The 72,089-nt window shown below is 35.1% G+C and overlaps 2 protein-coding genes across 2 annotated transcripts; both read right to left on the reverse strand.

Annotated features, from left to right (window-relative positions):
- Window positions 1–20,388: 20,388 nt before the first annotated feature.
- LOC149415872 (uncharacterized) lies at window positions 20,389–23,030 on the reverse strand. The gene is made up of 4 exons (XM_089641756.1): window positions 22,925–23,030; window positions 22,318–22,419; window positions 21,659–21,841; window positions 20,389–20,797 (listed from the first exon to the last, which is right to left on the reverse strand). The coding sequence occupies exons 1-4, from the start codon at window positions 23,028–23,030 to the stop codon at window positions 20,595–20,597; spliced, it is 594 nt and encodes a 197-aa protein (XP_089497882.1). The 3' UTR covers window positions 20,389–20,594.
- Window positions 23,031–23,326: 296 nt separating this feature from the next.
- LOC149415873 (zonadhesin-like) lies at window positions 23,327–29,833 on the reverse strand. The gene is made up of 5 exons (XM_089641493.1): window positions 29,657–29,833; window positions 25,339–25,515; window positions 24,712–24,909; window positions 24,032–24,220; window positions 23,327–23,478 (listed from the first exon to the last, which is right to left on the reverse strand). The coding sequence occupies exons 1-5, from the start codon at window positions 29,811–29,813 to the stop codon at window positions 23,465–23,467; spliced, it is 735 nt and encodes a 244-aa protein (XP_089497619.1). The 5' UTR covers window positions 29,814–29,833; the 3' UTR covers window positions 23,327–23,464.
- Window positions 29,834–72,089: the final 42,256 nt, after the last annotated feature.

The raw sequence follows: 72,089 nt of genomic DNA on the forward strand, positions 1-72,089 counted from the left end.
TACAGCCGTAAAAAACAAAATTATTTGGATATCAGGAAATACTATAACTAAGAGAGTAAATTGGCTTTACTCTGTCTGGGTAATTCTTTCCATGTGTTTTAAGCTTTTATTTTTAACATCTGGCAGGTCTTTTTCAGTTTCTTTATAAGGAATTCCCCCTTCATCTTCATCTCGGGGTCCTGGTTCCTTCTTGGTGGCAACAGTCTCCACATTATTACTACCTGGAAAAACAACAGTAGGTACAGTGATCATTTAAATGCCAAGACGAACAATACAACTCCAATAACTTCACAAAATACATTTCAAATTATTACGATCGCCCTCTATGAGAGATCCAGAATAAAGTTTTACATTAATTTTTTAAGAAAATATTTACAATTAAAGATACCATTAAATGACCATGTGTGAGTGAATTTAAATAAGACACTTAAGAAGTAATAAGAAGGACCCCAAATGTCTGCTTCAGGGAATAATGTTCTGAGAAGGAAAACCATTAGCTTTTGAGTACCTTCAATACGGAGTTTTGTTGTTTGTAGTCGATGGAATAATGTTTTCTTGCGTCAATGTAATGTGTTTTATTAATATACAGGGTTTTCCAATAAGAGGTGTTATTTTGAATAGCCCGCTATTTCGGTAGATGTTACTTTTGAAGCTATCATTTTTTGATATTTGACAAGTAGAAACTACGCTATTAATAAAAATGGAATGATACACGCTTCACCAACGCATTGAAATTATAAAATTCACTTGAGTGAATCAAATGCAAATCATCTTGAGTGATGAGGCCTATTTCTACCTCAGTGGCTTCGTCAACAAGCAAAATTGTCGCATCTGGGGCTCGGAAAACCCAAGAGTTATTGTTGAAAAGCCTCTCTATTCTCAACGTGTGACTGTTTGGTGCGGTTTGGATTGCAAACATCGGAATTGAACATTTAGGATTTTTACACATAAAACGCTGGCTGTGCAAGTACTCTCAGCATACCGCAAGTATTCCTTCTTTACACCTGGGAGGTTGAAGTCTATATCCGTATAGTGTATTTCACCTCTGTCTACTTCCTGGTTCAGATTTGATGAAAACAGTACCTGGATTTAATAGATCCATACATACATTTAATAGATCCATAGCTTTTTTAAAATAAACGACCGTATAAGGGTTCACCGTGTGTGTGTTCGTGAAAATCACAAATGTTCTACCGAAGATTATATACGCGATCCCTCGCAAATCGGTATTCCGCGGACTCCGCGAATTGAAGCATAAACCTCAAGTGGCGCTATGCAAGCCATATTTTTCTAAACGAAAAATGGATAATAAAATCACACGCCCGGACGGCACCCGCTTAAGTAAACTGCCCGATCAGCTCCACAATTAATGGATTCGCTCCATAAACGCTAGACCCGTTACGCTCCAGAATCGCATATCAGTCACCTTGTCGGAGACGCTGGACCCGTCTCCTGAACACGTTACTCTCGGACCAAAGCCCTGATGGTGCCAGCTGGATCCGTTTGGGACAGATCACCGCCGGCCGGATAGAAGCTCCCCGCCCACTTCCCGTTATTCAGTGGTTAGTCAGTCTAGATAGAATTAAAAACCAATTTTTGATCCCTGGGGGTAAGTGCCGACTTACCATGTATTTTCCATGATTTATACTTTGCAAAAACTATCATCTTTCATTTCACTACAATTAGTAGCACCTGTAGTCCTTTGTGTGCCCATGCCTTGGCGACAGTTTTCATGCTCTGCTCATCCCGAACATTACTCGAGGACCGAGTATTGGCGCGCAGTAAATCTGCAAAGTTCTGGATGGCATTAATTTTAAAATACGACCGGTAACAGAGCCTGTGTTATTGCGAGTGAATTTTACAGTTTGCGGACATAGAATGTATACATACTATAATATGAAAAAGAAAAAAAATGTATAGCTAGTTTGGGTTGCAAGAAGAAAATGGAGAAGTTAGAGAATTATAAGAAGATCTCGCCAGTTTGCGTAAATAGCACGTGATTATGAGAGAAGCATTTACACAATAAGTAGTAGTTTATAAAAATGAAATGAAGTATAAAAACCCTCTAGACCACAGCACTCGCTTCTAAGGTTTGATCGTCCCATTGATATCAAATAACTATGGAGGCCAAACGCTGGAGTGTTGTGTAGCAGGTATATTTAGTAAACTAAAAAGCATAAAATGGTGGATTATAAAAGATAAATCAATGTATCTGTATATATATTTTTAATTTATTAACTTCGATCTCGAAAACATTAATTGATAACTTTTACTATGTAAACTATTTTCACTTCTGAAGTTAACACAGAACAAACAAAAAATTCACACTTCTATGAATTTAATACGTAAAATTGTATTAACACATGTATTTTAAATGAAAAATAAAAACTAATTCCGAACTGGGCACTTTCCATTATATACTGGTAAGTGTACGAAAGTTGTGAATTAAAATTAATACAATACAATAATGAATAAACTATATTCAAAATTCTTACGTGTGATATGTAATACCGCTATTCGAATTAGTTAGTTAGTTAGTTAGTTGCCAATTGCTATCAATTACCACACTTAAATATATAAATAATATCAGACAACTGTAAAAGCCCACGCCAAGACATCGAACATTTACAAAAACGACAGTTTAGGGGCTATTTGCGTGGCCTACAAAATAGTACAGAATTTTTTAAAATAGGATATTTATATAACATATTCAAATATAGATAACTACCTATTGCAATCAAATATTTCATTATTTTAATATAATTTGGCCTTTGGCCTTTGGTCCCTCAACTCTTGACCGTAAGTAGCCTAACCTAAATAAGTTACTGACATTACCAGACCATCATAGCCGTCACCATGTTTGCTGCTTTATCATCTTCACCAATACAAGACCATAAACTTATACATATATTGTTCTTATTACTAATTATTTTAATCTGCTAGGCTGCCTTTACACTTGTAGCTTTTTTCCTGTTAGTTGCTCACGTAAGTATAAGTATAAGTCACTTACCGTAATTTATACCAAGTTACAAAAGTTTTTTTTACGTAAGTTTTTGACAGGTCTAATCGCTCACGCGGGATTTTACGGGTCTCTCACAGCTTATCAAAACAGATTGATAAGTTGAGATGCTTACAGTAAGTTTTGACGAACACTGTCGGGATGGTAAAACATAAATCTGCAACCGATTCGGTCTTTCTGGGACTTGTTTACTTGTCGCCATGAACAGCTTTATGATAATATATTATACACTGCAATAATCTATAGAGACTAACATAACATTATTTATCATTAACACAATGTCATGTTTAACAAATGCATGTGTAAATGTGTGATAATGATTCTAGTATTCGACTTCACGAACTGATGGATCAGCTATCAAACTTCACAACAAATTAATATCTCCAATGAATGCATACAAAAATAGAGCACAGAAAAATGTCAAAATGCATCGTCGTATTTCCTCATAATCATATTTTGCAAATTTTCTTCAGTGTTCTTTGTTCTTTGTCATTTGTTCAAATTTCTTGAGATTTTGGGTTTTTTCTTCTCAGATTAAAAAGTTTCATCTTAAGGAAATAAACTGTAAAAGTTAATTTTCTTAGTCAGATGAACCTTGCCCTCAGAAAACATTTCGATATATTTCTGCTTCAAGAACATTTTTATTTTTAAAATAGTTTTTTGGGCCAAATAATAAATCGAGCACTTACATTGTCTATGGTTGCACTTATTTTACATGGCCTTGAGTTTTTCTGCCTTGTCAACTGCTCCGCTCCGTAAGTCAATACTGCTTGTATATCTGTCGTTAAGTACTGTATAAACTTTTTGGATACAAAAAGCCCGAAGATATCGATCTAGAGAGTGGCTTATTAATGACACTCTCGTTCTATGCACGTTCTCTTGTGGTCCTGTCGGCTTGAGTGAGTTATAGCGTCGTGAGTGGTATATCTATCTGTGCGTCACCTGCCAATCGTTTCATCCTCTTCACAAACTCTAATTCTACATAACATCCCTTACTTAGTTCAAAACACGCAGTTAAATATATTATCCGATGCTTTGATAGTTATTGGTAAGTTCTAATACTGATATTTTCTACACGCGTATTTTGCAGACTCAAATGCAGAACTGCGGTGCTTAACTTTTTCAAGTTAGTGAATAACGCGTTCAGACTTATCAAATTTAGTTGATCAACTCAACGCTTGAAAGCATATTGACAATTGTCGCAATAGGAAATTATTTATTATCAATTCCAACCTGTATATTTTCTGGCCCACCAAACTGTTTTGGTTGGATACCTCTGATATAGAGTCAGATTACTGTAGTCTAACTATTGATGACGATTCTGTCAACCGTTTTTAATTGTCTTAACTTAAAAACCTATTTAATCAACATTATATTCCGGTTCTCAAATATTTGTTTTGCATACACTTCATCATTTTTAAAGACTATTCCAACCCACTAACACTCAAAGCTCATCGAAATTAGAGTTGCGTTGTTGATACAATATGCAGTTTCAGGTATATTTAATTGGATTGAACCTATTCTAAAACCCTACCAGTCTTGCCATGGATCTATTTAATCCAGAGAATGTTTCCATCAAGATGGAACCAGGGCCACAGGAAGAATGTGGAGGTAAAACGCCATATGTGGATATGGACTTTGATCTCCCAGATGTAAAGAAGGAATGTTTGCAGTATGCGGAGACTACTCGGAAAGCCAGTAAGTGATATTGCACATGTAAAAAATGTAGAATGTAAACTTTTAATGTTTCTGACTCCATGTCTGTTTTGAATTGTTACTGAATCATGAAGTGTTCCCAACGTCCTATCTTGCCGTAATTTTGTATTGACCTTACTATGGCATTTACAGGAAACGACCAAACCACAGCAACAGTCTTATTTTGGGATATATTATAAGTTGCACTAAAAATTATATTGATTATTTGACAAAAACTTTACTTAAACTTTGTACGGAATGTGCTCAAGAGTAAATAGTATTTCCTCCTTGAAGCATCGTTCATATGGCAGACATTTGGTGATTTTCTAAATTAACCTTAAAGCTAGTTAATAAATACCCGTGTCTACGTGGTTAATCAGCGATATCTTCATTCGTACATTTTTTGACTAAACATTTTTGTAGGTATCTTTTATCAGGAGATTTTTCAATGTGGATGAGTGTTTCAGGCGAACAATTATTGCTTATAAAAATAATATTTATCCTTTGTGCTATGCATAAAAAAAATCTTGTCTTAAAAACATTAATTTACCAAAAAAATAATATTTTTTGTAGGTACTTAAAAAAAAGTATTTTGAAGCATTCTCTCGGAGAAAGTAATTTTAAATGTAAAATGCTCTACATCTGGGCATATCAATGTGTTGTTTGGTTTTTGTAGGTAGCATTGAAGTGGAGACTGTTAGCTTCAAGATAGAACCAGGACCCCGAGAAGAAGACGGAGGGGGAATTCCTTATACGGAAATTTACGTAGAGCTGTCGGATGTTAAAAAGGAATGCCTAAAACGTTTTTATTTGACGAGAAACATGCGTATAAACAGTGGAGAAAACACTTTTTCATGTTCAGACTGCAGTTATTCGTGTATTCGTAGGGATCATTTGACGAATCACATGCTAACCCACAGTGGAGGAAAACCTTTTTCATGTTCCGAGTGCAAATATTCATGTTCTCAAAAGGGAGCTTTAAAGAGTCACATGATGACCCACAGTGGAGAAAAACCTTTTTCATGTTCACAATGCAACTTTTCATGTTCACGAAAGGCATATTTGACGACTCACATGATGTCTCACGGTGGAGAAAAACCTTTTTCATGTTCCGTCTGCAATTATTCATGTTATCAAAAGGGATCTTTAAGGAGACACATGCTTATCCATAGTGGAGAAAAACCTTTTTCCTGCTTCAAATGCAAATATTCATGTTCTCAAAAGGGAGCTTTAAAGAGTCACATGATAACCCACAGTGGAGAAAAGCCTTTTTCATGTTCACACTGCAACTATTCATGTTCACGAAAGGCATATTTGACGATTCACATGGTGTCTCACGGTGCAGAAAAACTTTTTTCATGTTCCGAGTGCAACTTTACATGTTCACGAAAGGCATATTTGACGATTCACATGGTGTCTCACGGTGCAGAAAAACTTTTTTCATGTTCCGAGTGCAACTTTTCAAGTTCTCGAAATAAAAATTTGAAAAGACACATGCTGACGCACGGTGGAGAAAAGCCTTTTTCATGTACTGAGTGCAACTATTCATGTTCTCAAAGAGGTAATTTGACGACACACATGCTGACTCATAGTGGAGAAAAACCTTTTTCATGTTATGAGTGCAACTATTCATGTTCTCGAAGGGGTAATTTGAAGATACACATGCTGACTCACAGTGGAGAAAAACCTTTTTCCTGTTCCGACTGTAACTATTCATTTTCTCGAAGTGGAGATTTGAAGAAACACATGCTGACACACAGTGGAGAAAAACCTTTTTCATGTTTTGAGTGCAACTATTCATGTTCTCGAAGGGGTAATTTGAAGATACACATGCTGACTCACAGTGGAGAAAAACCTTTTTCCTCTTACGACTGCAATTATTCATCTTCTCGAAGTGGAGATTTGAAGAAACACATGCTGACACACAGTGGAGAAAAACCTTTTTCCTGCCCTGAGTGCAAATATTCATGTTCTCAAAAGGGAGCATTAAAGAGTCACATGAAGGCCCACAGTGTAGAAAAACCTTTTTCATGTTCCCACTGCAACTATTCATGTTCTCGAAAGGAAACTTTGATAAAACACATGCCGACCCACAGTAGAGAAAAACCTTTTTAATGTTCCCTGTGCATCTATTCATGTTCTCAAAAGAGTAATTTGACAAGACACGTGCTTACGCACAGTGGAGAAAAACCTTTTATATATTCCGAGTGCAACTATTCATGTTATCGAAAGAGAGCTTTTACAAAACACATGCTGACCCACAGTGGAGAAAAACCTTTTTTATGTTCCCAGTGCAATCATTCATGTTCTTATAAGAATAATTTGACAAGACACATGCTTATCCACAGTGGAGAAAAACCTTTTTCATGTTCCTAGTGCAACTATTCTAGTTCTCGAAAGCAAAATTTGACAAGACCCATGAGGACTTACAGTGGAGAAAAACCTTTTTCATGATCCTGCTGCAGTTTTTCAAGTTTTCAAACGGGACATTTGACGGTACACATGCTGACTCACAGTGGAGAAAAACCTCTTATTCCTATTTCTGATATTCCTGTTGCAGTTATTCATGAACTGATAGGGGACATTTGACATGGTAAACATGTCGACTCACAGGAGAGAAGAATATTTTTCTTTTTCCGATTGCAACTATTCGTGTTCTCAAAAGCAAAATTTGACAAGAAACATGCGGACTCCCAGTGGAAAAAAACCTTTACCATGTTTCTACTGCAATGGATTGTTTTCAAAAGTAACATTAGACGAGTCACATGCGGACAGTCACAGTGGAGAAAAACCTTTTTCTTGTTCCAATTTCAACTCTCCTTGTTCTCAAAAGCAAAATTTTAAAAGACACAAGCGGACGCATTTACAGGATAGCCTTGCTTGAAACATATATCGAATCTTAGATCTGACGTGATAATAGGGAATCTTCAGTATTCAAAGATAATATCATTCATGAGTGGTTAAAATCGTTTTTGTTTCCATAGAATTTTTCCTATTTTTTATCGCAAGGTAAAATATATGATTTGTTTTCCTTGAAAACTTTATATCAAATTATTTTTTACAACAGAATTGTTCGTCTTGAGTCCAGGGGCTAAAATAATCATATGTGAAAAACTGTGAAAGACAACCGTTCTCGCGTTTTGTGCAGAAAGTTCTCGCGGGCTGCAGGATCACCACCCCTAATCTAAGGACGGGATATTTCATAGAATTTGAACAATTCATCAAATTTCAACGTTAATTTAGTAGTACTTAAGCATACACCTGTATTAATTACAACCAAAGATGCTCTTGGATAATTGGAAAATTGTTTTCTTAAACTTGCTGACCAATATGAGCATTTTTTCCTCTCAATTATTATATCGGGGATTATTAAAAATCTAAGACTGTTGACTCAGACCTATGACGTTATTGACACTGCGCACACTCCTTATAATCTCCCACGTGACGCATCAGGACTGCCAACATGGCCATACATAACATCCTTTCCTCCTTTATTTTTTTTTTTATTTTCTAACAATTTACAATACCAAATAAAACTTAAACATAATCACTATGACTAAATCTGACAGGAGGTTTCACCAATCTGCCAGCCCTAGTTACTACATCAGTTTTCCCACTAGTGCTGGGTAAAGGCTCACTATCATTTTTATTTTCTTGACTTCCCAAGTCATACCATTTATCGGGATTTTCATAATTTGATTTTAACTTAATGCAACTTTTTTTTATTTGGTTAACATGGACCTTTTTTACCTCTCCTCCGATTAAAAGAATTAAATACACCCATGAACTTAATTTTACCTTAATAGTTCCCTGAACCCATTTCATAGGACCTTTCAAATGTCTTAAGTATACCAATACATTATCATTTTCCTCATACTCTGTCAATGCATTTTTACTTGATTGCTTACTTTTATTTACATTATTTTCTTCTGTCAAAACATGAAGAGGTGTACGTGGCTCATACGAAAATATTTTAGCCATAGGAGACAAACCCGTGACAGAAGTAGGGGTGGAACGATAAGTATACAAACAATCTATTATACGTTGAGCTGGTGACAAAAATTTAGAATTTTTTGAAAACATAAATTTTTTTAAAAATCTTTTTGAATGTTTGAACAGATCGTTCTGCTAATCCATTTGACTTGGGATTATATGGTGGAGAAAATAATAATTTAATAGATTTTTCTTTACAAAAAATAGAAAATTCTTTACATGAAAATGGAGGACCGTTATCACAAACAATAGTTTTCGGAAACGCAAACCTGGAAAAAACTTCACTTAATTTTGATAACAAATCCGAATATTTAGTATTTTTCGTATAAAAACATTCTATCCACTTTGAATATGAATCACAAACTAACAAGTATTTGGAACCTTTTAAGTCAAAAAATCCAAATGGACTCTTTCCCATGGACTTTCAGCAATAGACCAATTATGACGCACATTTTTGTTAGCTTTTTGTACCGACTGACACATTTCACATCTAGAAATAATATCTTCAATATCTTGATTCATACCTAACCACCAAACATAAGAACGAGCAAGAATTTTTGATCTGACTATACCAGGATGACCATAATGTATTAAATTTAAGACTTTAGACTTAAGAGATTCTGGTATTACAATTCTGTCACCAAATAAAAGACATTTTCCCTTGACCGACAGTAAATTTCTGAACTTGATATATTTTTTAATTTCTGGACTTGACAAGTTTTCAATCCAACCGATTGAAACATACTTAATGACTTTAGATAACATTTCATCTTTTTCAGAATGACTTTCAACTTCTGAAAATGGAATTAAGGGTGTTGACATGTATACAAAATTACATTCCTCTACATTAAATTGTTGTTCACTTGGCAAACGTGACATCACATCAGCTTGAGGAATTTTCAGTCTATTTTTAAAAACTAATTTATAATTGTACGCGGACAATATTATAGACCATCTTATGAAACGTGATGCAGCTAAAACGGGGACTTTTTTATCTTCGGCAAATAAAGACAACAATGGAGCATGATCAGTATATATAGTAAAATGACGACCAATTAAATATTTATGAAATTTTTTGATTCCAAAAATAACAGCAAGGGCTTCCTTGTGCAATTGGCTATAATTTCTTTGAGCTGAATTTAACGTTGCAGACTCAAAAGCTATAGGAAATTCTTGATTCTTTACGACATGACTTAAGACACATCCGACACCGTATGCACTGGAGTCGACTGTAAGACACAATGGTTTTGACGGATCAAATAAAACTAACATAGTTTTATCTGACAAGAGAGACTTACTATTTATAAATGCTTTTTCGCATTCATCAGACCAACACCATTCTACATTCTTTCTTAACGGCCCTCGCTACTAAATGTTTCTAGCGCGAATTCGAATATCTAACTCGCTGCACCTGGCAGCTGGCCGGTGCGTTCCATTCAATACAAGACACGCACAGAGCAAAACAAATTATTATTAGTTAAAGATATTGTGATTATGAAAATAATGTTAAAATATATTTTAGAATGTAATGCAATATTACAATAGCTTGATTCATGGAGGAGGTTCTCAGTAACAACATTTAATATAACATTTTATTTGGATTTTTTTTTTGATAAATACAATTATAAAGAGTTACAAAAGGCTTCCCTTTGTTCCAGCCTGGTTTCGCAGTACGGCGGGGCACTGTTAATACTAAATTGTATAGTTTAATTTGAGGTCACGGGTTCAAAAGCCGGCGAGGACAAAACAAATTTAATTTAATTTATATAAGTATGTCATATTATAGAATTAAAATAAATTTTATTTAGTTACATATAATGAATCTGTACCTCGTTCAAAAGTGGAAGATACATTCAGTATCACCCTGGTGAGAGACCATAATTCAGGATTGAAAGTTGCTTGAGAACGGCGTAGATATGTTTAGTGACTAGATCTGAATAGCCTGGAACTTTCCAAACCCCCATCTTCCCTATCTCTAAAAATGTAGACCACATACATAAGGAATATAAATGAAATTTCTTTTGAGGACACTTCAATGAAAATGTTATTGATCTTCTTAAAAATTCTTTCATGTTTTGGTTTTAGCTGAAACCAATTTTACTTTACTTCTTTTCGGTATTACGCACTTTGAATTACTCAGGATTTATAATAGGCATGCAGCGATTATGTCCAGGATCAATTAATTCGGGTAGCATGCAAAAATTGTAAAAGCGATTCAGCTGTTCAACCATATTAGTCTGCCGAAATTCGTCATCCCGTAAAATTTTTTCGATTTTTATCCGAGTTCAGTCCATACAACAAACATACAAATAGCTTTTTTTGTTACATGTAATTGGCCCTGAACCTGGTAAAACCAATCGTGAGATGTATTTACCAGAATTTCTCCATTTTCGCTAACATAATTTTTTTGGATTTTACTGCTTCTTATATGAGCATGCTGCGTGCTGCGAAAGGACATTTAATTTCAATCACGGTGTATTCAGAAGAAATTCCATCTGGTGTCGCACCCATATACGGATACTCTTCATGTATGAAAAGACCACACTTTTTTATGGTAATGCTTTCTAGTTCTGCAAGCTCCTTCAGGACATTGTATTCATGTTTGACTTTGACTTTGGACAATACCCTCAACACTACATCACTTGTTCCTGTATTCTCTCTGAAACCAAACTGATTGCTAGAGAGTATATTATATGTTTCTAAGAATGATACCAATCTCGACATAGCTAATCTCTCTATTACTTTTGAAAGAGTATTGAGTAAGAATGTAGGTCTGTAATTATTAACATCTAGACGATCTCCATATTTAAAAAGGGGAATTACTTTAGCTTTCTTACAATGAGAAGGGAACATCCCACTCTCGAAGCTAATACAGTGTTTTCCAATAAGAGGTGTTATTTTGAATAGCCCGCTATTTCGGTAGATGTTACTTTTGAAGCTGTCATTTTTTGACATTTGACAAGTAGAAACAACGCCATTAATAAAATGGAACGATACACGCTTCAACAACGCATTGAACTTATTAAAATTCACTTGAGTGAATCAAATGCAAATCATTTTGAGTGATGAGGCCCATTTCCACCTCGGTGGCTTCGTCAACACGCAAAATCGTCGCATCTGAGGCTCGAAAAACCCAAGAGTTATTGTTAAAAAGCCTCTTCACACTCAACGTGTGACTGTTTGGTGCGGTTTATGGTCCGGCAGAGTCATTGGACCTTACTTTTTTGAAAATGAGGCTGGAGCAACAGAATGGACAACAGTGAATGGACTGCGCTACCGAAAAAAAATGAATGATGTTTTATGGCCGGAATCGGATGGTATTAATCTGGACAACGTTTACTATCAACAAGACGGCGCTACGTGCCACACAAGCAACGAAACCATTGATATTTTACGATTAAATATCAAAATTACACCTCTTATTGGAAAACTCCTGTATTTACAAGGTGAGATATGAGACAAGCTAATTCGGATACATGCATTTTATACACCATAACACTTAAAGAATCAATACCGCACGAGAAAGACATTTTTAAATCATTTATCACATTTGTGACTTCAGAAATGCTAGTTGGTTTAAAATAAAAATTGTCCCCTGTAACGTGAAGTTCAGATTTAAAATCATTCACCAGACACATCTCAATAGTTTTATTAGCACTGCACAAATTACTAGCGAAGCTTGGACCAATGTCACTGAAGAAGTAATTTATATGATTAGTAATTATATTTGGACTCTCTTCTATTGAAGTAATAATACTATTAATTTTCAATTTTTTAAGGAAGTTTGTTTCTTTAGTTGTTTAGTGACTAGATCTGAATAGCCAGGAACTTTCCAACCCTCCTTTTCCCTATTTCTAAAAATGTGGACTACATACATTAGGAATATAAATGAAATTTCTTCTGAAGACACTTCAATGAAATAAAATGTTATTGATTTCTTCGAAACAATTCCTTTTTACATGTTTTGGTTTTAGCTGAAACCAATTTTACTTTGTTTCTTTTCGCTATTATGCACTTTTCTAAACACTCAGGATTTCTAATAGGCATGCAGCGATTGTGTCGAAGATCAATTAATTCGGGTAGCATGCAAAAATTGTAAAAGCGTTTCTTGACATTATCAAGCTCGAAGTCATTTTGGGTACGTAATTAGTGTCGACAGTATCCCGTTTGCAAAAGTATGCCCGTTCCTTGCATAGTGAGTGGTCTCCAAATACATGTTTTGGACCATTCAATATATCCAAATAAAACTGTTTTATTTTTCCTAATTCAAAGTCTTCCGGTACGTTATTGCACAACGTACAGCCGTTCTCAGGCGTAAAATACGGCTTGACACAATCTTCCTCAATGCTAAGGGATACTTCTAACAGTGATTTAAGTTTTTTGCAATAATTTCGAAGTAAGTGATTTCGGCATTCGATCTTTTCGACTGAAACATTTTTATACGATGTGCTTCTTTTATTTTATTGTAAGTGCTGGAATATTTTATATACTTTTATATTTTAAAAACATCAAATTGTTTATTACTATATTTATTAGAAACCCGAAAAAAGGTTAACAATTAATTAATTCTTAATAATATGAAATTGTTTATTACCTAGAAACCCGAAAAAATGCTAACAATATATTAATTCTTAATAATATTAAATTGTTTATTACCTAGAAACCCAAAAAAATGTTAACAATAAATTGATTCTTAATAATACTATTTGACACTACACAGCTTCGACGGAAACGCACAGATGAAACATAAAAAAAGGCGACACACTATTATAGTCCCTACGCGCAACGCATAGAGTGGAATATTGTTGAAACGTCTCATGGAAGTGTAATAATTACGCGGAATTTCGAACTTTGAAAAAATATTGACACGACGGACCGTAGAAAGCGTGCATTCACGGCCACCTCATAGAGCCGAATGAGTAGGAGAATTATTTGATGTTCATTATATAGTATTTAACGAAAATAAATTGTTAGTAAAAACACATATCTCGACAGAAAAATGTATTTATGATAGCCTAGCGTGGCTACATTATCGATATTTTGACGATTAATAACTTAGATTGTCGTTTGAATCTGACAATTCATGATTCTTCATACAACGATTGAGATCGCTAGTAAGGAAGGCCCTTAATAAATTATGGAGTGGTTCTAGTACAGTAGGACACATAGGAATAAAATTCCTATAAAAATTCAACATTGACAAATACGATTTTAGTTGAGTAACATTTTCTGGACACCCAGTAGACTTAATTTTCTCAACTTTCGACAAAGACGGACTTTTGCCTTGACCTGACAAAGTAAAACCTAAAAATTCAAAAGAAGATACAAAAAATTCACTTTTTGACACATTAATTTTTATATTAAACTCATTTAACTTTGACAAAACTTTTTCTAAAGTATTACAACACTCCGTTTCATCTTTACCACCTACACAAATATCATCAATGTATGCATCACAGTTTTTTATGCCTCCCAAGACTGTATCAATGACCATTTGAAATGTGGCAGGAGCCGATGACAACCCAAAAGGTAAACGATTGTAAACATATAAACCATTACATGTATTAATTGTTAGTAATTCTTTACTAGAATCTGACACAGACAACTGTAAATATGCATTTGTTAAGTCTAATTTACAAAATACTTGACAACCTGAAAATTTATTAAAAATATCCTCTGGACGTAGAATAGGATATTGATCAATTCTCAATTGTGGATTGACTGTAGACTTTAAATCTGCACATAAACGTATTTTTCCATTTTGTTTTGGTACACAAACTATTGGAGAAGACCAAGTACTATATTTAACTTTAGAAATTATGCCTTCGCTTTCAAGACGATCTAGCTCTTGGCATACTTCTGCACGCAGTGCATAAGGGACCTCATATGCTTTGTGGAAAACAGGAGTTGAATTATTTTTTAAACTTAAATTTACCGAAAACTCTTTAATTGGTATGTCGTTATTCGTTTTAGAAAAAGAATTCAAATATTTTTGTTTCAATTTTTCGACAATGTTTGATTTATTTTTTCCACTGACAGACACTGAATTTACAGTATTATCATTACCAATATTTGACATAAAAGAATTTATAAATGTATTTTCCCAAGACGGATTCAAAACATTTATCCAATTTCTACCAAGAATAGCTTCAGACGATAGATTTTTAATAACTAATACTGGTTAATCCACGACCAATTTAGAATCATCTTTTACACTTACTTTTGCAATAAAAAATCCAAAACAATATAAATTTTGACTATTTGCTGTAAACAAATTACCATAGAACTGACTTAATTTACAAGTTTTGAAAAATTTTATGTACATTTTGTGACTTATCAAGGTCGATGAACTCCCTGTGTCAATCATGAAGGACATTTTCCTACCGTTTACAAACAAATCAATATTAGCTGTTTCAGACACGGACATATTTAAAACATTTATATTACTCACACATTTTACATGATTAATAACAATTGATTTTACACTAGAACAAAATTTTGACGTATGACCGTATGTATTACACTTGTAACATTTCCAATTCCTTGACGGACATGACTCTGGTTGATGACTGATAAAACACCTCTCGCATCTTTTTCTGGGATTTCCACGTGATGGAGATGAAAGACGACTTGATGACATTGAACTCCTTTGACCTTGTTGCGGACTAGTACTCCTTTGACGTGACGTTTTCGGCTTTACTTCGAAAACTCCCGATGAAAGATCTTCTTTGTGTAATATTTCTGCAGAACAACTTACTGTCTCCATATTCTTCACAATTTTTTTTGCTTTTTCGAAACTCAGCGATTCATCTTCAGACAGTAATCTTATAGTCAAGGCTTCATTTTTCACACCGCACACCAATTTATCCCTCAAGGCTTCATCCAGAAATGCTCCAAAATTACATGATATTGACAGACTTTTTATTTCTGAAATGTAATCATCAATTCCCTCGTTCGACTGTTGCTGACGATTATAAATTTATATCTTTGGGCGATCGTACATTTTTTTTCTTCATATTTATTTTGAAGTGTTGTTACAATCTCGTTATAAGTTAACTCTTCAATATTTTTCGGATGAACTGTTTCTTTTAAAATTTTATATTTTTCCGCACCAATAATCATACAAAGATATCCAATTTTCTCTTTGTCCGTAATATTAATTACTTTTAAATAAATTTGAACACGTTCTAAAAACATTCCGAAGGTTTCACAACTCGACTCGTATTGCGGCACTGGCAAAGTACTCGTAGACATGTTAAAATGATTGAAAAAACAAAGACGAAATCACTGTTTTACACTGGACTTAATATTACTCGTTATTAATTTAACTTTTTCGATTATCCTCGTCGCTAATTATTATATCGGGGATTATTAAAAATCTAAGACTGTTGACTCAGACCCATGACGTTTATTGACACTGCGCACACTCCTTATAATCTCCCACGTGACGCATCAGGACTGCCAACATGGCCATACATAACATCAATAACCTTTTCCTTGCCGCGATAAAAATATCTTCTTCATGTTGTCTTGTAACAATGCAATACTGTATGAGTTTTGGATGTTATTATGCATTTTTTGTCGAAAAATAGTTTTGAAATTTTTCACGGGTAATTCTATAAATTTGGGACATATGAAGATTGAATAATTATTTGAGGATTGAATACTTGTCTTGTACTTTTCTGAAAGTACCTGTAAGAACTAGCACTGACAAAATCCTTAACATACTCAATATCATGTCACTTAAACAACTCTTTTCTAAAACAATACTCCCTTACATTCATATATACAAAACACGAGAAATAACAACTAACACATGTATATAAAATACTAAATCTCAAGGTCCTAAACATATCCAACAAGCAACTACAACATACAACATTTAGGCAAAAAACCTTCCTATGTTACTAAACTTTACAGTAAAATCGCACTCGCATTTAAAACTCACAACAATATTTTAACATTTAATTATCAAATAAAAAGCTGCAAACAAAACATAGGGAGATCAGAAATAGATAAATGCAGACTGAAACTGAAACCACTCAACACAACATAAAAACACCATAATAATAATAATTAGATGATTTGTATAACGCCGTTTTTATGCAAAAACACCACAATCACCATGTAATATATCCATAATTATTTCGGAAAAAAACGTATTCATAATTAGATTAATTAATATTATCTATCCAAATAAATTTTAACCATATTTAAATGAAATCCACGGGAGATCCCAGTGAGGATATCATTATATATATTTGTCAAAAAAGTAGATAAAAAACTAAATATTATTTATGATTTTCACGGCCAAAAGTATTTTTGTTATTTGTTTTTAGGGTGTTATGCCGTGTTGCGCTTACTTTTTCTTTAGCCAACGTTTCGGACAACGTTACAGTGTCCATCATCAGGGCAGATGTCACACATCTGCGAGTGCCCCTTTATATAGTGCACTCCACAGATGAAGTACCTCGGCCCCACCATTGACCCGTACCTCAAATGGAATATACATACTCAGATCATGGCAAATAAAATTAGGTAAACAATACATTTCTTCAGATCCGTAAGGAACTCCCTTAACTTACAAAAACGATTTATTTTGCAATAACCTAATCTATCATTGAGTATGGTATCATTGCATGGGGAGGGGGTACTTCATCAGCTCTAGATCCTGTTGAAAAGGCGCAGAAAAAAATTATGAAAATTATCCTCAAACTGCAAACAGTAACTTAATTTTCAACATAATGAGGGTATTTGATGTTCGACAGATCTATGTAAAAACTATCCTCGTGCATCTCTTTAAAAACAAACACGTGCTTTACGAAAAAAAAACTAACTTAAGATTTACGCGTAATTCGAACAAAGACATATTGCAAGTTCCAGCACTTTCTTCCACCTTCGGTCAACGTAGCTTTAGATACTTTGCCACAAAAATATTCAACATGCTCCCAGAAAATATTAAACTGAGTCAAACACAGAAAGAGTTAAAAAAAAATGTTAAGATTTGGATTTATTCAAATGATCGAGCATATACTGGTGCCCTCACCCAAACGCCTTTTCACTGACAGTTATTGTAGTATGTATGGTGATAAAACTTGCTGTATTTGTATTGTGTAAATGCAAACAATACTGAAACCTAACCAAATGCTTTGTCACTGTAAGTTATTATAGTATGTATTGTGCTTAAACTTTCTGTATTTGTATTTTCTATATGTAAACAATAATGTAACCTAATATAATGGATTGCTGTATTGGAACCCATATTAAACATTTATAAGCAAACCATAGACAAAATGCGAGAAAAAATTAACTAAAAATTCTGGCTAAATACAGGTTCGCCTAGTGAGGCAGGTTATGCACAACCTAAAATATAGTATATATTATGCTATTTCTTTATAACCCTCTTACATTCATATTTACTTTTTTCTTATATTAGAAACTGCTGTATTAATGTAACATTATTCTTTCAACAATTTCATTGTTTCTAACTGAAATATAATTATACAACTTACTAATGACAAATTATATATTCTGTATTTTTTTGATGAAATAAATAAATAAAAAATAAAACAAAAAATAAATAGAAAGATTTGTGTAAAAATTTTCGATCATTTTAGCAAAAAAAATATTGTTTTCGCAGGCGTACCACAAGGGTCCATACTAGGCCCTACCTTGTAAATAATATATTTTAGGGAAAGAAAATTATTTTTTCTCATGTAAAACATTACGTTTATGCTGACGACACTTCATTAGTTATTTCACATGAGGATTTATTAATAGCGAGTACTTTACTGCAAATTGACTTTGTTACTCTTCAAAAATGGTCACATGATGTAGGTTTAATAATCAATGCTAAAAAAACGAAGCTTATGCACATCAGATCTCCTCATAAAAACATCACCATAACTCCTAAAATTATTTCTCGTTATTTTATCTGCATCCATAACTTTGTAATACAACCATGCTTATGTAAAAATATTGAACTCGTTTAAAAATACGTAGAAATAGGCTTAACAATTGATTGTAATTTTAAATGGGATATACATAATTATACAAAAAGTCTGCACACGACTTAGAGCTATAGTGAGCAAACTTTATAGATTGAAGTTTTTTGTTCCGCCAAATACCCTTAGAATAGTATACCTGTCATTGGCGGAATCCCTAATAAGATATGGAATAACTTCATGGGGACATTCAACAAAAACAAATCTTCTTTCAGTCCAAAATGTGCAATATTTTTTGGTAAAATTATTATTAAACAAAACTAAATACGAACAACGACATGACTATACAATTCTGTAAATTTATTATCTGTTCATGCTATATTGTGGCTTAAAATTGCGAGTCAGCATAAATCTCAATTTGAACATAATAAAATAGTGACATATGTTCATAATACACAACTAATTGCAAACGATGGACTTGTAGTTCCCAGATACCTGAATAAATACGGTCAAAGAACTCTAGAATACCTCGTTTCATTAATTTACAACATGTTACCAAACTTAATAAAAAGCTGTGAATTGACTCACAGAAGGAAATGTATGTAAAAAAAAAGGTTATGTGAAAGAATTGTTTTATGCTAATGTAATTATGTGTATATTTTATGTACTTCGCAGCCTTAATTATTGTATGTTAAATAGACCATTTAGCAAATTTTACAGGAGACGTTTTTTTTGTTTTTACAGGCAAATTCTAAAAAATTCTCGATTTTGGTAATTTTGTTTAGTACATATGTGCGTTTAGTTGTTAGAAAACAACTAAAAATCAACATGGCCGCTCATTTTAACTAGCCGACTCCTGATTGGTTGAAAGTGGAGATTGAACATTCAAGACCTCAACGTTCGGCGGGATGTTGAACAAATATATATTATGAACTTTAAAAAAAAATTATATTCATAACGTTGAGTGTTTGAATGTTCAATATCCGGGAGTTTGAACAAATAAGAACTAAAAAATTGTTCCGTGAGTGGATATTGGCACTCGAAAAATGCTGAAAATGTCACTTAAAAAAAAAACAAAAACATGTTTTTTTAGCTTCATTAATGCGCAATAGGCTAATTAACACATTGGCATTCATATCTCAGTTTTGCAAAAAAGGGTCTATTGAACACACAAGAACTAGGACAGCGAGTAGGTATGATAAAATATAGATTACAGGCTTGCAGTAGATAGTGCTGTAGTCTATAGTAGAAAGTAGGTATGATAAAATATAGTTTACAAGCTTAAGGTACACGGTGCACTAGTCTATAGTAGACAGTAGGTATGATAAAATAAAGATTACAGGCTTACAGTAGACAGTGTAGTAGTTTATAGTAGACTGGCGTCCTTCATTTGAGAAATATTTTAAGATTTGGAAATGGGAAGTGAAAGAGATCGTACAGAAGCGACATAGTTTGAGTTTGAAGAACTTCCTAACGTGATTGTTTTACAAATCAGGTTGGAACTTTACTCTAGCTCTTTGCTGAGTTACTCCTGCTCTGATGACGGATGATGTATAACTCAGGTTTGTGGTCCCAGGTGGAACTGTGTTGCCAAATTATTATTAGGAACTTCAGGATGAGAATTTGGAACAATACAACAAAATCAGCCCAAACTGAACCAGAAAAAACACAGCAATAATGTAATAATTTTTATTTGCTAAATCTCGCAATTTTAATAACAGAAATATGTACTTAAATACAGGTTTGCGGAAAGAATTTATGTTTACTCATCAATATTTTTTTTTACAATAAGGGTAAAAATATTATTTTTAATATTTCCAAAAGGTAGTTTGAAACATGCTGTATAGAATCAGCGCATCTGTTTGAGTGGTTAATATGTTCATTGTTATTCAAGATTATGTTATTCAACATTCTATGTTATTCAAGATTATTTAAAATATTATTTAGTAGTTGGTGGCCTTTTTAGGACAATTCTTGCGGGCCACACAGGTAGCATCCGCAGCACTCTTCTTCAGGAAGCCGAACTTGCAGCGGCACCCCATTGCTGGCACCTTGTCCTTGCATTGGGCCACCGTGGGGCACTCACACGTGCCACCGGCGCAGGGACTCGGAGAGGCCACCAATTCGGAGTTGGGGTCAGTGCAGCCTGGAATCAGAGTGTTTATTTGTTACAATGTTGAACATGTGGGCTTGGGTGCGAAAATGAACAATCTGAATTGATATTGCTTATTCAATATGCGGTGCTAACGGTATGGAAGATTGACACCATCTACAGTTTCTTGTGTTTAGAATTAACCAAATGCTTGTGTAGTTAGATACAATGCAGAATGAGTTAATGATGAATATCAATAACTCCACAGTTATATTTTTACAAAAGAGAGTACGAAAGCAGTACGAAGTCTCGTCGTGAATAATGAACACTTGTAGCTGGTGGACGAGTTTGTGTATTGAGAGATGGAAATGTTGAAAGAAGAATAAATGTAGGACTGACAGCGGTAGTGGCTAATGAAAAGTTGTCAAGAGAAGCAAGGCTAACAGTCCACAATGGAGTGTTGGTACACACCCTGGTGTATGGCAGTGAGGCATGACACTGGTACAGGAATGATTTAAGAGGAATGCTCATTGGAAAGATTGTTTCAGTTGATGCCGCTATGCCATCAAATCGATACCTTTTAGTCATAATCAGACACTAAAAATGAGGTTCGTACCAAAATAAAACCCTTTTGATATAACTGTGCATTCTCTGGGTCAACGCCCTCTGAGCCTTTTCTGTTTCTGTGCCTTTTGGTGGTACAACAAATAAAAAAGTATTACTTCTATAGGAAACACACAAGAGGTACTGCAAGGATTAGTATTGGGTCCAACATTGTTTGTAATTTTCATAAAAGTTACCGGCTGTAGCTTGCCACTGGGTTGACCTATAGCACAGGTTATTCATTGAATTGTTCTCGGGGCGGTGGTATCCAAAATGAGAATATTTGTAATTCATCAATCAATGTGTTCTTACATTTTTCTGGTTTGACGCACTGATTGGCCAGGCCTCTCACGAATCCAGGTAGACAGCGACACGCGACAGGGCAACCGGGCGGCTTTGTACATTTGGCTGCTGCACCTGAAAACACCATGGCGCAAGTCCGGTCCGCGCACAGCGCGCAGGTGTCCACTATTTCATTCGCACCACATTGGGGGGCTGGAAATATTAAGAAATTCGTAATAATATGCAAATTCAAATCAGAAGGGGCTGCAATGCATGAGATATGTGTCCACTCTCAATAGTAATACACCATAAAAATTGCATTTGAAAAAAAAGTAATTTTTCAATTCTTACGTGAATAATGGGAATTTCTCGCTTTTCAATGAAATAAGACGACATTGTGATATTTTAAAATAAGATATTTGGTAATAATATTGATATTTGAATTGTGAGTATTAGTTTGATGAAAATAATAGTAATTACTTATTGGTGTAAATTCTGTAATTATGTATGTATCAAAGGACCATTGATTGTATATAATGTTTAATATGTTGAGTGATCTCATTTGATTCAGAGTTATTGAAAACATAGTAAACATTATCTCACTCGACCTTGGAGGATATTATTCCTCCAAGCCCTTGATCTAGTTTATAAACATTTATTTAAGAAGAAAGTCATCTAAAAGAACTAACTTGGCCGCGCAATACACTTCCCGCCCTTGTCCTTGACAAATCCACTCTTGCATTTGCAGCCATCTGCTGGGTTTGCGTTCAAGTCTCCCTGGCATGGTTTAGCTGCAAAAAGAGTTATGCAAAGGCATCGATAAGAAATTTTTACATACCTATGTAAAAATGTATGACGCTTAAAATACAATGTAATCGATTGGCGTTTTTGGTTGGGTAAAAGAGAAATATTTGACGGCCTCTGTTGTCGAGGGGTAAGACTATCAATTAAGAATCTGTAGTTCGCTGGTTCGAATTGGATCCCATCCCGCACAAGTAAAGATAATTTGAAATTTTGACAATTATTTCATCAAATGTATATTTGCGGTACGTTACAGAGTGTAAGATACTCTCAATATCGCCCTGGTGTAGGACCAACATTCAGAATGGAAATGTTGCTTGAAATGAATTTATATGGTGTGGGGTGACAGGATCTGAATAGTATTCCTCCACCTTCCTCTTACCTCCTCCTCTCCTTAACGTTCCCACTATATCCAGCTTCACAACACATCTGCTTGACTGGAAAGCATTGCAGAAGCACTAATTGTTGCAGGTCTTGTTGACGATGGTGCAATACTAGCAAATGATATCACAGTAAGGCACAAGTATCGTAGTTGTTTGGACTGAGCTGGACATTGCTTGACTGTAATGCATATGTTCTTGGCATCCCTGGCGAAACCCATCTCACAGTAGCATTTATTGTTGCTTGATTTTGATGGTGCAACACAAGCAAGTAATAACGCAGTAAGATACTTAGGTTTGGTAGTTATTTGAATGTTGATTGGACTGGTATAAACACTGCTCGACTGAAATGCAGACATTGTTGGCGTCCCTGGAGAAGCCCACCTTACGGTAACACGTCTTGTCGAAAGCCTTGTTGATGATAGTGCAACACTAGTAAGTGATATTACAGTAAGGCACACAGATCTGATAGTTGATGGTTGTTGTTTAGACTAACCTGGACACTGCTTGACTGGAATGCAGACGTTCTTGGCGTCCCTGGCGAAGCCCGCCTTGCAGTAGCACTTTTTGTTGCAGGTCTTGTTGATAATAGTACAAGGTTCCCCAAGGGTGGCGCAAGTTGTGTCGCAAGCGGAGCCGCAGTCGAAGAACTCGTTTAATCCGCATTTTCTGGAGGTAAATACATAAATAAACTTTACTATTTGGTGATATAAGGTCACTGGCGGTGGACTGATCCAGTGGAAAGCTCGCAGATGGATGAGTTTGGTAAAATAAATACACTGAACGGAACGCCTTAAAGAGAAGGCGATTCTTACACTTCCACGTTAAAAAAAAGTTTTGATGATTAGAGGCAGTCAGGAAACCTCAGTACTTCTGACTCATTTGGGATGCTCAGTGAATGGTAATTTTTTAATAAAATTGAGAGTGAATCTAGATTTTGTGGAGACTAAGGTTTGACAGCAAACATTTCCCAGCTAATCTGCTGTACACAATGCTAGCAATTCCCTTTTGTTTCATTCAGAAATTTCAAACGTTTTTCTGTTTTTTTTTATGTTTGTTTGTTTTTGTTTTTGTATTTTAGTTGCAGGGGGATTTAAAATTCTAGGTCGAAGTATAATTTCACTTGAAATCTGATGGTTGTCAATTGTTTTGCCATAACATGAAGAGAGAAGATCAAACAGTAAAATATAAATTTAAAAAGAAGAACGAAGGGTCTTCTTACGACAGTCAGCTTCCTTGATGCATTTCTTCTCGTAGTCCCTGACGAAGCCGGGTTTACACTTACAGCCTCCGCCCTTGAGGCAGGACTCCGTGCAGGCTATAGTAGGGGGGTCCTTGCTATTGGCGCAGGTGCGGGGACATAGGTCTCCACAGGCTGAGAACATGGCGTTCACGTCTCCTCCGCAAGATTCTGTAACGAGCGAACGGTACATTAATAGTAGGTAACCTCTTTTAAAGATAATACTTCAAAAAACATGATCGAAACAGATCAAATATTCAACATGTTTGAAATGCCGACTATACTTCAAATAAACATAAAACACCACCTACTAAAACCATAAAATTTCAATAAACGTCCACCACGCAGTTGGTGGGCAGAAGCATCCGATGTTAACACCCGGAAAAACTTCACCTCCATGAACACAGGCACCTCTGCTCAGTCACCGACCATAGCTTGTCACTTGGGGTGACCTATATCAGAGGTGTTGATTATCCAATTAATGGTTTCCAGGGTGGCGGTACCCATGCCCACCTCTCAAAATGACTAACGGAAGACATTGGACTTGGCAAGATTGCAGTTCCACTGAGTTTATGCTGCTGAATCCTTCAGAATAAAAATTGTCCTGCTGTTAGCCAACCTAAGATGGTGCACCAGGAGAATACGTAAGATTCACAACTTACGATATGGTTTATCATCAACGCACAGTCCTGTATCGTCCCTGCAGGCGCCTTTCGGGCAACGGCAGTAAGGACGGCAGACCAGGTCCGGTTGATCTATTCCCTCGCAACCCAAAGGCTCGTCCTTTACGCAGCGCTCGTCCAAGCAGGACGGCTTGCAGGCATCATAAACTGAGGGCAGGGGACAGTCGAAAGGCTGGGCTGAAAAAATCTTAAGATACATGTCTTGATCATAGCAAATGCAAAATCATTGTTGGAATCCAGTGAATTTCGTTTTTTTTCACAATATTACATACGTATCTAACAAACTATCACTCACTTACTGAAGGGGTGGGCAGATAAGATGGACTGCCACACAACTCTGACTTGGTACGTACTCTAAATCGTACATCATTAAGTCTCTCATATTCTGTTATTCTGATTCCTGACATAGCCAGACCCAAGTTTTATTTCTATTTGGAGGTGGGTATCGGTACCGCCGCCCCAGGAACCATTTATTAGGTTTTGGATTTATCATTATACATTACACAAGCAAGCAGTCCCTGTGGGGAGAATTATGTTAAAAACATGCAACATGATATATTTTTGCGCATTACCATAACCATGACATAAAAGTATTTCTTAACTTACGACACTCCCTGATGTCAATGCAGTTGCCAAACCTGTCCCGCTTGAAGTTGAGTTTGCACTTGCAGGCGGGCGTACAGGGGATGTCCCGACTGCACCTGAACATGACTCCGATGGTATCACATGTCTCCGGGGGACAGGAGTAAGTGCACAAGTCAAGAACCTGGTTTTCTCCGCACACTGAAAACATCATATTTTATTTTACTTTTTAACCCTTCAAGCTGCAAGGAGATTTCCGGACACAAACCTTATATTTGTCCTATAGAGCCACATCGGGAGAGATACGGACGTCTATACACTATAAAAGTATTTTTTTCTATAATGCGGTGATGTTATTTGATTTGTTCACCACTAGAAATTATTCTTCTCAGTTTATCTCAAATATTTACACCCAATTCCATGGATTAAATCCTAAAACATTGTTTTCCTACTGATTTCATTAACAAATGAATGTGTTTTCTAAATATCGCATACTCTCAAAATAGTGGAAGTTTTTGATTTTCGATATTAAAATGTCATTATTTAAAAACATTGTAATACAACACCTGAAAGATAATTTTATCTAGTTTTCAAAATGGTGTTTGTTTATACGACAACTTCAGGAAAATAAATATATAACCTATATAACACATGTAAAATATCTCGGAAACATTATGAAATTCTAAAAGAAATTTAACTGTCGTTTGGATTTGTAGACAAACACGTTTAAAAGCTTGAAGGTTTAATTTAATTACCAGCTTTATCATTCAACAGTCTCAAGTCCCAGAGACGGTAGGACTATGAGTCCATTAAACCCAGAGTCAAGTAAGCCTCACAGAAGCTGGGCGTACTGTACAGGGCCCGCAGATACTGCAGATAGTACACAACTGCTGACCCTGTGCAAATAGCAAGGGCGCCTCATTGGCAGCCACCTCTGGTGTAGAGCTCGAAAACCCTGTACTCTGTGCAGAAACAGGCATTCCGTTTGATACATCCCCCTATCTTAACAAAAATATTGAAATCTTTAGAGCACAAGTGTTGCTTTTATTGCTCTACCGGTATTTCAATGGCAAATGCTCCGAAGAACTAGCGTCAATGATCCCTTCGGCACCGGTGCATATTTGGCAAACACGCCAAACGCACACCCAACATTTTTACACGGTTGAAAATTGTCAACAAATGGGTGTTTTCTACAGCTCGGCAGTGGAACGATTTGACAGGTTTTGAAATGTTCGCTACAAGACCCGTGTTCACTCCTTCCTCTCCTCAAAATGTCCCTCAATACTGTGTCCCCGTAGATGACAGTAAAACACGTTTGTTTTAAACTATGACATACCAAAATAATTAATAATAATAATAATAATAATAATATCTTTATTTAAGAAAGTTTACACATTACAACTATATATACATATTATGGTGTACATTAATTTGTAACTTTTATATTTAAGGTTATAAATTTAAACAAAATGAAGAACTATTAATACAAACATAATATTTTGAAGGTAAATAGAAAATAAAAGCACAGTTGTGGTTTCTCAAATACCGCCTCACTAGGCTAGCCTGTGTTGAGGCAGAATTATTTGTGTTAGTTCCTAATACCATTGAACATACCTATACTTGTATTAAGAAGTATTCGCTCAATAATGTGGTGGTAATGTGGTGACTTCAATAACTGCAAATTTGGGTGAATGCACCGGTAAAGGCCCTATTCTTATTTTTAATCCAAATTTTTACATTATCTTTGAAATTTTTTTGTGAATCACATTGTTTTATGCTGTCTGGAAGAATGTTGTAGAGTCTTGTCGCAAAGTATTTAAAATTTCGTTGACCAAACGTAGTATGTGTTTTCGGAATTTGTAATAAGATTTTGTTATTGCTTCGAGTACATCGTATATTTGAACTTTTTATGTAGTAATTATTTATATTTGAGTATAGATGAGTAAGAATGGTTTTTGCATATAGCTGCCGAACATCGAATACATTCATAATATTAAAAATTAGATTCGAGTCTGTAATTATAGGTAGCCTTAGAATTATTTTTAAAATTGTTTTCTGAGCCTTTATGATTGGGTCTAGTGCAGATGAAGTGCCGCCTCCCCATGCTATGATACCATACTCAATAATAGATTGGCAGACTGCAAAATAAATCATTTTCAGGTCTTGAAAGCCGAGAAAGTTTCGTATGATTCTAAAAAAGTGCATGGTTTTTCTAATTTTGTTTGCAATTATTTGGGTATGAAGGTTCCATTTGAGATATGGATCAATGGTGAGGCCGAGGTACTTCATCTGAGTAGAGCGCTCAATGTAGGGGCACTGACAGCATTCATCGGAATTCAAACACGAGTGTATTCTGATGTAGGCATCATCAGGAGGTTGACCAGTAATATTAATACTAGGTGTGACATATTTAGTTTTCTCTGTGTTCAGTGTGAGCGTGTTTATATCCAACCATTTTTTTATCATGCTTATGTCCGTTTCAGCTTTTTTGTAGACAGCTAGCCAAGTGTCAGCTTCAAACAGTAAGACGGTGTCATCGGCAAAACTAACGATTTTCCCCTGAATATTAATGTTGCATAAGTCGTTAATATACAACAAGAACAAAGACGGACCTAATATACTACCTTGTGGTATACCGTAGTTAGATGAACAAGTGTTGCTAAGTATGTTATTTATTTTAACTTGTTGCTTGCGCTCATTAAGGTAACTTTTAAAAAAGTTAAGTTCGTTTCCCGTAATACCGATTTGTTCAAGTTTGTTTATTAATTTATTGTGTGATATTGTATCAAAGGCTTTGGAAAGATCTAAGAAGATTGAAATACATTTTTTCCTTTTATCAAGGTGTTTTACAATGAAATCTGTGACAGCGGCAATAGCGTCCGAGGTGCTCTTGTTTTCTTGAAACCCGTATTGATTTTCTGAGATCAGTTTATGGCTCACGAGGAATCTTACCAGCTGTGAGTTGATGACTTTTTCAAATACTTTTGATAGGCTTGTTAGTAGGGTTATTGGTCGGTAATTATTTATATCAGTCTTGTTTCCTGTTTTAAGTATAGGAATAACGATACCTTGTTTAAGATTTGAGGGGAAGTGGCCCTGAGTGATACTAAGGTTTATTAAATGTTCTAGGGGCAATGCAATTTCCGTAGACAGCGTTTTCAAGATCTTGGTTGTTATGCCATCAACCCCGGCTGAAGAAGTGATTTTTAGGGAATTGATAATTTTTAGAATCTCTTCTTCTGACACCGTTTGGAAATTGAGTCTTCTGTTGGAGTATTGAAGTCCTGTTTCAGTAGGTTGAACATTCCCATAATTTGGTAGACGAGAAGCAAGATTTGAACCAATATTAATAAAGAAATTATTGATGTAATCCGCAACGACCTTAGGATTTTTTGATGTGTCAATAATTTTTCCATCAATGGAGAGTTTTTGTATGTCCTGTTTGTCTTTGGCATTTTGAGTATTTGTGGCTTCTCTTAGAATTTGCCATATTTTTTTGGGATCGTTATTGCTTCCTTTGATTTTGTCTCCATAGTAGATTTCTTTTGCCTTTCTAATGACTTCCCCGCACGTATTTCTGTATCTTTTATAGATGTTTAATGAGATTACGTCGTAAGGATTGTCTTTCACTTTTTTGTGAAGTGCATTTCTTCTGCGAATGCAGTTGATGATTGAATGACTTATCCATGATTTCAAGGGTTTAATTTTGTTTGGAATTTTTTTTGACAAAGTTGTGGTATTATTACTTAATTCATTTTTCAAAAAGTCAACAAAATATCTCCATGCATCATCTGAGTTTTTTATTTGGAAAAGCTCTTGCCAAGATTTATTTTTAATTGAGGTTTTTAAATTTTCAAAGTTAATATTATTGTATATAAGAGACTGATCTCGTCTATTTTGTGTGGTGTCGGATTGCAAAGTGAAGATTGTTGTGTAATGATCTCTAATTGTTGATTTGTAAACCATGCTTTTGTTTTGTTTATTAGTTTTGACCATTATGTGATCAATACATGAACTTGATTCATTGACTATTCTTGTTGGTGTATTGATGGTACTAATTAATCCATGGAATTCTAACATGTTCAGGTAGTCGTGACATTGGTGATGTGGATTATTTGGGAGTATGTTGATATTTAAATCTCCCATAATTATCAAATTTTTAGTATGGGAAAGATTGGATAATATGCTATTAAGACTGTTTAGAAATGGTGTGATATTACGAAATTGAAATATTAAATAATTGAAAGGATTATATGCTTGACGTTTTATCAAATAACCTATCTTAAAATGTGATAAAACTGGGTGGTAAATAAAATAAAACCAGTGAAATCAATATACTCACCACATTGATCAGGGCTCACGCATTCCCCGTTGGCGTTCTTGAAGAAGCCAGCCTTGCATTCGCATGCAGGTGCGCCGGCTATATAGTCGCACGTCCTGTTCTTGCCGAGGTTCGCACAGTCCTCGGCGCATGCGCTCACGCAGGGGCTGTATTGCATATTCTTCTCGGGACAGACGTCCACTACTACAAACAGAAATTTGATGAGAACCCAAAAGAAAGACAAACGATCCCACGTTATGAATAATACAAAAATATTTTGAATTCTCCTACTTCAATCATTAAAATCAGTGAGGGAATGGTGTTTGCGCAATAATGGAGTTCTTACCTAGAAGAGACATAGAGCCCACATTACCTAGCTGGAAACAAGACGCATTGGCTATCTAAGCTATTAACTGAACACTTTGACCAAAAAAACTTATTTCAACATACACATACTATCATTAATAGATCAGTTAGACAAGTTTACAACAACAAAAACATATAAAACTCAGATGGTAAACACATGCTTTGGAAAAAGATACCACAAATACCAGGTATTAAAAGCATTCAACAATCTTCCACTCAATACAAAAACTGAGGGAAATGAAAAACATCTCAGATACAGAATCAAAAGATGGACAGACGATGAATAATTTGATGAGCAAGATGATGAACAAGACGATAAACAAGATGATAAACAAGACGATGAAAAAGCAGATGTAATAGACGATTTACAAGTCGATGAATAAGACGATAAACAAGACGATGAAAAAGCAGATCGTCGCCCCAGTGCTTAATTGTCCAAACGACCATTTTAGCGAAAATGACTTTTTAACGCAATATTGTTAAGGATCAAATTACGCGTCGTTCGATGAAGAAAAAATAGTTTTATCAGCCTGCTACAATTAGTTATAAGCATTTTAAAATGTCAATGTCCACAACGATATTCTAAAAGTGAGTCCTTGTTTGGCCAATCTCCTTACTAGGCCAACCTCCTAGAGTCGAGAATTAAAATTGCGTGCTAGTTTGTTCAAACTCCACCAACCGACCAATTACAGCACGATGCGAGGATCACGTGATGCCGCCATCTTATGTTTTTACATCCCAACGGTGTTTGTTTTATGGTGTTACGCGGAAGTAAAAAAGCATTTAAATATATACTAAGTAGTTTTTGATTGACAAAACAACAGGAAAATGTCAATAACTAATTACATAAGTGCATACATACGCAGCAGTGCGGAAATAGAGCGGTAGGTGTTAGTTTTAAATATCTCCATCAATACCAAATTTGTTTTGTTTTTTACATTGCAATGAACTTTGCTATACAGCGTGTTCATTTTTCTGTTTTCGCTCAGACTCAACTTTTTGCAAGTTTCTGCTGTCAAAATTGGTTTTGTTGACTGACGATTCATATTAAACTTAGTATTTCAATTCGAAATTTTCAGTATATCCGTATTTGTATGTAGCCGTTTGAGATTTACAAATTGATTTATAGTGATTAGGCAGTTTGATGAAATAAATTATAGATATATAATAAATTGTAGTTATATAATAAATTATAGTTATATAATAAATTATAATTCTGATTTTTTCCTCATTTGTGTGTTTTGGGGTTTTGATTACTAATCTGAGTATTACAAACAAAAAGGGTAGGATTTTAAATTTTAGCCAAAAAAACATGTATAGGTATATTATTCACTGAAATAATTTGCATAAATTTCATATAATTTAAGTGATTTAGTTTTTTGGCCACGCGTACTGTTTAGGTGCAATTCCTAGTTGAAGTTTGATGAATGAATTTGAAATTGACGGCAAAAACGAAAAAGAGTACTAAATTTTACTTTTTATGCGTAGATATCACATATTATATTTTATGAAATCCACCCTAAATAATAAAATCTAAAAAAGTTACTTGTGGCTTGGTAAGTCAGTTCCTACTTTTGTACCTAATCATAGAATTAAGTTTTACTTCTTTTGAATGTTAAATATTCCATAAGCCGCCTATTGCTTAAATGTGCTGTATTTACATAATTTACCCAAACCACGAACCTAATAACCTATTTTGTGCTTGTAAATAGTTGTTTCATATAGTTATTGTTGAAGCGAAGTGTAGTTTCAATAAGTTATACCAAAAAGTAGGCGGCTTACGGAATAATTACCTTAATGAGTAGGTACTATTAGATTTTGTAAGAATGTTGTATTATTAGTGTTGATTCTCATCACTTTTGTGTGTTTTATCTACAGAATCACAAAAGTGAAAAAAAATATTGTTTTTTAACGACAAAAACAATGATGGACCCGGTGAACCTGAACCTGTTTGTCAAAATAATGTTATTTTCCTTCCTATAGAAACACCACATAATATTCCATCGTTGTCCCATGATGGTTTACATGAATACGATGATATTGTAAATAACGAAACAAAAATTAATAAACTTTAGGATTTTACTTACTTATGTGTTTTGGGTTAAAACAGATCCTAAAGGACTCTCAATATCAGAAGGTTGTTTTTAATAAAAGAATATTGGAATTCACTGAGTTTATTTGAACACATTGTTATACGCGACAATAAAATTTACATGGACGATTCTAGAATGTAGACGGTAATCTAAAAAGCACAACCAGTCGGGTCCAGCGGGAAATCAAGAATGATTCGGTCGGCTCACTGGCGGACCGTTGTGTTGAACACAGAATGTTGCCATAATCAGGAAATTAAATTAATAATTATTTTGTGCTGTTCGCTGTCAGGTCGCTGGTAGGTACCGTCTACATACTTCGCCCCCAGTTGTTAAACGATATATAAAGTAAGAAACATATAGTAGTATACATGATTTAAAAAGAAAAAAAATTATAAAGTTGAGAACTTGTCAGTGATTATAACACACAATTGTACATTTTTAAATTTAATACAACAGGAATTATTTTTTTTAAAATTATTTTCAACTGTATATCGAAATATGTTATTTATTATCTCTACATATTAATGGAGATAGTAATATTAAACAAAAATGAAACTGGGCAGTGTCCTCATCCAGTCTGGCATATTCCATTTTTATTTCCATTGTAAACTATTGTTATTACATATGGAATGCCAAATAACATTTACATGTTTACATAAACATTTGGATAGAATTATCGCATAAATTATCACATGTTATATTATATTACTACATTAAAAAATTTTATCATCTGTGAATTTGATATTAAAAAATATAGCCTAAAAGTGCTTAAAATTATAACTTAAAATTATACAAGGCTTCAACGCGTAAAGCGTAATTATTTTCAATGCAAGTTGCAATTTCTTCGCTATTTGCGGAATGGTGAAAGTATATAAAAAAAACTTAAAAACTATTAACGCTTGCGGAATATTTTTAAAATTATAAAAAACATGTTTGTACAGTTATATATTTTGGTAATATGTGATACATTGTTTTACATGAACAATATAAGACATATTATTAAGCTATTATATATTTAGGACATTAGCGTGGTGTGACATTTCTAAGTATAGGTATATAAGATTTGCTTATACATATCTAAGTACATAGGTTAGTTAGATCATTTATTTATTTTTTAGGAAAAGAAATGCCTTTTTATGCTTTAAACTGTCCTAATCTGTCTGGGAAATGAACTCTTCGACCAGATTTTGTGGTTCTGATTATTTCTGGTAATACTGGAACAGATGTAGGAACAGATACATTTTCTTCTGCAGGAACAAAAGCAGGTTTTAGGCGGTCTATTGTGACACGCTTAGGTTTTCCTTTTACAGTAATTAGGAATGTTTTTTCATTCCGTTCTTCCACCTTGTACGGGCCTTCGTACGGATTCTGCAGTGGTCTTCTTCCACCGTCAGTTCTGAGGAACACATGTGTCGCGCTAGGTAGGTCTTTGTGGACAAAAAACTTTCCTGTACCATGAACACTGGCAGGAGTTGGTTTAATGGCTTCGAACGTATTTTGTAGCCGTCCGATATATGTGTCTGGTTCCTCGCGTGGTGTTGCTGTGAAGAAATCACAGGGTAATTTAAGGGTTCTACCATAGGTTAATTCAGCTGGTGAACACTTCAGATCTTCTCGTACCGTTGCTCTCAAACCAAGTAGAACTAATGGGAGGCTTTCGACCCAATTTCGATCGCCACAAGCCATGAGAGAGGCTTTTAAGGTGCGGTGCCATCTCTCGATCATACCGTTAGCTTGTGGGTGGTACGCGGTGGTCCTAGAATGTTTTATTCCAAATTTTTCGGTTAGTTTTTTGAAGAGGCAGGACTCAAATTGTCTGCCCTGATCCGAACTGATGGTATCTGGGGTTCCGTGACGGGCAATCCAATGTGTTGTCAGTGCAGTAGCGACGGTTTCTGCAGTCATATCTTTCAAAGGGATTGCTTCGGGCCATCGTGTGTACCTGTCAATCATAGTGAGTATATATTGGTACTCGTTACACGCTGGGAGAGGTCCAACCAGGTCGATATGAACATTACGGAATCGATCCTCTGGTAGTAAATACGTTGCTAATGGTGCAACCGTATGTCGAGAGACCTTAGCTTTTTGGCAAGCTATGCACTGTTTGACAAAGTTTTTTATGTCTGTCGCCATGTTAGGCCAAACAAATCTTTGTTTTATGGTCTTTGTCGTTCCCAGGATGCCAGGATGGCAAACATTGTGTACACTTTCGATTACCTGCATTCGCATGCAAGCGGGTACGAATGGTCTAATATGGCCCGTTGATACGTCACACCATATTGAAGCTTCCGAGCCTGGAATCACCATTTGACATAAGGCGAGGGCGGTGTCATCTTTTGCCTTCATAAGTCCGTCGTCTTGACACTGCGCTTTCTCCATCTGCCTGTAGTCAATAGAAGTAGGGCTGTTAATCTCTTCGATTCGAGATAGTGCGTCCGCTACTATATTTTGTTCTCCAGAGATATGCCTGATGTCCGTTGAAAATTGGGCAATGTAATCCAACTGTCTCTCTTGACGTGGAGAGCTAGAGGCTCGCTTCTTGCAAAAAGCAAAGGTGATTGGCTTGTGATCTGTATAGATGGTGAAATTTCGACCTTCAATATGACTTCTAAAATATTTTACCGCTTCGAAAACACCAGTAAGTTCTCGATCGAAGGTACTGTATTTTCGCTGTGCTGGTGAAAATTTCTTGGAAAAGAATGCTAAAGGTTCCCAAGAATCGCCATTTGACTGTTGTAATGACGCACCCATAGCTATGTCGCTAGCATCAACCATTATAGCTATTTTAGCGTTGGTATTTGGGTGTGCGAGTAATGCTGCGTCAGCTAAGAGTTGTTTGCATTCCTTGAATGCGTCCGTCAGTTCTTGATTCCAAGTTATTTTCCTCTTGTCATTTTTCTTATAACCGGCAATGCAATCAAATAATTTAGTTTGAGTGTTGATAGCCTTAGGGAGGAATCTTCTATAATAGTTCAACATGCCTAAAAAACGTCGCAAGTCTTTTGCTGTTTTAGGTAATGGAAAATTTATGACGGCATTCACCTTTTCTTTGATAGGCGACATTCCTTTTTGTGTTATTGTGTGACCCAGGAAGTTGACTGTAGGTACGCCAAATTGGCATTTATTAATGTTGATTACTAGATCATATTCAGCAAGGCGTTTGAGTAATATTTCCAAGTGTTTTCTATGTTCTTCTTCATTTTTAGAAGCAATCAGGATGTCATCAAGGTATACGAAACAAAAGTCCAAATCTCTTGTCACAGCATACATAAAACGTTGAAAGCTTTGCGCTGCGTTTGATAAACCAAATTGCATGGATGTGAATTCGAATAATCCAAATGGTGTGATGATGGCAGTCTTCGGAATGTCTTCAGGTTCCACTGGTATTTGATGATAAGCCCTGGTCAAGTCAATTGTGCTGAATATGGTTGCATCTGCAAGTTTGTGTGCAAAATCATGAAGTTGAGGTATTGGAAATTTATCCGGGATCGTTTTAGCATTAAGACGACGATAATCGCCGCAAGGACGCCACTCGCCGTTGGGTTTTTTTACCATATGTAACGGGCTGGCCCAATTGCTTTTAGAAGGCCTGCAGATCCCTTGTTCCATCAGATATTTGAATTCTTTCTTCGCCGCTTCCAGTAGGGCTGGTGCTAGCCTGCGGGCTCGTTCGGTAACGGGTGGTCCTCGGGTTTCGATGCAGTGGGTCACTGAGTGTTTTTTGGCATTTGATGTCTTCATGATAGGTCTTGTTAAGTTTGGGAATTTGTTTAGAATATCACGGTATTTTTGCGATGAAGAAATTGTGGAAATACCGGATGTAGGTCCCTTATGAGTTATTCCTTTTATGACTAATCCTGTTGACTGGTCTGCGATTGTTGACTTTTTTAAATTCACCGTTAGGTTGAAATGATGAAGAAAGTCTGCACCTAGGATTGGTCTTGATACATCAGCCACAATAAATCGCCATTTTAGTGCTCGGCGTAGGCCAAAATCGAGTTCTACAGTTCTTGTGCCGTATGTCTTGATGGGATTTCCGTTGGCACCATATAGTGTAGCTGGACAGTTGTCAGAAGTGATGTTATTTTTGTTGTATGACGGGTTTCTAGGAATGACAGAAACGTCCGCCCCAGTGTCCACTAGGAATTTTTGTCTAGTTTGTAGATCATAAACAAAGAGACGACATGTGTTACTCGGAATCTCGCACGTCCCTACTGAGAGGTTCCGTTGTCGTTTCCCGAATTTTTGTTTTTTGAAATTACATGGTTGGTAACATCTGAAGGATTTTTCGCCATAACGTCTGTGGAAATGACATAATCCATCAGGATTCCTCTTGGGTGATCTACCGCGAGACCTGGACCTCGGCCTTCCAGCGGGATTCTGTTGTGATGAATTGTTGTAAGAGTAATTTCGACGTGGGCTCTGGTTTTGTCGTCCACGGAAGTTTGTAAAGTTGTTATTTTGAGACATTTTTAAACGTGACACTTCATGTGTAAGGTCGGAAATTTGCTGTTGAAGTTGTAATAATATAGAATTTTCCGTATTTTCCTTTCTTGAGGTACCCGGTTTATTTTGATGGTCTACAGCACTGCATTCGGATGACTGGTAGACGTCTATTATTTTATCAGCCGCCAACGCGAGCTGATTCGTGTCATTGTCGGTTAAAGCTGACAGGATTGCTTGGACGTGTTGCGGTAAACGCTGCAACCAGAGTGTTCTCACTATAGCACTGTCCGCTAAAGCTGGTCCGGCAAGTTCCATCATGTGTCGGAGGAGTCCGGTTGGTTTCCGATCTTCCAGCTGGATTCCAGTAAGTAGTCGGGTGAGTCGCTTCTCAGACGAATCTTGCAGTCTGTCAATAAGTGCCGCTTTGAGGCTTAAATATTTGTCAGTTGCGGGTGGTTTTGTGACAATATCGCTAACGCATTGTAGAGTTTGAGAATCTAGCGCTGCAATAATTATGTTATATTTAGTAAAGTCGTCCTTAACACGTGAATTAGCAAATTGCGCTTCCGCCTGTACTAGCCAAAGCGATATACTTTCTCTCCAGCATGGTGGTAACCTGACTGTTACATAATTGATATTTGAATCGGGATTAGTTGCGCTTGATGATTCCATGTTTTCGGTTTTCTTTGTATCCAGTTTATTCGTAGTTGATTCAAATGTTTTCTTCAAGTTGGGAATTTCTTCATCCGATATCATTCTGACATTTTCGTAGTATTTAAATGGACAAGTTTAATGCATGTAAGGCTTAAGATTTAAATACGTATTTAAGCAAAATGTAATTAGTTAACATAAGATTATCTTTAACCATTCACTATCAAGTAAAAAAAATCAGAAAAACTTTAATACATATGTTTAGAACCATCTATGTATTTATGTTGAAAATATTTGTAAATACTGCGTGGATAATCAAAGACGCAAACCAAAAATTTGAATGGAAGTAGTCTACACTAAATAGTTTTCAAAGATTTCGAATAATAATGTTAAATCAATAATGTGAAATAATTAATAATATAATGAAATTCAAGAATCATACATGTTTTTGTTAAGATGCTTTTCAGATTCATGTACATTATTTTAAAATTGATAACTGATTTGTGAAAATTGCAAGAATTGTAAAATCATTAGAAATGTTTGCAAAATATGAATTTATTTTTAAAAAACATTCAACGTTATTCATAAAATATTTTTTGGAACTGCATAAAATTATTAAATTTTTTTATATTAGTATGTAGTTTCATGTTAATCAACTGTAGGTATGACTCTAATATTGCAGTTATAATATTTCAAAAGTTCTAGAAGATTTTTTTTTATTCAAACATGTGCTGATTTGCAACATATTATTTAAAATTCATTATTATTTACGTCTAATCAATGCAACATATTATTTGAAATGCATTATTATTTACGTCAAATCAATGCAACATATTAACTTTAATATGTATATTTAATAGTATGTAAAAACTGTTTAAACATTTACGTGACGTGAATATGATTTCTTCTTTCTTTCTGGAACTTGTAATCCCAGGATGACTCAGGATGACTCAGGAAAACTGGAATTCGCCCAGCAGATCGTCTTTCTGCATATGGACCGATGTAATGTGGCGAAATCTCGCCCCGCTGATGAAATGTATCGTGACGTCGTATTTTCAACTGCTTGAAGTGGTTGTCATGACGCAATCCGTCTTCCGATGGATGTAGCTGGTCGATCTTTCCTGGAATTAAGTTTAAAACGCACTTAATGCTCGAAGAAACAAGTATATTATATGATTAGTTGGGACATTTTATTAAAAAGTTAAAAGACTTTAATCATTTGTAGGTATTTCGTTAAATTGAAAACTCGTACTGCATATTAATGCTTGTAAACACCATGGTTGGGCTGCTAAATAGCAGATCGCGCGATGCGCTTTATCTTAAACGATACTGAGAACATTTATTTTCGTTAATTATGAGAAAATAATAGTTAAAGTTACTTACGGAGGGGTATGCTATCTCAGGATCCTTGATTCCACGCTGTCTCGACTGGATGGCAGATAATAATAATGATAAATACGCGTAATTTAGAATGACAATAATGTCAATACGTGTGAAACTTCGGGTCACCAATTTATGATGACGGATGACAATAATGATACGCATGAAACGTCGGGTCACCAATTTATGATTTTACTTACTTATGTGTTTTGGGTTAAAACAGATCCTAAAGGACTCTCAATATCAGAAGGTTGTTTTTAATAAAAGAATATTGGAATTCACTGAGTTTATTTGAACACATTGTTATACGCGACAATAAAATTTACATGGACGATTCTAGAATGTAGACGGTAATCTAAAAAGCACAACCAGTCGGGTCCAGCGGGAAATCAAGAATGATTCGGTCGGCTCACTGGCGGACCGTTGTGTTGAACACAGAATGTTGCCATAATCAGGAAATTAAATTAATAATTATTTTGTGCTGTTCGCTGTCAGGTCGCTGGTAGGTACCGTCTACAAACAGATAATATCACCAACGAGAAAAAGATTAAGGCAACCGGACAAATGGAAAAGAAATATATTAAAAAAAACTTGAGAAGAAGGTGAGGAATATATAAATATTGAAGGGAAATTAAGACCAGAGAATAACGCATTGTGGGATGAAACAACAAATGGCAGAAGTGGAGACGATCTGGCAAGCGCCTTAGTAAATTTTTTAAAGAGCGTTATAGAACATTTACCATCCACTTTTAATAAATTAATATTACGGTCAGATTCGTGCCACAAAATCGCAACTCTCCCATCGTATGGGATCCACCCAACCCTGCAAAGTTGGACTGCGGACTTTCTGAGGGGAAGAACAATTCAAACCGTGGTTGACGGCTCCTCTTCCTCACCGCACCAAATCAATGCGGGGGTGCCACAAGGATCTGTGCTGTCACCGACGCTGTTTTCGCTGCACATCAACGATCTCGTTGAATGTGCACCAATTCCCTGCTACGCTGATGACAGCACCGTTCACGAGAGTTATCTTTTTAACAGGCTTCCTTCCACCTATGATGTCCGAACAGCTCGGGAAGTTTTGAAGTAAAAACGAGATGGTTCGTGCCTGGGGTAAGGCCAACTTGGTCAGTTTCAACGTCTCAAAAACCCAAGCGTGTCTGATTTCGGCAAAGAGGGAGATCAATATACTTCGCATCCACCTTCTTTATTTGATGACCTTTCTTTAAAGAAAGGTAATAAAGTCTCCATCATGAAAGTATATGACGACGCTATCGTTGGTATCTTCAATATATCGTTGATATATTGAAGATAAAGTCTGGTGCAATTTGATGGGAGCACTTTCCCCAATAAAGACTCCATTGAAATGCTTGGAGTTAGTATATCAGACCGGCTCAAGTATCGAGGATCCATAGAAGCCCAAGTAAATCAGGCTTCCAAGAAGCTGGACGTCTTGTACACGGCTAGGAGATTCTTCAACAGTGACCAGCTGCTGACCCTGTACAAGTCTCAAGTCCGCCCAACAGTTGAATTTGGGAGCCACCTCTGGGCTGGTGCCCCAAAATACTTAATTAACCTACTTGAATCTGTGCAAAGGAGGGCGATCCGTCTGATTGACAATCCGTTGTTAACAGACCGATTGCCTTCTCTATTGCATAGACGCAATGTGGGCATGCTGTGTCTGTTCTACAGGTATTTCAATGGACCTGCTCCAAGGAGCTAGCAGCATTGATCCCTGATGCACCGGTGCACGTGCGCGAAACTCGACGGACACGAGCGGAACACCCGTTTACGGTTGACGTTAGCTTCATGAGAACGGGTCGTTTTTTGTAAGTCGGCTCGTATGTGGAACGAGCTACCGGCATCTCTCTCCTATAATCCGAGCCTCTTCAAGGCCCGCATTAATAAATCCCTTCCTACAGCCCCTACCTTAACCCGCCTCACAACGCCGCCCAACCGGGTGGTTACATACTTCCCCTGTCTGTACACTGGCAGGGACGCTCTTGTGAGGAGTAAGAGATTCAGCCTACTGAGGTCATCTTCAGACTGGTACAGATATTCCTTAAACTGTGGTTTATATACATTAAATTTAGGGAGGGGGATTAAAAGGGGTGGAATGCAATGATTTTATTCAAATTATATGGATATCCCATGTTTGTTGCTATGTCGTAACAACGAAGATGGAAGTCTAAAGATGGTTGATAGGCTAAACCCGGTCACGGTCATTAATAAAAAAAAGTTGGACATTGTTTAATATATTATAATCATGGAAGTAAATTATTATAATGGAACTGTTGAGTACCTGGCACGCGTTTCAATGCCACTCAAAGAAATATTTGTCCCGCATAATAATAATAATAATAACATAGCATTTATATAGCGCAGTTTTGTGTTGTTTCACTTCAAGTGCGCTTAACTATAATAAACTTAAAATAAAATTTCCTATTGTGTTCCTTTAAAAAAAATTAATTACCCACAAACCCCCCCCCCCCCTCACTGATTACCCTCACCCTTCCCTCTTTAGTCCCTACTGCTAAGCTACAAGAAATAATGCACACATTTTTATAACAACTCGAGCGCCACCTATTATACAATCTGAATGCAAATTTCATAACGCCAGAGTTCACCTTTATGTATGGAAAACTTCGCCGGCGTGCGCAAAGCAACTCACCAAAGTTTCATCGCAATCGGTTGAATGATATTGGAAATAATAAGAGAATCTTTACACAAATTTCACAACGCTATAGTTCAATATAATATAGGGAAACCTTCGCGGGCGTGCGCACAACTCAAAGTTACAAAGTTTTATCGCAGCCGGTAGAGTGGTATGGGAAATAAGATGTGAATTTGTATATAAATTTCATAACGCCAGAGCTCACTTTTATGTATAGAAAAAGTATATTAAATAAGAAGGAACAAACAAAGAAAAAATCACTTTTATAAATATATATATTATATAGATTTCACCACGAATTGTCAGTATCCAAAATAGAAATATTGAAAATAAACTCATCCTGTATATAACTAAAGGTGGTCGTTTGAACAAACAAGCACGGAAAGTTCTACGCAAAAGTTGCCCTATCTCCAATTCCAGTTTGTTCAATCTCCCTTTACGAAATTCTGGTGGTGCGTTTTTGTTCAATCTCCATTTTAAAATGAAAAAAAAGGTATAAAAAACTATCCTTAGTCAATTTACAAAGAATTACTTAAACTGATGAGACCTTTAGCTTGACGGAAATATCTTCATCTTAAACACCTGTCATAATGTTTCATTGAAATAATTAAAGAAAACCTCCTCCTGTAAAATTTGCAAATGGTCGTTTGGACAATTAAGCACTGAGGTGACGATCTGTATTTGATCCTTTAGGATTAATAGGACCAGTTACGTTGGTCGCAAAATTAATAATGCAGAGACTGTGGCAGACAAATATTCAATGGGACGAAAATATTCCAATTGACATGATGAATGCATGGGAATCTTATACAAACGAATTACCGCTATTAAATAACTTGCAAATTTCTAGAAAAATAATTTGTCAGAATCAAGTAAACTTGCAATTGCATGGATTTTGTGATTCTTCAGAAAAGGCATACTCGGCTTGCATTTATATGATATCTACTGATGAGTTTGGCAAAAAATATTCTAATTTAGTAATATCAAAGTCGCGAGTAGCGCCTCTGAAAACCATATCTCTTCCCAAATTGGAACTCTGTGGAGCTGTTTTACTATCAAGATTAATGAATTATGTTAAAGTGGCTATATGTACCTATACCTGATATTGTTACAACTTACTGGTGTGATTCTCAAATAACCTTATGTTGGATCAAGGGACAACCTGCGAGATGGAACACTTTTGTTGCCAATAGGGTAGCAGAAATTCAAGAATCAAGCCAACCTGCACAATGGAGGCATGTGAAATCGGAAGATAATGCCGCGGATGTATTATCTAGAGGTATTAAACCTTCTCAATTATTGATATCCAAAATTTGGTGGCACGGGCCTACTTGGCTAACGCTAGAAGAATCCAGTTGGCCATGCGGTGAATCTACGTGTTTAGATCCCCCTGAAGTGAAAACAAAAACTGCACTGTTGGCAACAGTAACACAAGATTGGGACATTTTTAAGAGGTACTCAAGTCTAAACAAATTGCAAAGAGTAACAGGTTATTTACTTAGATTTTTATTTAATTGTAGGAACGCATCGCGTAAGCGTTATGGTCTATTGACAGTAAGTGAATTGGATGACTCTTTGAATGTTTTAATATCCCGAGCACAAGCATATTCCTTCAGAGAAGAGATACGAGCCTTGCAAGCGAGCAGGGATGTTTGGAGGGGTAGTAATCTACGTTCACTAAATCCTTATTTGCATAATGATTTACTTCGCGTGGGCGGCAGGCTTTCGAAAGGAAAATTGTTAACAATAAATCAACAACATCCCATCTTGTTACCATCACATCACTGTTTAACTAAGCTAATTATAAAAAATTATCATTATTTGCATTTGCACGCAGGCACTCAGACTTTATTGGCAATAGTCAGATTGAAATTCTGGCCAATAAATGGAAAAAATATTGTAAAAAAGATAATCAAAAAATGTGTAATATGTTATAGATCAAATCCCAGGACGATGCAGCAAATAATGGCAGACCTTCCAGAGGAAAGGGTTACCGAATGTAAACCTTTTAAGATGACTGGTATAGACTATTGTGGACCATTTATGATAAAGTCGGGTATTCACAGGAAAACTAGTAACGTTAAAGCTTATATATGTTTATTTGTATGCATGGTATCAAAGGCCATACACTTAGAACTTGTACTGTCTTTGAACACAGAAAGTTTTTTAAACGCTCTAAAACGCTTTATAGCACGTCGTGGAAGGCCAAGTAAATTATTTTCTGACAACGCTACTAACTTCAAGGGCGCGAACAATGAGTTGAAAGAAATTTATAATTTTTTATCTAGCTCTAGCGATGAAATCGAAAATTCACTATCGAAACTTGCAGTACAATGGCAGTTCATTCCCCCAAGAGCGCCTCATTTTGGAGGACTTTGGGAAGCCGGAATAAAATCTGTCAAATATCATTTGAAACGAATAGCAAGTAGCTCCTCACTAACATATGAGGAATTTAATACCGTTTTATGCCAGATTGAATCAGTTCTAAATTCTAGACCTCTCACTCCTCTATCCACTGATCCAAATGACCTTAATCCCATCAGTCCTGGTCATTTTCTCGTTGGTGAAAACTTGGCAGCTATTCCAGAGCAAAATCTGAATAATATATCATTCAACAGACTGAATAATTATCAAAAACTGTCTTTGCTAATACAATCATTTTGGTCGAGGTGGAGCAAGGAGTACCTGGCTCAACTCCAAGGCAGCACGAAGTGGACCAGCGGACTTCACAAGCAGCTGAAGCCTGGCGACATGGTGGTCCTGAAGGAGGACAACCTACCACCCTGTGTATGGAAGCTCGGGCGTGTAACAGCAGTACATCCTGGAGCCGACGGAAGGATCCGTGTGGCTACTCTGAAAACAGCTCATGGAACTGCGCAGAGGGCAATTTCGAAGCTATGTCTATTACCAATAGACGACAACGATGAACTGAGGATGACAACATACCCACCCAACGGAGCAGGCACAGTCTAAGTTCCAAACACGATAGAAAAATTAAACACAAGGCTTGAAAGAGTCTTTTGAAGTTTTAAAAAGTAAAAGAAAAACATTTTTTTGTTTTAAAATAAAAATAAAAAACATTATGAATTTAAAATGGTGAAAAGCAATAAAAACATGTGGTTAGAACGTGAAATAAAAAAGGAAGATAGTTAAAAATTCATGAAAATGTTTAAAAACACTTTGTCTACAACACAATTATTTTGAACTTAATTAATTGAAAACTAAAAACTTTTCAAAATGCAGTAATGAGCAATATGAAGAAGAAGGATGACCTGGAATCTATTAACCTTTGATGTGTTGTCCATACTATATGTTTTTATATTATGATTATTGTAATGTGGTTTTTTCTTTTCTCTTTTAACAGCTGTAATTTTCTAATTTATTATTTCATAATTGGTTTTGTATAATTCTTTGGTTGTTTAATTGGAAAATAGAATTCGATATTTTTTTTTGTTTTGAAAAGTATCTGCTCTTTTTGGCCCGGAGTATGTTCGAATTTGCTCCGAGTTTCAAACCAATTATAATTTAGCTGATTTAGAATACAGATGGCGCTAGCTTACACCTTCTTTAACCCTAGAACCGTACCCTGGGGTACAAATTAAAAAAAAATTTGAAAATTTGCGATAACTTTTTCGTTTCACAACGGATCTTTTCTTGCCGCCGCGTATTTGCAAGTGGGGGGGAGTCGCTTCGAAGCATCAGTCGAGCGGGAGTCCTGCTAGTGTGTGGTCGTGGCAAAACGTGCGTGGGGCGCTCCAGTACCCCACGGTACGGTTAAGGTAATTATTTTCATTACTATGATTTTAATGTTTTTGCGAAATAAAGCATGTTATTGTGCTATTTGATACGTGTTTCTTTATTTGAATGTTATTTTTATTTGCATAATAACCTTACACATAACTTTGTTTTGGAAAAAATGTGTAATTATTTATTATATTTAGGTATTTTGCATTTAGTTGCGTGTAACTTGAATAATTATTTTTTTTAGATGGCTTTACGTCAAAATCTATCGCGAGATGAAATTTATCGCCTTCTTCTGTATGCTGATGATGAAGAAGATGTGATTCTTGGGGATGAATTGGAAGATGAACCTGATGAAATTATTGCTGACTTTATGAATACATCAATGTTTGCTTTTCATAACGAACTTACTTTACTATCATATGTGCCTCCAAAGCTAAACAAAAGAAAAAAGAAAAACGTGCTTATGATTTCCACTACACCAAGAAAAATCTGTTGATTTACCAGAAATAATAAGTTTTTACAACCAAACCAAGGGGGGTGTGGATACGTTTGATCAACTTTGTCATACATACAGTGTGTCTCGTAAAACTCGTCGCTGGAGCCTTTGTGTCTTCTATGGAATTTTGAATATCGTCGGAATCAATTATATGATATTACTGCATTCATCTAAGGCTACTGGAAAACAAGTTTTCAAGAATAGACGAACTTATCTGAAGACTTTAGCTTTTGACCTTATAAAACCTCACTTGGAGGATCGATTTTTATACAAGATATTGTCGATGCATCTCCAAGAAAGTATTAGCGGAATATTAGGAAAAAAGCGGTCTTATGATGCTACAACCCCTTCAAAATCAAAATCTGGAAGATGTTCATTTTGTCCCAGGTCAAAAGATCGTAAGTCACGCGCTCAATGTCAGAAATGTAAACGTTTCATATGTTTAGAGCACCAAACAAAGATTTGCCAAAATTGTTAAGAAAAGTTACTTTTAATTAAGCCTTATTTTATGATGTAAGACTGAAATAAGTGCCATAACAGTCTATGTAAGTTTATTTTGAATAAATGTTTTTTCTCACGTAAAAAAAATGTTTTATTTAACGGGGTACTCCAGTACCCCTGGGTACTGTTAGTGTATGATCTATGATGGGTACGGTTCTAGGGTTAAAGGCAGCCAAATTTTACTATTTAAGTCTCATTTTTGATTAGGGAGCTTCACTTCTCTTCGATAGTTTGTAGCTAAAGGAACCCAATCCTAAATTTAAACATCATTACAAGATGTTTTTCCTCTTTTTACATGTGACTGGTAGGCCAGTCAATAAAGGCTCAAAATGAGGCTAACCCAAGCATTAATTCCTCCGTCGATGAAATTTTTGCAGTCACGTGGAGTATCATTTAGGGATGACAAATGACAAGAGATCCACCAAAATATTTAACGGGAAGTTAGTTATTTTTAGCAAAAACTGAAAAAAAATTATAACTCTCGCTGGAAAAGTATTTCTTTCGAGAACTCTTCACATATTGTTAGTATTAATTAATATCCACCTGATTAAATAGAAATCCAACAATATTTTTGTAGTTAAAGTGTTCTATTTAAAAGAGATTTGTTTTTTAATTCTATTGTTGCCGGGAAAATTCCTTCCTCCAATTTTTGATCACGGAGTGTCTACGGAGTGATATTGGTGCTAGCTTTATTTAATCAAAATATCCAACATTTTTTTCTTTTGGAACATGCTTTTTTGATATCAGTCAAAAATATTGCTCCGGAAAAATCCTCCGTCCAATTTTTTTACGCCAAGTTGATGGGATAGCTATGTAAAAACGATTTCTGCAAAGATCCAACAAAATTTTGAACGGCAAACTATTTTTTTAAATTAATTTCGAACGCACGCTCATTTCGCGTGATTTTTGGATGAACGGGAGCCCGCGGGGTAAGGGGAGGGGTAGGGCTAGTTCCATTCGGGACTACGCTACGCGTTTGACGGTCGCTTCTAGAGTCTGTGTAAAATTAACAAAGGGCAAATTGCATGGTTTATTGACAACGCTTCGTATATCTGCTTTCGATTCGAGCTTTTCAAACCACAATTCCTTATGGATTAATAAATCCAATATGGACTTTTCGTAAATTGGACCATTTTTATTCGAAAAAGAATCTGAACTCATCAATTTTATCAATAAATTGATTACACTTTTCAAAAAACTTTTTTTACATAGTTACATTGAAAAGAAAAAAACATGACAATACTTCTATTAAAATCGAAAATAAAGTTGGCAGTTAATAAGTTAATAATTAATAACACAATTCTGAAACGAATTGATATTTGCCCTGAAACCGGGTAAAAACCATAAAAAAATGTTGCTTTATGATAAGGGTTGGCACATTCAACGATAATTAAAATACATTTTTATTAATAATTTAATTCATAACAAAACATAACACACTTTGGTAAACGTTACGAATTCCGCTTCACGGTAAATATGGAATGTTTATTTGAATTGATACTTGAATTTAGTTATATTATTACTAAAAGTGACTCTTAATATTGGGGAAAACCTAAAAAAATATACACTTCAAATTTTTATTTCGTTTAAATTATTTCACATTAACGATAATACACCGGTTGTTAACCAAAATCATAACGCCATATTCCATTATTTGTTCGCGAGATTTCAAAGCAACTAATGACATTTGCTGGAAATACCAACCACACAAAATAAATTCTTATCAAAATAAAAACAAACGTACCTACTAGTTATTTTCCTAGCCAGAGGGCGGGTGTAGGTACAGTACCTACCTACGAACTAATTCAATAAAATCTCCTTAATACTAAATAAAATTATAAACATAACCTAACCTAATCTTACTGTGATTTTCTATGACAAAAAATTGCCCATTTAATAACGCCCACTCGCGTCCCATTATCCCAGTTTTCAAATAGTTTGTGGGCTGCGCTAGGTTTGTATAGACTGGTTTGTGATTTGATTCTAATTTTTTTTTCCATGTTCTTCTGCCTAATCTAACCTAAACTACCCAAACGGAATACGTTTAATCACATTTTATTCCTTTTGGTTGTTAATTCGGATTATTACATTTAATATTATGTTGATTATTTGTTATAAATAATACATTCACTTACATGAATGAATTATATATGATTATATTATTAATTTTACATGGCAATACTAAATTTTGTGTGATTGGCAGCAGTGTCTATGAAATATTTTATAGATAGAATTACGTTTTTCGGTAGAATTACGTTATTTAACAACGGCGACAACAACGGCGCCGCATACTAATTGACATATCGCGTAAGTTAATTAATAAAAGAAATAAAATTTCAAAGTGCATATTTTTTCGTCTCCCCCGACTTAATAAATCATCTTTTGAATCAATAAATCTAATTCCATTTATTTGAAACTGAAATATTGCGTATTAACCGTGGAGCGGAATAAGAGAGCAATATAAAAAGAGCCGTGGTTTTCATATCCAATATCAAAACAAATAGAGGACATTGTCGGAATACATTACAATTTAACGTAAAAAAATATTGGAGCAGTGCCAAATATCAATGTGCCAACCCTGATTTTGCTTTCGTTTCGGATTGGTTTGCTCAGTACTAACTAGAGGTGGGCAAAATTGATTGAATGAATTAATTCAATCTTGTAACACAATCGATCTTATTCTCATTTTCAAAAGGAATTGAATCTTAATTCCTTATCGTTGGCATTTTTTTCTAAACATTTTACAATTAAATTATTTCATGATAATAAGGTAATACTCAATAATGATGTGCACTTTAAATGACTTAAATATTATAGTGTTTCACAGAAATCTAATTAAATATTATTACGGTACTATGGCGGCGCGCCGAAGAGTTTACATGTACTGTGCCCTGTCGCACTAAATCGCGTATCTAGTATCCCGCGTCACGCGCCGTAATCCAAAAGACTCTTTTCATCGAGTCCCCAGTCAAGGAATTAATGAATTTATTCCGTATTCAGTTGTGACGTCACGCGTCGTAGACACAAATCCTAAGTCCCATGTACCGAGTCTGTCCGGACGAGCGCTCAATCTCAGGGAATAAGTGAAACAGAACAGAGACAGTGACACTCTAGACAGAGTTCCCTATTCGTTATCGAGTCCCTTTCCTTATTAGTTACAGGTCCGTCCGCACCGTCTGCAAGAACGCAAGTCATTAATGTCGCAGATAGATACAACACATTTACTAGTCAGAAGTTCCTAATTCATTGCACTATGTCATCTGTCAATCGGTTCGTCGTTAGTTCCCACGTAGCTAAACCTTCGATTTAGTACCCAGTCAGGTGAAAACTTTCTACTTCGGAATCTGAATCCTAGTAAAAAAGCGAAAGTATCTCCTATATTCTTCTCCCTTCCGCGTACGAAAATTATTGCAATACGCTTAGAAACAAAACGATGTTTACGTTATTGTTCCTATAAGTATGTTTTTTATGTACCTGCCTACTTGTAGACGTAAAACGAGATCAGTTGACTGTCGAATTGTGTGTGATGATAACAAGTAATATGTTTTGATTTCTGTATTTTTGTACTGAATTGTATGTCACTCAATTTCAGACTTTCAATCAGTTTTTATTTGGCGCATGGATTTAAAATTACCATGGAGGTAAGTACCTGCAAACATTAAAATAAATAAATATAATATATATTTATTTCAAGCTTATTCCAGGTGAACGGGTCGGATATACAAAAGTGGGATAATAATAATGTAGTTCTTATAATTGCTTTAAGAACGTATCTCATTGCCCCTAAAATAAAATATTTTACCTACTTTTTGTAGTAAATATGTAGATAGTTTTACGAAGAAAGATAATAATAATTTTTTTCTGGGATTCAGTTTGCGAGCAAAAAATTTCTATGCAAAAAAAAGAAAAATCGAGTGGGACTTTTTATTTTTGGTATTGTTTAATGACGTTTTACCTTCGTTTTTTATAGGAAAAAGCAACATATTGAATAGCCAAGATGTCTTCCAGAAAAAGGATTGAACTTTGGTGTTACTTTTCTGAAGTAGATGGAGGGATGCATTGCTCCACAATTTAGAAATGGGAGTCAAAAAATAAACATCCGACTATTCCTCTCCAGGTCCAGCGCCCTGCGCCTTCCGTGTCCTTTGCGGCACCCATTTCAACGATTTTATTAATGACTTGTAAAATTACTTTTTATTTTTGTTCGTAAAATAACATATTTATTAAAAAGTTTGTAACATGTTTATTTTGTGGAGCTACATATTGTTTTTTACTAAAGTTACTCCAAAGCTCTCCTCGCTTTAAGAACTCTGTGATATAAAGTGTAAAGCTTACAAATACAGGTTTTCTGAGTAAAGTTTTTTTTTTGTATTAGGCAATTTACCCTAAAGAGAGTGCTGTGTGCTAAGTAAAGTTATAAATGTACTTCTGCAATGTACAAAATAAATCCCTATATTTGATATTTTTTGTGTGTTTATTTAAAATGTTTTTTTCAAAACGAACACATTTATGTGAATGCGAAAAAATGGTTCATTATTGCTTTCTTTAAGTTTCCTAAATGTGAGAAATCTAGGTACAAAACCAAAATGAAGTGTCGAATCAAGGAATGAAATGAATGAATTCAATAAATTAGTTCACTTGACCAGGTGAATAAGACTGAATTGATTCATTATTGTGAATGAATCTGCCCATGTCTAGTACTAACCGAAGCCACCGCGTGGAAAGGCTCGGTCATTAGTCCGCCGTTTCCCATAGTCAAGCCTATTATTCGATCCCCTCCCATATGTTTTCTTAAATACATTGGCATCAATATTTTAAATTATGACAATAGTAGTGAAAATGATTTTCAAAGTGAACAACCATCTTCTTCAAAAAAATCCAGGTTTGCAGCGTAATTATTTCATCCGAATTAATTCAACAAACCTTTTTTGAAACACAGATTTTTTTAATATTAACAGCTAATTTAATTTTTTTTCCTCGCAATTAACACATTTTATGTGGGACATGTTATTTGTTTTATCTAGATTCTAGATAGTATAAAAATATTTCTTATGATCTTATTGTGAACAAAATGTGTATTTTAAAATGCAGTCCTATTTCTATTTTTTGTCTATCTTCTGTTTCTATAATAACAAAAATAATATCAATCTTTGTACCTTATTTTATTGTATTTTTGTTTTATTTTTTTGGTCAGTTAGTAAATGATCTCTAATTTTAGTTTCGCAGAGTAATGTTTTTAAAGTGTAAAACTTTTTTTCATATTATAATAGATTTTGATTCAACAATAAAACGTTAAAAATAAGAACTGATCCCAATTGTTGTCATTGTATTGTAGTTACCTATAATGTCTTATAATTAATATTATTATTCCACACTAACTACACCCATTTAATTTTCGGTCACATAAATAGGCAGTTGTCAAAATAATGAATTGGTTAAAATAACATTATATTATGCAAGTATTTTAAAATTAAAATTGATTTTATAGAAGCTTTACGTCTCTTTCATTGATTTTAACAACGCTTTCGGAAATGCCTGTTTGTGTTGCTTTTTATTGAGAATTTGAGAATTATGAAACAACCTCATTTACAATGCCACAATAATTTAAAAATAATATTGAGTTTGTTTATATTGCACTTCGCATATAAACCATTAGTAAAATTTAATATAATTCTATGGTTACTATAAAACACTTTTACATTAATAGAAACTGTTCAGACTTTAGCCAAGAATCAAACCAACGAAAATGCCACATGTATCTGTATTGAGTAATTGAAATATCCGACAGATGTCTCCCCTAAATAATTGGGCAATAATTGTGATTATATATACACCAATACATTCAAATGAATTAGTTTATAAATAGGTTTGCAAGCCCATTCTCTTCCTCTTCTCTCTCTAAATAACGGATCAATAACAACCATGAAATAATTAAGGAATTCGAGGGTCGTTGTTTTGTTACCAGTGATGTGTGTTTTAAAGAATAAAACTTATCAATTATATTTCTTGGTATCATTAATTTAACGAGGCCATTACTGTAACATATGGTCCAATCGAGCCGCATCGTGCACCAGAACGAGCCGAAATATGAACCAGCAAAAAATCAAGAAGATGCAGATCATCATCAGATAAGTATCCCAACGCCATCCTATCAAAACTGTGACCGAATCCCGAATCCTTCCTATTTCAAATTATCCCAAATGAAATATTTAAATATGCAACAAAGATTTAAAAAAAATTATTGTTGTTTCTGATTTTTCAGTTGCATAAAATTTTAATAGCTACCTACATTGCAAATTGATACGATTATTGTTAAATGAGCATCTCAATTGTAAGAGTTTTGTCATTGGATTTATTTAATTAAAAATAATTCACGCGAATATTCAAAATTACCGGGTAAAATCTCGCTACAAAATAATTTCAGCGAATTTCTGATTTAAAAGGTTGTCAGTGGTGAGTGGTTGTTCCGTTCTGATCAGTTCTGATTTAAAAGGTTGTCAGCCCTGGCACTGAGAAGCATTTTTACTAACACCGCCGTGTTTTCATTCGTAAACTGTCAGTTGTTTGAGGTTAAAAGTTAAATTGTTTATTATTTACCATTAAAGATGGAAAAGTTAAAGCAGTTAATCAACAAGCGTGGAGTTTTAAAAGCGAAATTGACAAGGTTTAATGATATTTTAAAGACACTCGATAAAACGGAACTAGAATTACGTTATCAAAAGGTCGAAAAATTGTTAGATGACTTTGAAAAAATTCAATCTCAAATCGAAGAACTTTCGGGTGACGAGGCAGAACACGTAAGTCAACGTGAATCCTTTGAAAATCAATATTTCTCTGTACTTGCATTAGCAAAAGGTTTATTGAATTCAGTAAATCATGAAAAATGTGAAATTAAATTACCAACTTTGAAACTTATTGAATTTCATGGTGAAATTACTGAGTATGCTAAATTCGCTGAGACCTTTAAAGCATTGGTTCATCAAAATAATATGTTAAACAATTCTCAAAAATTCTTTTATTTACAATCGTGCCTTAAAAAAGACGCAGCTAAATTGATTGCCTCCTTGACCATATCGCACGACAATTACGAATCTGCGTGGCAGATACTGCAGGAACGTTACGCGAATAAAAAAATAATAGTTCATAGGCATGTTGCATCTTTATTTCAGTTAAAAGATATGAAACAAGAATGTCCAGTCGCGTTAAGGCATATTATTGATCAGGCTAATATAAATTTAGAAGCGTTAAAAAATCTAGGATTACATGTTGATTCCTGGGACGCGATTATGATATATTTAATATCTAATAAATTAGATGGATCAACTCGTAGATTTTGGTAAGAGCAGCCAATAGATGGTGCACTCCCAACTTTGAAAGAATTTATTACATGTCTAACCAAACGTGTTGAGGTACTGGAGTTCACAAATTTGCAAGAAAAAAGGCCTACCTACAAGAATGTTACAACACGTGATGATCGCAAGAAAGATTTGTCTGTCTCATTGATAGCAACCAAACACGGATGCATCCTATGTAAAGAAAATCATCCAGTGTATTATTGTAAAAAATTTCTCAAATTAAATATCCAGGGAAGATTAGAATTTTTAAGAAAGGCCCGAGCCTGTTTCAAATGTTTGAGGGTAGGACATTTTACACAAGATTGCAAAAATAAATTCAAATGTAAAATCTGTGCAAGTGATCAACATAATACTTTGATACATGTTAATGAATTAAATAGTGAAAACACAAATGAAGAGGCACACAGCTCGACATCAGTGGCAAATCATACGGTGTTAAATAAAAATGAAAAGATAATTTTATTATCTACAGCGATCGTGAATATCGTAGGTAGCGACAACCGTTTACACAAAGCGAGGGTATTATTGGATTCAGGCGCCCAATCGAATTTCATAAGAGAGAGTTTTGCAAAAAAATTAAAATTAAAAACAGAAAAAATAAATATGCCGGTGTCTGGAATACAAAATCGCATCACACATATCAATCGAAGAGTTACAATTGACATGTTAGCAGTGAATAGTGATTATAATAAGAAAATTTCTTGTTTAGTATTGCAGGCTATAACAACCGACCTACCCCAAATGACCTTCAGGAAACAAGAGTTGAAGATCCCATCTGGCTTGCAACTAGCGGATAAGGATTTCAATGTCACGTCTCCAATTGACATCCTGTTGGGTGCGGAAGTTTTTTGGGAAATAATGAATAATGATCGAATACGCTTAACGGAGGGCGGGCCAACTATTCAAAGGACTGAACTCGGTTGGATTGTTTCCGGAGCGATCGACATCATCACTAAAACAAGGCCAGTATCAATTAATTGTAATCTAGCCATTAATAAAATAGGTAACCAGATGGAAAGATTCTGGAAACTAGAAGAGGTGGATGCCATGAAACCTCAGAATTTTGAAGAAAAGGCTTGCGAAGTCAACTTTACAGAGTGTCATAGTAGAGACACGGAGGGCAGATTTACGGTAGCCTTACCAACCCGCCCTTGTATAGACCAACTAGGGAGTTCTTTGTCAATGGCTGAAAAAAGGTTTCATACATTGGAAAGAAAATTTTCCACCAATAAAGAATTGAAATGTCAATATAGCATGTTTATGAGAGAATATTTACAATTGGGTCATATGGAAGAGTGCCGAAAATCCGAATGCGATGCGAGATCATATTTTTTACCACATCATGCGGTGATGAAGGAGTCAAGCACCACTACTAAAGTTCGCGTGATGTTCGATGGATCGGCAAAAACATCTTCTGGTATTTCCCTTAATGATGCTCTGATGGTCGGACCTAACATACAAAAGGATTTAAATATGCAAATTTTACATTTCAGAAAACATCCTGTAGTCATAACTGCGGACATAGAGAAAATGTACCGTCAGATAAACGTGCAGGAAAGCGACCGCAATCTACAGAAAATTGTTTGGCGCTTTTCACAGGATGAGGATTTGAAGCATTACAAGCTAAGGACAGTGACTTATGGGTTAGGACCGTCATCTTTCCTGGCGACAAGATGCCTGAAGCAAATAGGTATTGAAAATAGACTTTCATTTCCTATAGCAAGCAATGTCATTGAAAACGACTTTTACATGGACGACCTATTAACGGGAGGAAATGACGTTGAATCGTGCCACCTTCTAAAACAACAGGTAATCAGTTTACTAAAATCTGCAGGGATGAATCTAAGAAAATGGAGATCGAACGTGGCAGAATTATCTTCCGAACCAGGTCAAGATATGCAAGGATTGATATCTAAAGAACCCCAAGAAGAAAAAATACTAGGATTAATCTGGAACAGTGAGTTTGATTACTTTTCATATGTAGTGAAAAAACCAGTATGTACCGTACAAAGCAAACGGCGGATATTGTCAAGTATCGCCTCAACGTTCGATCCTTTAGGACTGCTAGGACCAGTAACGGTTGTAGCAAAACTAATTATGCAGAGATTATGGATATCTAAGACTTCCTGGGACGAAGAAATACCCGAGGGAATATTAAAAGATTGGGAAAATTACATGAAAAATTTATCTCAAATAAACCTGTTGAAAATAAAGAGAAGAATCTTGTGGGGTCAAAACAGCCTACAAATCCATGGTTTTTGCGACGCATCAGAAAAGGCCTACGGAGCCTGTGCGTATCTAGTATCCAGGGACGCCGAGGGTAAGGAGCACTCTCAGTTAATATCTTCCAGGTCCAGGATAGCGCCATTAAAAAGCATATCCCTGCCAAAATTGGAACTTTGTGGTGCGGTGCTGTTAACGAAATTATTAAAAAACATCAAAGAAGCGCTCAACATGGTTGAGGTGGATACATACTACTGGTGTGACTCTACCATCGCACTATGCTGGATAAGAGGACAGCCAGCTAGATGGAATACCTTTGTGGCCAACAGGGTTGCCGAGATACAAGAGGCCGGCGATCCCGCCCATTGGCGACATGTTTCATCGCAGGAAAACGCCGCTGATATTTTATCAAGAGGAGTTACAGCAAACAAACTATTACAAGCAGATATTTGGTGGAAGGGTCCAGATTGGCTAATAAGAGAGGCCGATCACTGGCCGAAGCCAGAAAATTCCTGTATAAATCCTCCAGAGATAAAAACCAAGGCGGTATGCGTGTCTACTAATGTCACGGAGTGGGACATCTTTTCAAAATTTTCCTCTCTCAACAAGCTAAAGAGAGTAACTGCATATATATTGCGTTTCTTTAATAATTGTAACACAAAAAAATGTAAATTAACCGGGAGGTTAAGCGTGCCGGAGCTGGACAATACATTGCATCGTCTAATAGCAATAATTCAACGCTACCATTTTAAGGATGAGTTCAGGGCTTTGAGTAATAAATGTTCACTGGATAAACGTAGCGTTATTTTGTCGCTTAATCCATTTATAAATAATGGATTAATTTGTGTCGGGGGCAGGCTAACAAAGGCGAAACATTTATCATACCAGCAACGACACCCAATAATTTTACCAAAAAATAATAAGTTAACAGAATTAATTATTCGACATCTTCATTATGTACATTTACATGCAGGGACACAAACTTTGTTATCTCTAGTGAGATTACAGTTCTGGCCGATTGCCGGAAAAACCACTGTTAAGCAAATATTACATAAATGTATAGTATGTTTCAGAAAAAATCCAGTAACCAGTCAAGTTATCATGGGTGACTTGCCGGAAAACAGAATAACACCTAGCAGGCCGTTCGAGGTTACCGGGATTGATTACGCAGGTCCTATCATGATGAAAAGCGGTATCACCAGGAAGGCTCCATTGGTGAAATCTTATTTATGCATTTTTGTTTGTTTCTCAACGAAAGCTGTGCATTTGGAACTGGTAACAGACCTCACCACTGACAACTTTTTAAATTGTTTAAAACGTTTCATTGCGCGGAGGGGCAAACCCTTTAAAATATATTCAGATAATGCGACCAATTTTAAGGGAGCATATAATCAACTGAGAGAATTGTATGATAAGTTAAATAAATCTGATGACAAGATTCAAAAATATTTAGCTGATTTGTCAATAATGTGGGGATTTATTCCACCACGGTCACCGAATTTCGCTGGACTCTGGGAAGCAGCAGTGAAATCCGCCAAATATCATTTAAAAAGCCGGAACCATTTGAACTATCATTGGCTGAAAGTGTCATCACCTAGTGCTACCATTGGAGGAAAGTGTCATCATTGCCCGTTTGTGCTCAACGGGTTGCGGCAATCAGGCGCTGGTGCGAATTAACCTAATAAATTTAAACAATAAACATTACTAATTGATCATGAATAACTGCGGAGTTTGCAAATCTACAATCTCACATGGTCCTCAATGCTCATCATGTAAAGAATACTTCCACTACAAATGTGGAGGTATTTCGGAAGAAAACTTTAAAAAACTGAAATTAGAACTGAGATCTGCCTGGCGATGCAGTTCCTGCAAATCCTCAAACATTGTTGTCGGTCACCAGGATATAAGTACTATTATGGCAGATATCAGAAAAATCCAGAGCGACTTATCATCCTTCAAGACTCTACACGAAGAGATAAAAGTCCTACGCGAAGAAGTACAAGGAGTTCAAAATTCAGTAGAGAGCTGTCACATGGACGTAGCAGCATTCGGAAAGAAAATAAACACACTCGAAAAACGTTTAGAAAAAGTTGAGAATCTGGAAACGGAGGTCACACATCTACGAAAGGAAGTGCGCGCTTTTGCAGACGAATTAAATAAACGCGACCAATGGGCAAGGTTACAAAACCTGGAAATCAAGGGAATACCTCACCGAAATGATGAAAACCTGATGAATATAGTTAAGAAAATATCAAACGTAAACAACATTAACATTGGCGAAAGTGATGTGGAATTCGTGACTCGTGTAGCTACAAAAGGAAACCGCCCTGATATGATAAAGCCTATTATTTTAAAACTCTCTAATCGAAGCCTGAAGAACCAGTTTCTTCAGGCGGTTAAAGCGAGGAAAGGCTTAACCACGGCTGACATCGGGTTCGCTGGAGCACCAAAAAATATCTACGTCAGCGACCACCTCACTAAGGTAAATAAAAATCTTTTCTTTCGGGCGAGAGTTCTGGCTAAGGAACGGGGGTTCCAATATGTTTGGCTAAAAAACTGTCAAATCTTTGCACGACGCAACTCAACTTCCCCGCCAATCATCATATCCAAGGAGGAAGATCTGAACAAGATGGAGGTCCAGCGGAATTTCTCTCCTCACTCTGGATCCAACGCTGGAGACCCTCGTCCCAGCCAACCATAAAATCAGCGAGACCTAAGCGAAAACTATTCTCTATTTTTTTCTTTACTTTCATATATTTTTTATTTAAATATTTTTCATTCAAATATCTATCTCTTAAAATTCTATTTCTTAAAGATTACTGTTATAAATTTTCCTCTTTTGAATATTTTTCATTCAAATATTTTCCTTTTGAATGTTTAACCTTTGTATATTTTTCATTTAAATTTTTTCCTTTTAAATATTTTTCTTTTGGATATTATGGTTCTCTTAAAGTTTTTATCTTTAAAGATTACTGTTTAAATGTTTTTTCTTTAAATATTTTCTTTTTAGATGTTTTATTTCTGTATATTTTATATTATATTTCATATATTTTTTATTTAAATATTTTTCATTCAAATATCTATCTCTTAAAATTCTATTTCTTAAAGATTACCGTTATAAATTTTCCTCCTTTGAATATTTTTCATTCAAATATTTTCCTTTTGAATGTTTAACCTTTGTATATTTTTCATTTAAATTTTTTCCTTTTAAATATTTTTCTTTTGGATATTATGGTTCTCTTAAAGTTTTTATCTTTAAAGATTACTGTTTAAAATGTTTTTTCTTTAAATATTTTCTTTTTAGATGTTTTATTTCTGTATAGTTTTCGCTTAAATGTTTTGATTTTAAATATTTTTCTTTGAAATATTTTTTTATGAAATGTTTTTCTTTGAAATATTTTTTTTTAATATATTTTTCTTTTAATTATTTTTCTTTTGGATATGTTTCTTTTGAATATTCTACTTCAAATTATTTTTCTCCCGTATATCCTCCGCACCTACTATGCACCTCTTCCTCAACCTTTCCTCACCTCCTACTCCCCCCTATCATTACATGTTATGTACACACTTCTACCTTACTGCACTACACTTAAAAAAAAAAGAGTATGAGTATTACAAATTACTTTAAAATCAATTTGACCTCCCATATGAAATCAGGCATACAACTAGCTAACTATCTTACACCTAAATACAGATTAACACCACCCATAAAATGACATTAAATATATATTATCAAAACGTAAGAGGCTTACGCACAAAGACTGATACACTGATAAATGCTGTCAGATCCAACGAATACGATATTATCGCCTTAACTGAATCGTGGCTAACTGATGGCATCCGTAACGAAGAACTGTTCGACGATCGTTATGACGTGTTCCGCCGAGATCGAAATTACTGTGCAACTGGTCAACGCTTGGGCGGAGGTGTCTTGCTCGCTGTTCGACGCGAACTGGTAGCCCGCGGGCGTCCAGAGTGGCACTCAAAAGCGGAAGACTTATGGTTATCCTTACAAATTAAGAGTTCGTTGTGCAATACTTTAAACATATGTTGTGTTTACCTTCCCAAAGGTCCAGCGTATAATGAAAACATGGAAAGCTTTCTCAGCGAAATTTCAAGATTAACCTTACAATGTCCTTGTGAAAAATTTCTTATTTTAGGCGATTTCAACCTCACTGACATTCTGTGGAACAAAAGTCCAAACAACACTTCATACACACCTACCAATCGTTTATCTCCTCTCAGCTCTGCATTTGTTGATTGCCTGCATTTTTCGGGTCTCTGTCAATATAATGGGATTTCAAACTCCAACGGCCATTTTCTAGACCTCGTCCTCTGTAACGATTGCGTTAAGGTATCAGCCTGTAATGACTCACTAATCGTCGAAGATATTCACCATGCCTCCATAACGATAGATGTAGCATTCTCAGAACCCGTTGCATTAAGGGAAGAAATACGAAAGGTTCGCGTCTTTAAACGTGGTAATTACGAACTTATAAATTTTCTTCTTAATAAAGTAAACTGGCACGAGCTTCTCTCAGTTGGTGATATAAATTCAGCTTTACTAAATTTTTACTCACAAATAAACCAACTTATAGATGCTCACATTCCGCAAAAATCGAGTAAAAACTCAAAATATCCTCCATGGTATAACTCAGCTCTTATAAAGTTAACGAAGGAAAAATACAACTATTTCAAAAAGTTCAAAATTTACAAAAATCAATCTGACTACTCCATTTTCTCTCTCTTAAGATCACGCCATAAAAAACTACAATGAGAATGTCACAATCAATACCTAATTAATGTTGAACACAAAATATCCTCTGATCCAAAAAATCTTTGGAATTATGTTAAATTAAACTCCAAATCACAGGATGTGCCAAACACTGTATTCCTAAGGGATGAAAAAGCTGAGAACGGATCAGAGATTGTTAACCTATTCTCCAAATATTTCAGTTCTGTCTACACCAACGACATTCAAACTTCTCAAAGTATGCCAGACAACTACAACATTCATAATTCTTCCACTATTCATTGTATTGAAGTTGACGAACGTCTGGTGCAGACATATCTGGAAAATTTAAAACTAAATAAAGGCGCAGGCCCAGATCAAATTCCCCCCTTCTTCATCCTGAAATGCGCAAGCAGTCTCTCTAAGCCGTTATCCATTATATTCAATCGTTCCTTAAAAGAGGGTGTGGTACCTAATACTTGGAAAACTGCCTTCATAACACCCATTTTCAAAACTGGGCAAAAATCTGACATTGAAAACTATCGTCCTATTTCAAAATTGTGTGTCTTCAGCAAGGTGTTTGAAAAAATAATATACGATCAGATGTTTCCCGCTTTGAAATCCTCACTTAATGTTAACCAACATGGGTTTATGAGTGGAAAATCAACAACAACCAATCTAATAGCATTCACGGAATTCTTGCAAGATTATATGGATCAACGTGTACAAGTAGACGCAATATACACAGATTATAGCAAAGCTTTTGACCTAGTGAATCACGACATATTATTACGCAAGCTTATGCAAATCGGAGTCCACGGTGATCTTCTCAGATGGCTCTCATCTTATGTATCAAACCGTAGTGAAGTCGTAGTTGTGGGTGGCTTTAAATTGGACTGGGTAACCGTCCCATCAGGTGTGCCTCAAGGATCTCTATTGGTACCGTTACTATTTAACATTTACATCAATGATATAGGCCAATGCTTCAAATACTCCAAAACATTACTTTACGCAGATGATATGAAGGTTTTTTATCCTATCAGATGTACTGCTGACTGTCAAAAAATGCAAGAGGACCTAAACCGTCTAAATATTTACTGTACACAGCATAACCTTAAAATTAATGTTAAAAAGTGTTTCGTTGTGAATTTCACACGAAATAAAAATATCATTATCAATGAATATAATCTGAACGGCTCAATATTAATCAACAAAAAAGAAATCAAAGATTTGGGAGTGACATTGGACTCTAAGCTAATTTTTGATATTCAAATAGACTTAGTGACATCAAAAGCCTCTAAAATGTTAGGATTCATTCTTAGGACATGTAAAAAATTCAATAACCTTAGAACAATGAAAATCCTATATTTTGCTTATGTCCGCAGCTTACTAGAATATGCGTCACAAGTTTGGAACCCGCAATACATATCGTATGTGGAAATTCTAGAACGTATTCAAAATCGTTTTCTACGATACTTGGATTTCCGCAGCTACCGCCCACATCTAAGTCACCAAGATTCAGCAGCGTACTTCAATATACCATCATTAGAAGTTCGAAGAAGCTCGGCCGATGTACTTTTTCTTCAAAAAATAGCCAGGTCCGTTGTTGATTGCCCTGAACTCCTAGAACGAATTCAGATACGAGTTCCTAACAGACGAACCAGATCAAACATGATTTTTAGCCTCCCCCAATGCAACACTAATTCTAAGCAGAATTCTTTCATCTATCGTGCGTCCAACACTTTTAACACACACTATTCACAATTTGACATATTTAACTCTGCACCACACTCCTTAAAATCCCACAAACACTCTCTCGATACATTACAATAACAATAACTACAGATACCATCTAATACAACCACCACTTTATTAACTTCCTTTATTCATACCTCAACCTAAACGATCCCTCCTCATCCTACCCCCTCCCTATTCCCCCCTAAATAACTTGTTTCTTGAAATGTAATTTTCATTAGTAAATATCTCGGAATCACACTCAGATACACTTGTATATAATACCTATGTGGAAACCTGTAAATGGTTTATTTACTGAAACTAAATTATTATTATGCTGTTATTGATGTAAACTGTTGGTATCCCAAATAAAAAAAAAAAAAAAAAAAAAAAAAAAAAAAAAAAAAAAAAGAATAACCGATAATTCAAGTTTAACCTTTGAACAATTATATACTTTATTGTGTCAGGTAGAATGCTGTTTAAATTCACGTCCGCTCACTCCTCTGTCCAACGATCCGACTGACCTGAATCCTTTGACTCCAAATCATTTCCTGATTGGCGGAGGGATAGCTTCTATCTCTGAGAAGGATGTTCGGGAGATACAATATAATCGATTGAATCAATATCAAAAATTAAATGCACTGATTCAAACATTTTGGTGCAGGTGGAAACTGGAATATCTTGCAGAATTACAAAGACGTACCAAATGGAAGGAAGACAAGGGCCTCAGGACTGTTGAAAGGGACGACATGGTCATACTAAAGGAGGACAACCTGCCGCCTAATATGTGGAAACTAGCCAGGATCCTAGCTACTCACCCTGGAGCTGACGGGAAAGTGCGGGTGGTTACCCTCAAAACCGCACAAGGAACATTTAAGAGACCTATCAGCAAAATATGTTTATTACCCATGGAAAGGGATTCAAGCATTGCTACAGGGACGCCCGATGTACCCCCCGGACTGAATAAATAAGTTCCTGCAGTCATAAACAAGAGAAAAATCAACAACCTACCTGAAGGATGACCTTGGACCATCAAAATTTTGCTAGCAGTCATAAGACGGAGAAGAATTAGCAACCTACCTGAAGGATGACCTAGGAACATCGAATTAACTTGTTCATATTATGATTCTCTTATTTTAGAACTTTTTGTTCATATTCATCTCATGATTGTTTTTCAAATTAATTTGTCCATATTTATATTATGTTTATTTTTCAAATTATTTTTGTTTATATTATGGTATTTTTAAAAAATTATTTTTTGTTTATGTGTAAAAAAAATAAATTCTTCCGTCCCCTGGCAGCATGTTCAGACTTTAGCCAAGAATCAAACCAACGAAAATGCCACATGTATCTGTATTGAGTAATTGAAATATCCGACAGATGTCTCCCCTAAATAATTGGGCAATAATTGTGATTATATATACACCAATACATTCAAATGAATTAGTTTATAAATAGGTTTGCAAGCCCATTCTCTTCCTCTTCTCTCTCTAAATAACGGATCAATAACAACCATGAAATAATTAAGGAATTCGAGGGTCGTTGTTTTTTGTTACCAGTGATGTGTGTTTTTAAAGAATAAAACTTATCAATTATATTTCTTGGTATCATTAATTTAACGAGGCCATTACTGTAACAGAAACAGTTTTTGTAATTTTTGTTTAAAACATTCATTCTTCCATTGAGGTATAATATTCAATGCATTTTTCACATTTTCGGACAACCATAAAACACAAAAAACATCAAGTCGGCTTCCCACCCCTCCCCAAGTCCCCACCGCGGCTTACTCCGCGGGTAGCGGTCAGCTATATCTCGCGCCGAACGGCTCGCTTGCCCCCCGTGCAGTGATATATAACACCCATAGTGGACTAGATCGCCAACCTGGCGGCCATTGCCGTAGGAATTTGAAGCCATCTTGAAAGAGTCAGATTACGGCGGGAATTCAAAATACATGCATTCTATCGTACATTAAGAACATATTTTTATGTAGTATATTATCAGTTATAAAATACTACATTATATTATTATTACTATATATAAATAATATTAAATTAATACCAGTATCACATATTTGTGACTTGGGTGTAATATTCGATGAAAACTTGTCATTCATTGAACACATCAACTATATATCTAATAAGGCTTTAAAGATGCTTGGCTTCCTTTGCAGAACTTTAACTAATATTAACTTAATTTTAAGTCCATAGATTGTATGAGAACCCTCTATATTTCATTAGTCAGAAGTCAATTGGAGTATAATTCACCTATTTGGTCCCCTTTATATAAAGTTCACTCCAATAATATAGAAAGAGTTCAGCACAAATTTCTTAAGTACGTAAATTTTAAGATCGGAATTCCTATTGATTACATTAATTATGTCAGTTTGATGAATCAATTGCATCTAATAACACTGTCTGACAGGAGAATTATTTCAGACCTGGTTGTGTTACACAGAGTCTTTAACAACTTAATTGATAGTCCTGCCATCCTTGCCACTATTAAACTACATGTGCCGACTAGGAATACAAGACAAAATATAACATTTTTCTGTAATACATACTCGACCAACTATCAGACACACTCACTGACCAATAGGATGCATGATCTGGGCAACAAGTATGAGGGCGCTATTGATTTATTTATTGACTCCATATAAAGAATTAAGCATAATCTACACCAACACTTTGTTGAATCTTACAAATTAGAGTAGCGTTGGTAAATTAGTTTTAATGTTTTGTCTTATATGTAGTGTTGTTGAAATTTCTTTTTTACTTTATGTTACTCTTACGTTTGACTAATATTGCTTCATATTTTTTAATATTTTCTTATTATACTTGTAATCACAATTTTACAAGTGTGTATTTTGTACCTTCTTTAAAATGGATTATATCTATTTACTGTCAATATCTCCTGTATAATACATATTCTCCTATGTACACTGCATCATGTATCACTTCTATGTAAAAGCCTTTTTAGGCGTATATATATATATATATAAATAAATAAATAAATGTTTGTTTAAACATCTTTTTATGAAATGTATACTATATTTCTAATTAAATTCAAATTTTCTCTTCTTGTCGCGTCTGTTGGTGCAACCCCATGCTGCACGCCACAACCATGGTTCAAACAATCCAAAATATTTAATTAAACTTAATAAACTTGCAATCAATTCTCCATTGTACACAAGCAGGCAAATCACGGCTGACCTTTACAAGATGGCGGATCGGCTCTTCAAATCACTACGGGCGCTGCTATACGGGAGGTAGGGTGATTGGCGATCTAGTCTACTATGGGTGTTATATATCTATGGTTCATACCGAGCATGTCCAAGCAGACATATCACGGCTGACCTTTACAAGATGGCGGATCGGCTCTTCAAATCACTACGGGCGCTGCTATACGGGAGGTAGGGTGATTGGCGATCTAGTCTACTATGGGTGTTATATATCTATGGTTCATACCGAGCATGTCCAAGCAGGCATATCACGGCTGACCTTTACAAGATGGCGGATCGGCTCTTCAAATCACTACGGGCGCTGCTATACGGGAGGTAGGGTGATTGGCGATCTAGTCTACTATGAGTGTTATATATCTATGGTTCATACCGAGCATGTCCAAGCAGGCATATCACGGCTGACCTTTACAAGATGGCGGATCGGCTCTTCAAATCACTACGGGCGCTGCTATACGGGAGGTAGGGTGATTGGCGATCTAGTCTACTATGGGTGTTATATATCTATGGTTCATACCGAGCATGTCCAAGCAGGCATATCACGGCTGACCTTTACAAGATGGCGGATCGGCTCTTCAAATCACTACGGGCGCTGCTATACGGGAGGTAGGGTGATTGGCGATCTAGTCTACTATGGGTGTTTTATATATCTATGGTTCATACCGAGCATGTCCAAGCAGGCATATCACGGCTGACCTTTACAAGATGGCGGATCGGCTCTTCAAATCACTACGGGCGCTGCTATACGGGAGGTAGGGTGATTGGCGATCTAGTCTACTATGGGTGTTATATATCTATGGTTCATACCGAGCATGTCCAAGCAGGCATATCACGGCTGACCTTCACAAGATGGCGGATCGGCTCTTCAAATCACTACGGGCGCTGCTATACGGGAGGTAGAGTGATTGGCGATCTAGTCTACTATGGGTGTTATATATCTATGCCCCCGTGCGACTAGCCCCACCCCTCCCCTTACCCCGCGGGTTCCCGTTCATCAAAAAATCACGCGAAATGAGCGTGCGTTCGAAATTAATTAAAAAAAATAGGTTGCCGTTCAAAATTTTGTTGGATCTTTGCAGAAATCGTTTTTACATATAACTTATTTACTAACCCATCAACTTGGCGTAAAAAAATTGGACGGAGTATTTTTCCGGAGCGATATTTTTGACTGATATCAAATAAGCATGTTCCAAAAGAAAAAAAAGGTTGGATCTTTTGATTAAATAAAGCAAACACCAATATAAAGACACTCCGTTATCAAAAATTGGAGGGAGGAATTTTCCCGGCAACAATAGAATTAAAAAAACAAATCTCTTTAAAAAAAACACTTTCCCTACAAAAATATTGTTGGATTTCTATTTAATCAGGTGGATATTAATTAATACTAACAATATGTGAAGAGTTCTCGAAAGAAGTACTTTTCCAGCGAGAGTTATAATTTTTTTTCAGTTTTTGCTAAAAATAACTAACTTCCCGTTAAATATTTTGTTGGATCTCTTGTCATTCGTCATCCCTAAATGATACTCCACGTGACTGCAAAAATTTCATCGACGGGGGAATTATTGCATACCTCAAACTCTTTATTGATTGACCTATTATTCTGAATTATACGTCGCCACGTTCATCGCAAAACAATATCAAAAGTTTTTGGTCATACATATCCTCATTAAAATCGTCCGACGGATACCCTGCAGCTATGTCCTTCGACGAACGTGAATCTAATGATGCCAAGGAAGTATGTAATATGTTCTCTGAATTCTCCAAGTTTGAACCCTCCTCTATCAATGACACAATAGACATCGACAACTTGAATCAGTTCACGACTCGCGGTGCGCGTCACGATGGAACGTTATTCCTTAGATCTGCTGCGTCGTCATTGTGTGTGCCGCTTACCATAATATTTAATAAATGTCTGAATGATGGGGTTTTTTCTGGCAGGTGAAAGTTGACCTACATTATACCGGTCCACAAAGGTGATTCGCGTCAACGAATGGAAAACTACAGGCCAATATCCATTCTCTCGGCGATCCCTAAACTGTTGGAAAGATTTGTCCATGCTAATATACCTATATCCCCAACTTGCCGCCAAAATTACAGACCAATAACACGGTTTGTAAATGGCAAATCTACCTTGATTAATTTACTTACTCTAATTTCTTGTCTAGTAGCATGGATCAAGGCCATCAGGTAGATACAATTTACTGTGATTTCAAAAAAGCTTTTGATAAGGTTGACCACCTTATTCTTATTAAAAAATATTTACAACGGAATTAGGGGAAAATTATTACATTGGTTCATCAAAACAGAAAACAAAAAAATCATCTTCTTAAAAATCAACCTGAACATATGTTTTTTTAAATAATCTTTTATTTTTTTAAGATTATTTCTTATTCTTTGGGCAAACATTAAAAGTATTCATGCTTTTAATTACTAGCTATAATTTTAGAACAATCTACACAGACATCAACTTTGTGCTCAGAAAATACTGACTTTTTGCACTTACAGCACACTAATTTCGACATTCTCTTTTTTTAGCAGCAAAAAGCGCAGTTTTTACGTTTTTTGGGCTCTGGTTCTCCTGCCTGAAGTTATTACCTGAATCAGTAGGTTTGGCGAGAATTTGGCTAACATTTTTAAGTCGGAGCTTCAAGTTTATTTTATTTTTTTATTTATTAATTTTATTTTAGTAATTTGTACATTAAAGTTTACAAATTACTAATTAATTTTTACATTTTAATATTCTATGTTTTTTCTTGTTTTATATGGCCTCTACACAACATCTTGAATTTTTCAATTGGGGCAGTCTTTAAGTTTTCCGGCAGCGCGTTATAATATTTCATCCCTTTATAGAATATAATGTTCTGTGTATTCGCCTTGTCCTTTTTTGGTAGCCTGATTTCATTGCACGTCCTAGTTTTATGTTTGTGTATGTCCTTGTTGTATACAATTTTATTTGAAAAATATTTCGGTAGCAGGTTGTTTACTATTTTGTGTACAAATATCATCGTGTTCAAGGTCAACAACTGTTTCACCGTTAGCCAATTTAATTCGTTTAACATTTTATTTACTTTTGAATATCTATTTCGTCTGAGTATTATTCTCATTGCCCTATTTTGGAGAATTTGAAATTTATTTTGTTCTCTGACGTTACACAGAAAAAGGATAGTTGAGCAGTAATTAAAATGTGGAGCAATAATGGAGTTATAAATGGTGATTGCAGTTTTTTCGGACAGTTTTTGGCGAATTCTTCCCAAAAAAGATATCTTTTTTCCAATTTTCTTTTGGGTATATTCAGCATGTTTGTTAAAGTTGAGTTTGGAATCTATTACAACTCCTAAGTATTTTATATCGGTAACATTTTCAATAATTTCACCATCAATTTTGATTTTGCTTTCACTGGATGTCTTCTTATAACCAATTACCATACATTTTGTTTTTTTTTGTATTTAATTTAAGCTTATTTATTTTTAGCCATCTTGATACATTATCTAGTTCATTATTTAAAATATTTATTAGTTCTTCATAGTTTTCTCCGATTATATATATTAGTGTATCATCGGCAAATAGTCGTACTTTGCATTTTGAAAATATTTTCACCATGTCATTAATATAAAGTATGAATAGTAGAGGTCCAAGGACTGATCCCTGTGGTACTCCTAATTTATTTTCCATTGGTTTTGAAAATTGATTATTAATTTTTGTTACCTGTATTCGGTCTTTCAAATACTCTTTAATTAATTTTATGGCTACAGTTGAGAAACCAATTTCTTTAAGCTTTCTTATCAATATTTCTCGATCTATAGTTTCGAATGCCCTTTGAAAATCCAAGAATATTGCTAAGATAAATTTATTATTATTCATTCCTTCCTTCCACTCTTCAACAATTACATTTAACGCTGTTTCACAAGAATTTTTACATCTGAATCCCAATTGTTCTTGGTATAAAATATTGTGTTCATCTAAGTATTGCAATATTTGTTCTTTTATTATCACTTCAAGTATCTGTTCATATTTCGGTAAGGTGTTTATTGGTCGAAATTCTTCACATTTTCTGGTATTTTTAACCTTTGGGACCGGTATAATAGTAGATAGTTTCCATGACTGTGGAAATTTTCCCTCTTCAAATGTCTGATTAATAATATTTAATAGAGTAGATCCAATTACTGGAAAAGCATCTTTTATTAAACTAATAGTTAATCCATCTGAACTATTTTTTGATTTCATTTTGTTTAAAATGTTAAATAAATATTCTGCCGTTATTTTTCTGAAGACCAATAATTCTTTGTTTGAGTTGTATTATCATTTGTGGGGTTGAAAACAATGTTAGGTATTAATTTGTTAATTTGAGTGATGCTTTCTATGAAATATTTATTAAAGCTATTAGCTTTGTTTTCTTCGTTTATATCATCTGGGAAGTTTACTATTTTTATGTCGTTTTTGTTATCTCCATGTACTAATTCTTTAATGATTTTCCAAATTTTTTTGGGATCCCCTTCTTCCGAGTTTATTTTATTTTTTATGTACTCATTATGCGTTCTTTTTATGTCTTTAGAGTATTTGTTTCTCAATTTTTTGTAGTTATTCCAATCCATAGTACTATTAGTAAGGCGTGCTCTCTTGTAAAATGTATCTCTATCGTGCTGCATTGTGCGTAGTTCTTTTGTTAACCATTTATTATTGTTTCCTTTGCGTATCTTCTGTTCTGGAACTACTTCATCAATGGATTTTTTAATGTTTAATATCATCTGGTCAGCTTTTTTGTTATATTCCATTAGATTTATTTCATTCAAATCAATAGTCTCTAAGGTCTGAATGAAAAGTTCCTTATTGTATCTTCTGTAATTTTTAAATGTTATTACTTGTGTTTCTTTACTGGAGTTGTAGTTTTCTCTGTCATTTATTAGAATTTGAATCATATTATGGTCAGTAATTTTAGGCTTATCTAATACATTAACACATAGGTTAAATTTATTTGAGATTACCAGATCAATTAATGTTTTAGAGGTATTAGTAATTCGTGTGAAATCTTTAATTAATTGTTTCATACCTGCAGTTTGAATAATAGATTTCAGTTTTTTTGTGTATATGTCTGCATTTGTTTTAAAATTTATATTGAAATCTCCAACTATAATGTTAATATTTTCATCTTGCAAATTTTCCATACTCCATCTTTGAAAATATGTTAAGAAGTCGCATTTACTTGTGTTTGGTGATCTATAAATAACAGTATATACACCTTTCTTGATTCCTGATTTAATGCTGATGGCTAAAATCCAACAAATTCAAGTCTGAATCCAAGGCTTGACCGAATCTGTGCTAAGTTGTTTAATGAATTCTCTTTTGTTGGAGAGTTTATTTGATCATTTTGTGGTAATAAATTACAGCGGAGTTGACAAAAGCCATGTTCAAGATGCCATAGAAAACAGCCGTTGACCATCTATTAGTTTTGCGGTTGCACGAAATTGAGGCGCACATTTGATCGAATAAATCTACTCCTTTTGTTTGGTTCTAGAAATGAATCATGTCTAGTTTGCCACTTGAATTATTAATTATTGAATTTTCATCACAACAAGATAAAAGGCAAACCATATTTGCAGGTTTTGGATTGTACGATAAAAGTGTAAAAGGGCCATCACAACAAAACGTAGAACTGCCAACATGTCGAGATCTCGAGTTCTTCAATTGTTCGTGGATTTCGCGCCTATTTGATTGGAAAGTACCCACTAGATTTAATTTGTAATTTGAGCTAGTCCTCGAGAGGTGCGGATTTTATTCATAGCAGAAGTTCTGTGAGATGATTGACCCTTATTAGTTGACCAAACATCCCGAAAATACATCATGAAAATAGTGCATGAAACAACTATTTAAAACAATTGAGGAAAAATAAATATAAAGTCAAAATATCACTGAACTTGATCTACACAGCATGCAGGCACAAAACATAAAAAATCCAAAATATTTTTTTCTGTTTCAGTTGACAAAATTATTACATGTTAGTCAAATCAAATTAAATACCTTTATTCAAATATTCCACTACTTGATGAAAAAAACTTCAATAAGGTATGCTTATATATTGAAATTGATGTACCTACTAAATATATCAACAACATCGTAGTATTTGTTTCCTAGCTGTTGAATCCGTCGCATAGGAGTGTGATATTAGGAAGTTGACATAGATTGCTACAATAATATGGTAGGTACTGTCTTGTAACCGACCTGCTTGGAGTATGAAAAGAGATTACATATAATAAATCAGGGGTATCAAACATTGAATTAATAGATTTCAGTTTTTTTGTGTAAATGTCTGCATTCATCAATCGCAAATTGTCTATGATTTGACTCAATAGCCGTTTTTGACAGCACCGTAAATAATATCAATATAGTGTCAATAAAACAACCTAATAACATAACCCGCTTAAAAAAAAACAATATATAGTGATACGCTAGACAAAGTGGCAGTATTTGTGACGGTGGCAGTGAAATTAATTATTTGTAAATTGAAGTGCAAAAAGAGTATTGTCATTGTAACCCAAAATCATCTTTGGTGAAAACATACAATAACCATAGACAATACAAAACTATTTCGCCATAGACAATTTACATAAATTAATGTATACTTAGGGGCATTTTTGTTCCAACATTAATAAAAATATAATTAATAAACCAAAAAAAAAAAAAAAAAAAGAAATAGAAAATGGCAAATACAAGAGGAAAGGGAGTTATAACGGAAACCGAAGAAAAATTTAACATTGATAAAATTATACAGATTATTGAAAAAAAAATTGAATCCATGAAAAAAGAAATTATATCAAAAATTGAAAAAC

Source organism: Hesperophylax consimilis, chromosome 17, assembly GCF_061612785.1.
Source record: "Hesperophylax consimilis isolate HC1 chromosome 17, BYU_Hcon_1.0, whole genome shotgun sequence".
NCBI lineage: Eukaryota > Metazoa > Arthropoda > Insecta > Trichoptera > Limnephilidae > Hesperophylax > Hesperophylax consimilis.

Bases quoted from the DNA above. Each gene is read 5' to 3' on its own strand.
- LOC149415873 (XM_089641493.1), bottom strand. From the start codon at position 29,813: ATGCAATACAGCCCCTGCGTGAGCGCATGCGCCGAGGACTGTGCGAAC. The intron at 25,516-29,656 runs GTGAGTATATTG...TGATGTTTTCAG, and splicing joins CGTGAGCCCTGATCAATGTG to TGTGCGGAGAAAACCAGGTT. The intron at 24,221-24,711 runs GTAAGTTGTGAA...CGCTCGTTACAG, and splicing joins CGTTGATGATAAACCATATC to AATCTTGCGGAGGAGACGTG.
- LOC149415872 (XM_089641756.1), bottom strand. From the start codon at position 23,030: ATGGGTTTCGCCAGGGATGCCAAGAACATATGCATTACAGTCAAGCAA. The intron at 21,842-22,317 runs GTTAGTTCTTTT...TAATATTTCCAG, and splicing joins GAAGTGTATTGCGCGGCCAA to CCCCCCAATGTGGTGCGAAT. The intron at 20,798-21,658 runs GTAAGAACACAT...CTCTGATTCCAG, and splicing joins GTGCGTCAAACCAGAAAAAT to GCTGCACTGACCCCAACTCC.